General features: G+C 36.4%; 7 protein-coding genes across 10 annotated transcripts; 3 read left to right on the forward strand and 4 right to left on the reverse strand.

Moving 5' to 3' along the window:
• LOC18770097 (nuclear transcription factor Y subunit A-10) lies at positions 18,303-24,381 on the forward strand. The gene is made up of 6 exons (XM_007202941.2): positions 18,303-18,590; positions 19,263-19,594; positions 21,897-21,988; positions 22,106-22,174; positions 22,835-22,975; positions 23,454-24,381. The coding sequence occupies exons 2-6, from the start codon at positions 19,336-19,338 to the stop codon at positions 23,856-23,858; spliced, it is 966 nt and encodes a 321-aa protein (XP_007203003.2). The 5' UTR covers positions 18,303-18,590; positions 19,263-19,335; the 3' UTR covers positions 23,859-24,381.
• LOC18770036 (33 kDa ribonucleoprotein, chloroplastic) lies at positions 24,695-27,078 on the forward strand. The gene is made up of 4 exons (XM_007202041.2): positions 24,695-25,505; positions 25,605-25,706; positions 25,811-26,122; positions 26,400-27,078. Exons 1-4 carry the CDS (start codon positions 25,062-25,064, stop codon positions 26,649-26,651), a joined length of 1,110 nt encoding a protein of 369 aa, XP_007202103.2. The 5' UTR covers positions 24,695-25,061; the 3' UTR covers positions 26,652-27,078.
• Positions 27,278-31,162, reverse strand: LOC18769187 (putative deoxyribonuclease TATDN1). 2 transcript variants are annotated; one of them, XM_020568444.1, is made up of 13 exons: positions 30,982-31,162; positions 30,820-30,840; positions 30,637-30,737; positions 30,466-30,523; positions 30,300-30,343; positions 30,094-30,174; positions 29,871-29,941; positions 29,641-29,751; positions 29,336-29,418; positions 28,485-28,701; positions 27,822-27,905; positions 27,665-27,707; positions 27,278-27,559 (listed from the first exon to the last, which is right to left on the reverse strand). In XM_020568444.1, exons 1-13 carry the CDS (start codon positions 31,001-31,003, stop codon positions 27,503-27,505), a joined length of 993 nt encoding a protein of 330 aa, XP_020424033.1. In that variant the 5' UTR covers positions 31,004-31,162; the 3' UTR covers positions 27,278-27,502. The 2 variants fall into 2 exon arrangements, with proteins under 2 accessions (XP_020424033.1, XP_007202247.1); XM_007202185.2 differs by lacking the exon at positions 27,665-27,707 and having other exon boundaries at positions 30,982-31,152.
• On the reverse strand, positions 31,524-33,778 carry LOC18769326 (syntaxin-121). Its single transcript, XM_007202976.2, has 2 exons — positions 32,873-33,778; positions 31,524-32,119 (listed from the first exon to the last, which is right to left on the reverse strand). Exons 1-2 carry the CDS (start codon positions 33,399-33,401, stop codon positions 31,767-31,769), a joined length of 882 nt encoding a protein of 293 aa, XP_007203038.1. The 5' UTR covers positions 33,402-33,778; the 3' UTR covers positions 31,524-31,766.
• LOC18770071 (syntaxin-121) lies at positions 34,810-36,615 on the reverse strand. The gene is made up of 2 exons (XM_007202170.2): positions 35,627-36,615; positions 34,810-35,439 (listed from the first exon to the last, which is right to left on the reverse strand). Exons 1-2 carry the CDS (start codon positions 36,180-36,182, stop codon positions 35,024-35,026), a joined length of 972 nt encoding a protein of 323 aa, XP_007202232.1. The 5' UTR covers positions 36,183-36,615; the 3' UTR covers positions 34,810-35,023.
• Positions 37,412-49,203, reverse strand: LOC18769311 (trafficking protein particle complex subunit 8). 2 transcript variants are annotated; one of them, XM_020567940.1, is made up of 28 exons: positions 48,549-49,203; positions 48,336-48,430; positions 47,611-47,710; positions 47,289-47,393; positions 46,942-47,104; positions 46,524-46,641; positions 46,373-46,435; positions 46,170-46,250; positions 45,936-46,030; positions 45,682-45,832; positions 45,404-45,490; positions 44,509-44,628; positions 44,310-44,438; positions 44,126-44,223; positions 43,893-44,016; positions 43,190-43,297; positions 42,082-42,223; positions 41,707-41,817; positions 41,520-41,580; positions 40,884-40,959; positions 40,585-40,764; positions 40,374-40,484; positions 39,867-40,028; positions 39,605-39,763; positions 39,174-39,407; positions 38,772-38,945; positions 38,410-38,522; positions 37,412-38,275 (listed from the first exon to the last, which is right to left on the reverse strand). In XM_020567940.1, the coding sequence occupies exons 1-28, from the start codon at positions 48,709-48,711 to the stop codon at positions 37,732-37,734; spliced, it is 3,867 nt and encodes a 1,288-aa protein (XP_020423529.1). In that variant the 5' UTR covers positions 48,712-49,203; the 3' UTR covers positions 37,412-37,731. The 2 variants fall into 2 exon arrangements, with proteins under 2 accessions (XP_020423529.1, XP_020423530.1); XM_020567941.1 differs by lacking the exons at positions 47,289-47,393; positions 47,611-47,710; positions 48,336-48,430; positions 48,549-49,203 and having other exon boundaries at positions 46,170-46,290; positions 46,942-47,042.
• Positions 51,227-57,632, forward strand: LOC18771314 (DExH-box ATP-dependent RNA helicase DExH1). Of its 2 annotated transcripts, XM_007204603.2 has the most exons (16): positions 51,227-51,495; positions 51,576-51,721; positions 51,848-51,947; positions 52,033-52,257; positions 52,412-52,507; positions 52,925-53,200; positions 53,777-53,980; positions 54,071-54,229; positions 54,410-54,502; positions 54,721-54,935; positions 55,218-55,377; positions 55,519-55,792; positions 55,864-56,056; positions 56,145-56,331; positions 56,781-57,149; positions 57,274-57,632. In XM_007204603.2, exons 1-16 carry the CDS (start codon positions 51,328-51,330, stop codon positions 57,403-57,405), a joined length of 2,997 nt encoding a protein of 998 aa, XP_007204665.1. In that variant the 5' UTR covers positions 51,227-51,327; the 3' UTR covers positions 57,406-57,632. The 2 variants fall into 2 exon arrangements, with proteins under 2 accessions (XP_007204665.1, XP_020424242.1); XM_020568653.1 differs by lacking the exon at positions 51,227-51,495 and having other exon boundaries at positions 51,605-51,721; positions 51,844-51,947.

The following is a 70,392-nucleotide window of genomic DNA, read 5'->3' on the forward strand; positions in this document are numbered from 1 at the left end:
TCTAGTAAATGGCTCACACTCAATTATCACATCACCTAAGACTTCATCACCAATAACATCATTATATTCTCTATTAGGCATTGATAACACTACCGACCAACCACGATGCATCGGGTCGTCAACAAAAAATATTTGTTTGACTTGAGAAGCCAAAACAAATTGGTCATTCCTATGTCCAATTTTACTCAAATCTACAAGGGTAAATCCAAGTTCGTCGACTACAAGACCAGAACTATCTATCCAATCACACCTAAAGACTGGGATTGTAAACTTTTGGTAGTCAAGGTCCCAAATTTCTTGAATGACACCATAGAAACCCATATTTGAGAGAATTGGGTTTTTATCCTTGGCACTAGCAACTTGCATGGTATGTGCAAGTAAATAAACTCCACTATTTTGAGTTGTCCGCACATCATCTTGTGCCTTGATATTGAATTTAATACCTTTAATAAGATAGCTCCTATATAATGGCACTGCCATGTTTGGACCAGCTGCTAGCCACCTTAAATTTTCTGATACGCCATTATTGTCTTCCTCAAGTTCACTTTGAACCTGCAAATTAATCAAATCTTAATTCAATCTAACATAGAAATAAGAAGAAAATTAAAAGAGAAATATGTTATTCAACAACATATACCTTGAAGCGTAGCCATTGAATGAAAGTGCTATTGTGCTTATCCTGCAGCCACTTTGTTCTCTTTCTAAATTTTGGATAAGCAGTCTTGATGTGGATCATATGTTGCCTACATGACACGAAAAATTCAAGCATTACGGTCCCAAATATATAAGATAAACATAAGAAATAATTTAAAATGGAAACTTAAAGAATAAAACTCATACGTACTCGATATAAGGTAGGACTTCCTCCGTATTCTCCAAGACATATAGATGTGCTTGATTCAACAGGTCCTGATCAACTACGCTCACTGTGCAACCTGATAATGGCTTTGAAACTCCCATCTTTTGGCTTGAAGGCACTCAAACTGTACTAACATCAGATAAATGCTGAGTACAAAACTCTATCGATTCTTCAGCTATATACCGCTCAGCAATGCAACCTTCGGGACGAGTACGATTCTGAACATACCCCTTCAGCACTTTCATATATCTTTTAAACGGATACATCCACCTAAAATATACTGGCCCACATAGACGAACTTCTCTGACAAGATGTACTACTAGATGAACCATGATATCAAAGAATGAAGGAGGAAAGTACTTCTCAAGCAAACACAGAGTAACTACTACATCTTCTTCCAACTTATCTAGCTTGGAAACATCAACAGTCTTTGCACATATAGCATTGAAGAAGAAGCACAAACGAGTTATTGCATACCTTGCAGGCTTCTCCAAAACAGAACGAATTGCCACAGGGAGCAATTGTTGCATTAAGGTATGACAATCATGTGATTTAAGGCCAAGAAGTCTTGAATCTTGTAAAGATACAAGATTTTTAATATTTGAAGAATAACCTTCAGGGACCTTCATACCATAGAAAGAATTGCAAACCTCTCTCCTCTCTGCTCTTGACAAATTCCAAGGCCCAGGAGGCAAACGAGTACGTCTTTCTCCATACTCGGGTTGCAAATCAGTTTTGACCCCCATGTTCAATAAATCTAATCGAGCAGCAATCCCATCTTTATTTTTTCCAGGGATCTCCAGCAATGTACCAATGATACTATCGTAAACATTCTTCTCAATGTGCATAACATCTAGAGCATGCCTCACAGGAAGGTATTTCCAATACTCGAGATCAAAGAATATTGATTTCTTCTTCCAACAAACTCTGTCACCATTTTCAACCATATGCAGCACTTCTTCTCCGGTTAATGGCTCGGGAGGTATGCCATATTCAGGTTTCCCATTAAAAGCTGCACGTTGCCTCCTATATGGATGATTGATTGGTAACCATTTTCTATGCCCAATGTAACAAATTTTGTGGCCATTTTTCAACCTGTGACTAGGTGTATCATCGCCGCATATTGGACAAGCTTTATATCCTTTAACAACACAACCAGATAAGTTTCCATAGGCGGGAAAATCATTAATTGTCCACATTAATGCAGCTCTGAGTGTAAAGTATTCTCCATTATGTGCATCATACACTCCTCTAATCCCAACCCACAAGGATTTTAAATCATCAATCAAAGGCTCCAAGTAGACGTCTATATCATTTCCGGGTTGTTTAGGACCGGAAATCAATAAGGTTAACATCATGAACTTTCGTTTCATGCACAGCCATGGAGGGAGATTATATGTAACTAAGATAACCGGCCAACAACTATATCTGCTACTTAGAGAACTGTGGGGATTGAATCCATCAGATGAAAGAGCCAATCTCAAGTTTCTCGGCTCATTACCAAACTCAGGCCATTTATCATCAAGAAGTTTCCAAGACGGGGAATCCGCCGGATGAGACATCTGACCGTCAATTGATTTTCTAGCAGCATACCACCAAGTCAAACTCTTAGCTGTCTCATGTGATTGAAACATCCTTTTAAACCTTGGAATTGAGGGAAAATACCACACCACCTTCGCTGGCACACCCTCTTTCAAGATTGAATCTTTGCCTTCCTTCCACCTTGAGATACCACAAGTAGGACAATTAGTTGAATCCTCATACTCCTTCCTATACAAGATGCAATCATTGGGGCATGCGTGCATTTTCTCATAACTCAGCCCCAATGCACACAAAGTCTTTTTAGCCTCATACATGGAGGTTGGTATTGTATTTCCTTCTGGAAGCAAATCGCCTTGAAGTATCAATAATTCTGTAAAACAGACATCACTCATCCCATGTTTTGCCTTCAAATTATACAACTTCACTAATGCCGATAACTTCGTGTACTTTCTACAACCAGGGTACACTGGTTGATCTCCATCCCCAATCACATTGGCAAACTCATACGGATCCGAACCAAAATCACCAAAATCATTATCATCCATATCAATTTCTTCAGACACAAAACTGTACCTACTATGGCCATCATCTTCTTCAACATTTCTACTAGCATTAGTAGTTGCTTCCCAAGGTTCTCCGTGAAATGTCCAATTCTTATAGCTTTGGTCAATTCCATTAAAGTATAAGTGATCCCTTATAATTCCAACCCCAAACAACTTCAAATTAACACATTTAACACATGGACAACGGATATGTGTTGTAGTTAGAAGATTTTCTACAGCAAAGTTCAAAAATGCTTCCACCCCAAATTCATATGTCTTCGATCTTCTATCCGAGTGCATCCATGACTTATCCATCTCCGACACTATAACCTATTATCTATAATAAAGTGAAAATACAGGCAATGACCATCACTATAGCAGATTATACAATGATCTAATCGCAAGTAATACACAACAGAGACGACGGGTTTTAAACAAAAACAGACGTATTTGGCATATATAGACGACGGATTTTCAACAGACGTCGTCTATTATAAGTAATACAAACGACGGTTTATGAAAAAACCGTTGTGTATAAGTAATACAACGACGGTAGTTTAAAAAAACCGTCGTGTAATCGTCGTCGTATGCCTTAAAATTCGTTGTGTCTCAGTTTATTTTCAAGAACACAAAACCCATTAAGAACACAACATATATATGAAACCAAGCAAGAAACCAACATATACATGAAACCAAGCATGAAAACAATAAATCCATTCCCAATTCAACATAACATAGGGTGATTAAAAGATACGACAAAATTAAATCCATTCCCAATTCAACATAACAGATAATGTAATCCATGAACCCATTAAACAGAAAATCCATGAACCCATACCTATAAGCACATTATTAACAGATCGCAAAGCATACACATAAAACCCTTTAAAAAAACAACCTAATATCATTCAATGAATTTACAAGGGGAAGATAGGGTTTGTACTTACAGGTTGGACGAGCTCACAGATTCGACGGAGCCTGGAGAGTGCAACTTTTAATTAGAGCAGAAGTGAGAGAGCGAAATGTTATGTCGCGCGAAATCTGAAAATTTTAGGTTTCAGGGTTCGAAGTATAAGAATAAGAGCCAAATCTAAAAAAATTTAGGTCGCGCGAAAATTTTTAGAGCTCGCGCGTTTTAAAACGTCGAAAGAAAAACCAAGACGAAAATTCTACAAGTACCGACGTAAATTTAATGTTCCACGACGGAAACTTCATTTTTCGGATTAAGAACGTAAGGCCGTTCATTTTGAAGCTTCATTTTTCGGATTAATTTTAAATTTATTTTGAATTTTTTATATAACGACGACTGAAAAACCACGTCGGTGTTAAGAAATTAAAGACGTTGTAAATTATATAAACCGACTTACATATTAAAATGACGTCGTTTAAAGCGTAAACCATGTCGTATGTTTTACTGTACGACGTAAAATATGTATTCCACGACGCAACCACCGTCGTTAAAAATTAATACCCTAAACCCATAAAACTAAATTATACAATTTAAAAAATTAAGTTTATAAAAGGTTTTATGGTTTTAAAGCCTAACATATACCCTAGACTACCCAAAAATTATACTTTAAAAATAAACCCCAATAAATAACAACCCTAATCTCTAAACCCTAGACTCTAAACCCTAAACCATAAAACTAGAAGTGATTTTATGACTCATCAAAACAATTTTGTTTTGGGTGGTCATTTTAAATTTTTGTTATTCAAAATGAATTTTTTTCAAGGTTTATGTGGAAGAAAATATATCAATGACTTCATAGGAGTTGACTTTTCAATTTTCTGATTTATTTTAAATTTATTTTTAATATTTTGATATAAAAATAATAAAATATTCTTACCACAACAACAAACCACGTCGGTGTTAATAAATTGTAGACGTTGTAAATTGTAATAGACTACTAAGTCGTTAAAATGACGTCGTTAAAATGAGAAACCATGGCGGCTATTTAACTATACGACGTAAAATATATATTCCACGACTTAACCGCTGTCGTTACATAAACGTCGTCGATGATACCCTGAACCCTTAAGAAATTGAAGATGTTGTAAACCATAAACGACTCAATTGTTCAAAGAACGTCGTCTAACTATATTTTTACGTCGTATTTGTTTAAAACACGAAACAACAAAATACGACGGTTTTTGACTTTATTAGGTCGTTGGAAAAGTATTACACGTCGGTTAAGCAATTTGTATGTTTGTTTTTTTTTAATTTAAGAAAACCTCAACAAATTTTTACATTACATATTATAGAGAAAATTTGTACATTATACATAAATATCAAGTGTTCAATAATTGCCCTGTTTAATAATTTGGAAAACAAACTCTGCCCATTCATTCCGGACTTCATCAATGGCTTCTTGGGGGTATGAAGCTTCCTGGTTTCCCTTGGCATACTGCATAAACAATGACTATTAGGGTTTATAAATAAAAAGAAATTCAATCACAGACGACGATATTTTTCATAACCGACGTAGTATATCCATTCAACGACGTTAATTTTACATGACCGTCGTTGATAATACAAAAAACGACGTGAAATGTATGAAGGTAATTTCTTCTTACCTTATACTCAAACCCCAAGGAAGGATCCATGATGATGTCCCTCATGAAGCGCATCACATAATACCCGCATTCGACATTGCTGGGTTGCTTTGGTGTGCCTGAGAGAGTTTTCCAAATTACATTTTTACGTCCTGCTCGGGCTATGTGGGTATTATATATTTTTAAAGCACTGTTCACGATGTTTTTCGCCTCTTCGTCGACCACACGATGACCTGGCAGAGGATCCAGAAAATAGACGGTCTCCTTCTTTGCTCTCACAATCAGCAAGATCCAATGACGGCTGCACAAAATTAATATAAAAACGACGGTTATTTACAAAAACGACGTATTATAGTATTTCACACGACGAAATAAAGTAGATACGACGACATTATATATTTATCACGACGATAAATAAATACCGACGTGGTTAGTAGTTTCAAACGACTAAATAAAATAAAACACCGACGTGGTTAGTTTATAAGCTGTCATTTATTGAAAATCATAAAAACAAAATCCTAAGGAGACTAACCCTGGACAGGAGTGTCGTTTCCACAAAACGACAAAGGGTTTTTAAAGAAGATGGCGCCTCCATATTTGAATAATCACCAACTTCAATAACCTGTTTAAAGAAATAAAAAAAATGACGTGGTAATTCAATAAAGACGACGGTTTAAGGAATAAAACGTCGTCTTAAAAGTATTTAAACGACGGTGAAAACACTGTCGTGGTAATTCAATAAAGACGACGGTTTTATGAATAAAGCGTCGTCTGAAACCATTTAAACGACGGTGCAAAAACCGTCGTTTAAATATTATATTACGTCTTAAAAAAATTCCGCCGTCTAAGTTGTAAACAAACGACGGATTAAATAAAAATATCGACGTCTGAAATTTTGAAAAACAAATAAAAAAGGCAAAGTTATGTGAACATACCTTGTCGTCATGCTTTTCTTCATCTTCTTTCTCCTTTTCTTCTTCCTTCTCTTCATCTCTTTTTTCTTCTTCCTTCTCTTCATCTGGCTGATGTTTCCCCATTTTGGCAGTATCATCCTCCAAATGTAGGGATCTCACATCACCTCCAGAGCAGCTAGCTTTGTCAGACATTGGATTTTTGGGGCTTTGGCTAATTCTTGGTTTAAGCATGCTTGGATCAAAATTGGGAATTAATTGGGAAAGCTGACTCAGGAAATGCTCCCTCTCAGCCTCTACCAATTGTTTTGTCCTAGCCTCCATCCTTAAGGCCTCTTCCCTTGCCTTAGCCTCCATCTTTTTAGTCTCTTCTTGAAGGAGAACTCTTAAACTGTCCTTCAAACGGTCGTCAAAGCTCACCCTCTGTGGTTTGGGCAAATTGAAATATTGCCTTGGGGAAACACCAGCACCAACTCCCCTCACTCTGCCTGGATGCTCGGGGCCCAAAGCCATGGTCAGCACATCATTGCTGCCATCTACTCTGACTTTGCCTTCCGAGACTTGTTTCTGCAATTCATCCTAAAACAAAGATAAACAAAAAAACACACGACGGTTATTTATGTACAAACGACGTATTATATAATTTCACACGACGCAATAACGTATAAACCGACGTTATTATAACTTATCACGACGGTAGTTATACCGACGTGGTTATTTATTTAAAACGACGAAATGAATAAACAACCGACGTCTTATGCTATAATTAAAGAAAACAGAGTAGTGATTCCTATTTAGACCGTTAACGACGTTTTTAAAAAAGTTTCGACGTGGTAATATCATTCACACGACGCGAAAATGAACCACCGACGTCTTATGCTATAATTACAGAAAACATAGTAGTGATTCCTATTTAGACCTTTAACGACGTTTTTAAAAACTTTTCGACGTGGTAATATCATTCACACGACGAAAAATATAACATACGACGTAATAAGAATAATTCACAGTTTAATAAAAATTTAAAACAGAGTGATAGTAGGCTTACAATTAATTTTGCTTTCTCTGCCACCTTTGGATCAGGGATGTTACCATGTTTGTCCTGTCTAGCTCTCTTCCATAAGGTAGATCGATCAATTTCTACCTCAGGCATGGTTTCCTCCAATTGATCCTCCAATCCAGCATATCCTTTTCGAGACAATCGATGATTGTACTCGAGTTTCTCCCTAATCTGTGCATGTTGAGAATGCACAGACTCAAAATCTTTGGATAGCCTTGAAGATACAAAGGCATCCCATTGTGCTTTCTCTATGAATTTATATGTTTCAGGGGGTTGGCTTAATTTCTCCCTGTCATTGGTGTATGGAAGGATATAATGCCTCGTTAGTGTAGACTTGAAATCCTTCCATTTCTTGGAAGCAGAAGCTAAAACAGAGGTCTTGCCCCCTTGGCCTACGACAAAAGCCATGTCAACTGCTTCCCAAATCTGCTCCTTTATATCCTTGGGGATTTGGGACCATTTCTTGTCCACAAGTGGGATCCTGGAGCGTGCCAACACACCAATATACGACTGCATCTCAATATGTGCTTGGCCAACACCTTTCCCCCTTTTATTGTACTCAACAATTGGCCTCAGTTTCTGAAGCTTTCTCTTCACAACACGAGGCATTGTGCTCATACCTCGACCAGTCTTTGAATCATCAGAGATTGTTGTCTGGCTGGTTGGTTCTGTCTCAGCAGATGATGAAGCAAACTTCATCTTCTTCGAAGACTTCATCTCCTTCGAAGACTTGTCTTGAGGAGCTACCATTCCAAGCTTCTTGGAGCCAGAATCCTTAGTTTGTTGTTGAGAAACCATTTTAACAGACAAAACTGCAAGTGAAAATATTTCAGGAAAACATTAAGAACACAAACGACGGTATTAAAAAAATACGACGTATGATATGATTTTAGACGACGCAATGAAATAATCTCAGACGTAATAAATGTTTAAAACCATTATTTATATAACGTCGTGGTATATATGTTCACACGACGTCAATAGTAATACACCGTCGTGGTAAAACTATTATTTATATAACGTCGTGGTATTTATGTTCATACGACGTCAATAGTAATACACCGTCGTGGTATTAACATTCACACGACGTAAAACAATAAGATATTTTGTCGTCTATATTAGATACCAACCCTAGTTTCTTTTTCTTTATATTTTATCAAATAAGGTAAAAACAAAAACCATTGTTCAGAGAAATCAAACCTGCAATTAAACAAGCATATAAAAAAAGACTATTATTTTAAAAACAACTTTGTCAATTTTCAGACGACGCTAGAACAACTGACGAACCGTCGTGGTCTACCGTCGTCTTATTTAGTTGAGGTAGTTGTCTTCAAAGTTGGAAACTTTCCCTCTTTGTCTGTATATTTTATCAAACTTGGAAAGAAGTAAAATGATTTTGGCCAGAAAAAAGGTAAAAAGATTTTTCAAACAAAAAACGTATGAGCATGCAAAACAGTAACCAAAATAGTGAAAATGAAAGCTTACCTTTTGCGTGCAATGAAAGCAAGAGGAAGATGATCGATGTTTAAGTTCAGAGACGACGAAGAAGACGAGAGGAAGATGATGAGAAACTCTGACAATGCTCTGACAAGGAAAAAAGACGAAAAGGTTTCTCTGGGAGATTGAAATTTTTAATCGGGTTTGGAAACAGTGCATGTGTAAGTCGAAAAGTTGCTTACATATAAAACCATTTCAAAAAAATAATACGGCGGTTACATTTAACTACGTCGTTTTTAACTAACACGACGCAATATTTTTCATTCGACGTGGAATCATTTAATTTAACGTCGTTAGGTTTAATATAACCGACGTGGATTTTAATTTTTAAATTATGAATAGAATTTTTTTTCCCGTGACCTTTCAGTTTATTTTTCAATTACAGTGCGTTATAAATAGAGTTTTTTTTCCGGAGGAAATTTAAAACGAAGGAAATTAATATTCTGCAATATGTAAAGTTTCTTTTTTGGATGACAGATTTAAATAAAATAAGAATATAAAAACAACGAATGTGCAAGTCAAGTAGACAAAAAGTTGCTTACATATAAAACCATTTCAAAAAAATAATACGGCGGTTACATATAACTACGACGTATACAGTACAAAATACGACGGTAAATTTAACTTCGGACGTGGTAAATAAATACGACAGTAGTGTTGTAGGTACCGTCGTAGTAAACTCAAAAATTAAAGTACATAAGTAAAGTAGACGAAAAGTTGCTTACATATAAAACCATTTCAAAAAAATAATACGGCGTGGAGTTCTGTAATATACGTCAGTAATACCGACGTTGATTTTACAATTTAAACGGCGGTTTTTTGGTAAGGACCGCCGTTGGTTTTAAAAATTTATTCTATAAATTTGTCGCTTTCATTCATTTTCGCGGTTTACATTTAGGGTTCCAAGTTCTTCCTCTCTCAGAGACACTGTCTCTCACATCTCAAAGACAATAATTTGGATGTCTTTCTCAAAGAGAAATTGAGCTTACATTTAGGCTAGTTGACAAGAAGAAGCTTGTCAACTAGCCTTCTCACTTCCTTGATCAAGCCTGATAGGACACTTAGTGCTTCTGAATACTCCTTGCTTTCCATCAAAAGAGATGCAAGCCTGGCCTCCACTCGCTGTCGAAGGAAAGTTCGCTTCTCAGGGAAATCTGAAGATCAGATGTGCCTGATCCTCTGCTTGATTTTTTTGACTAAGAAGATCCGTCAGATTTGTGATAGCCTCTTCCTTTATCCGTAGAGCTTCAGAAGAAGAAGATGGGTTTCAAGAATGCGATAAATAATAGAAATGGCTTCAGATGGCCTCTAAAGCATGAGCAATCGAATCAGTAGTTGCTGGGAGATATGATGAAGACATTGTCAATGCTTTGAACTATACAAGTCCTGCAGAAAGATGAAGGACCAAACTGTTAAAGAAACTGAAACAACGGTGGTTTTCTGTTCTACCGTCGTCTTTTCTCGTCGTCTATATTAAGGTAAGATGGCGGTAGATTTATAATTACCGACGTAGATTATTTTGTTAAACGTCGTTAAGTGTACTACAACCGACGTGGATTTTATTTTTAAATTATAAATAGAGTTTTTTTTCCCGAATTCTTTCAGTTTTAGTTTTCAATTACAAAGCGTGATAAATAGATTTTTCTTTCCCAAGGAAATTTAAAATGAGGGAAATTAATGTTCTAGAATTTGTAAACTAACACGACGCAATATTACTAACCTGAGGAAATTATAAATAGATTTTGCTTTCCCGAAGAAATTTTAAATTAATTCAGTTTGAAACAACGACGGTTTTTTGTTATGCCGTCGTTTTTAACTAACACGACGCAATATTTATTTTGCGACGTGGAATCTTTTCATTTAACGTCGTTAGGTTTAATATAACCGACGTGGATTTGAATTTTTAAATTATGAATAGAATTTTTTTTCCCGTGACCTTTCAGTTTATTTTTCAATTACAGTGCGTTATAAATAGAGTTTTTTTTTTCCGGAGGAAATTTAAAATGAAGGAAATTAATGTTCTGGAATATGTAAAGTTTCTTTTTTGGATGACAGATTTAAATAAAGAAAGAATATAAAAACAACGACTGTTTTTGTATTACTGTCGTCGTTTTTCGTCGTCTTAAGTAAGACTAAGACGACGTAATATATTTGTTGAGCGACGTTGATTTGTTTTTTAAACGTCGTTAGGTATAATATAACCGTCGTTGAAAATTGTCTCTCTGATTGCAAATTTGCAACGACGTTAGGTATAATATTTGTAGATACACAAACGCACACACATCATCAACTTCCAAAAAATTGTCTCTCTGATTGCAAATCTGTGTCATCTGTTAAGATTATGATGTGGAACAGAGTTCCATCTGGTAAGATTTCGTAACCCTTGGGATCTCAGACAAATCTGATTAAACCGTCGTGGTTATTTCAATTCTTGTCATTAAGTAGATCTACCGACGTAGGATAAGAAAATCAAAGAAAATATTGTTAACAAAAATTCTTATTAAGACGACGGTTTAAATTAAAGGTACGACGTATAAAATGAATAAATACGACGTTAAATTTTATTGTATGATTTAAAGATAACGTCGTAGAACTATACGAGAATGACGTCGATATATTTATATTTTCCGTCGTTGTACATTAATTTAATACGGCGATATTTTGTATTTTAAAGCCGTGGATTTATTTGTAATTATACGGCGTCTTGTATGAAAACCTCGTCGTGTTATTTTATGAGTAAAAACGGCGGTTTTTATTGAAATCGTCGTCTTTACTTTCTACGTCGGTCGATTCATAACTTCTGCCGTTCTTTGTTGGCATTGATTTTATACTGCGGAAATCTGTTTCAAATAGACGTCGGTTGTTTAATTAGGTACGTCGTTGTTTTTGAATAGCCATTTGAATCTCCATTTTTTAGTTGTCTAAGGTTGTATTACACGACGGTGTTTTTAGAACCGTCGTCTTTTTAAAAACCACGACGGTTTTCACTTAGACCGTCGTTGTTTTCTGGTCGTCTTTTTCACTTTTTGTAGTAGTGTGGACTGCTTGCCGGCTGCAGCATGCATATATAAATATATACATTTTGTTTGGATAAAATGTCATGCCCCGGACTTGGGTAGGTGAAAATTCCGTGCCCGCTGTGTGAGAAAATTAAAAAAAAAAACGAAATAGGGGTTTAAAATAAATTTCTCTTATAAAAATAGCTCCAAAATCTTACAACTTTACAAAAAAATAAATAAAGCTCTATCATTCTCATCTAATTCAGCCTCAACTGGTTTAGTCCTTTTCTTGTCCACTAATTCATCTGAAAAATTAAACAGGGTGATGGGTGAGCAACCACAGCTCAGTAGGGACATGAGACCTTACCACAGCAGATTGATATAACTAAATTAAGTGACATGCAATCACACAGTCAAATATCACATTAATAATGTTAATGCATGAATGCTCTTCATCTAATCCCGTTAATTCATATAACTGGACAAGCATACTTGCACGTCTCATACCATGCTTATACCATTTAGTCTCGAATGCCCATTTATATGAACTAACACCTATTTCAACCATCCCATAATTCCCCTTTTGTTAGTCATCTAGTCTAACTCACTTTCGCTAGTCCCATTTCAACCATGTACACTGTGGGATCCCTAAGACCTGATATCTGCCAAGAGTTAGACTCAACTACACAAAAGACTATTTCTATTACCTTCTTTTCCATCATTATTTTTTCAGTCCAACAACTCCAACCAATTACCATGACATGATATAATTATGCCAACATTAATTCAAATAGTTCACAATACGTAAATATCATATATCAAGAACATTATACAATATCACCCATAATATAGAGCTCACGAAATTTAATTAGATCAATCCCCGTAAAGCCCCCCAAAAAACTCATACCTTGATTCCAATGTTTTTACAACGTAAGATAACTCTACAATCCAACACCTTGAGTTCCTACAAAGTCTCTCTTGTTCTACCAACACTAAATATTTTTCCTCTTCTTTCTTCTCTCTAGCACTTTCTTGTTCTATCATGCACTACCATGTATGTCATTCAAACAATCAAACTAAATTATTCTTATTTATAGTAGTTAAAAGGCGGCAACTAGTTGATTTTAATTGGTGAATGGATATGTGGCTTAACAGATAAGACTTTTGCTCCAAGTTTCACCAGCTCATGCTTACGAAAGGATTAGTCATCATAAATAATGACACTTGTAAAGCAAAGTGAAATAGTAAATTGCAAACAATAAAACTTGGCCTAAATGATTTGCACGTCAAAAAACCAAGTAAGGAAAAACTGCCACATGTTATTTAAAAGATATACTAAACATTCAACTCTATCTAAAATCCATTCCCCTAGTCTTTTAGATTTTTACCAATAAACATTCTCATGCAAGAGGTGTTGTAAATGTAATAGGATTACTGCACCTTTAAATGCAGCCATTTAACATGCATGGGGTGAACAACATATGGATAACAAACTAAAGAAACTAAATATTATCATAAACATACAAATATATAAGTATTATTATAATAGTATTTATTGTTGTTACAGTCATAATCTCTTGGACCACAAGAGTCCAAAAGATTGTGATCACTCAATGTTGGATATTAATCCAATGGTTCAAAAAAGTTTTTTAAAAGAAGTGCAAGAGTGAGTGAACCGTTGAATTTACATCCAACGGTGAGTGACCATAAATCTCTTGGACTGTTCAATCCCGATCTCTTGGACCACAAGAGTCCAAAAGATTGTGGTCACCCACCGTTTGATATTAATCCAATAGTTCAAAAAAAAAAAATTTAAAGAGTGCAAGAGTGAGTGAACCGTTGAATTTACATCCAACGATGAGTAACTACAAATCTCTTAGACCCCTGTAGTCCAAGAGATCAGGATTGTAACAACAATATATACATACCAAGATAATTACACATATAAATATAATCAATATATATTTATATGTATTTTAAAATACGGGTCTTCAGATAAAATCACTTTCTGCAAACTAATTTGCTGATATTAGGATCACTTTCTTCAAGTTCTGATGAGTCTTTTGACTAAATAATATTAAGTATATCCTTTGTCAATGTTCACAAGAAGAACTCAAAAGCTACCAAGACAAGGACTGTGCAGAAATCCTCATCAAACATTTCTTGTGGTCCAAACCATAATTCTTTTTATACTTTTGAATTTTTAATATTAATTTCGACCTTTGATTGCTTTGCTAGAGTAAAAAAGAAGGGTTTTGTTAATCATTCACGTTTATGGTTCTGCACATTAATTAAATAAAATTAAATTGAAATTCTGAAAGGGGCACTGGACACTGAAAATGATGATGTCACATGATGAACGAGCTTTGCCTCTAAGCAAAACACGGGGCACCTCCTAATTAACCCTAATTTGTTCTAATCTAACATTCGCCGCATGGCCGGCCTAAAACACAGCCAAAAAAGGGTTTAATTAGATTTAATTAAGTTGTATTAGGACAGCACGCACATGTGTCATGTACTCATCATAGAGTCAATTGGTCATGCACTTGGTGTGCATGCACATTTTCAATGGCTGAGGAAGCCATTTTCCCCCCCCTCCCCCCCCCCTTTTTTTTTTTTTTTTAATATTTGTTTTTTTTGGGGGTAGAGTCTCTGTCTATCCACTTTATTCTAACATTTTAGGGGACATGGCCGGCTTCCTATTGAGCCCAAACTCAAAGCCTGGAGGCATTAACGTTGTTGACGTGTCTAATCATTGTTGCCCTCTAAAAGGGAACAAGGGATTCTATTGCAGTCAACCATCCCAAATATATTACGTTTCAAATTTGCTCTTTTGTTTATACTTAACTAGCTAATAAGCATCTTTTAACAAGAGGGGTTTTTTTTTTTTTTTTTGGGTGTTTACTCAGCAGAAAAATATAAATAAACAAAATCTACAACACATTTTTTTTTTCTTTGGTCATTTTCCATGTGCAATGCATGCATCCATCTCAATTTACAATATGCAAATAGCTGTATACTTTTTAAATGTGTACTTGCTTTTGGTACTTTTCTATCCATTTGGAATTGAGCATGATTGCCCAATGCAATTAACTTCTCTCCCACTCCAAACCACTTTATAGAAGAAAAAAACAAAAGACTAGTATACTCTTTTTTTTTTGGGGTTCCTTCCACTTGTAATGTAATACATGACTCCATCTCAATTTATAATATAATTTTTTTTCTAATATTATGACGAATAAATATCAACACACAACACAAAAATGACATGATACAAATATAAAAATGAGACGAACTTTCAAAATAGAGAGACAAGACACAGTAAAACATGATTGTTCATATTTCATTACAAAATATAAAACTCATTATATTCCCTTAATGTGTGAGTATAAATATTAGTAAATAATATGGGGTGAACGAAGGGAATTTAACTTAGAATCTCAAGTGTAGGGATAAATATTGAATTTAGCTAAGTATGGGTGATATTAGGAAATTAAAAATAAACGAATGAAAAGACAAAAAGGGATATTTGAATGATCACATACGTATACGTATACGTAAGTAGGTTAAAGTAGCACTCATTGGAGATAAAATTTGAGTGAACTCCATAATGATGGTTTGGACATGTTCAAGGACAATCAATAAATGTCCATTAGTTTTTCAAGAGAATGATAATACATGCTGTGACGTGGACTAGTATTTGTATACACGTTTCCAAATACTTTGTTTCTGTTGTTGAAAGTTTAAAACACAAATTATAAGTACCTAGCATCCCCGCATGCGTTGAGTTTCATTATTATTTACTTTTTGTGTATATTTTTTTGTTACAATCCATGAATTTAATAGAATTGCTCATCACTGTAGTTGGAGTACGAGGGTGACACGAGGGAGTGAGTGAATAACTCGCGGTAGTTTGGTGAAATATGTCTCTCTTAACGTATTACTTTTACTATCCTCATATACTTAAACTATAGAGGCCTTTTGTTTTATTTTATAGATATACACATAATAATGTAATTTTGGGTGTAACTAAAACCTCTCATTCCTGTCAACGGGTTTAATCCGGTGAAAAATGACTTTAACTTGCGGATCAGTGGTCTCAGGTTCGAACTCCCATAACACCTTGGTAGTGTGTGTGTGTGTGAGAGAGAGAGAGAGACCCAACTTTCCCTCAAAGTTTAGACTATCGCTTGTATTCCAGAAGAAAAAAAAAAAAAAAGGTCTCATCCCTTAATTATCTAGTACCATCATAATTAGTCACCTTGAATTTTCACGTATGAATTTTAAAATATTAATTATTTAAAAGATTAAATACCTTGTTAATTGATAGTTAAATTATGATTTTGAAGAAAAAAAACGAGAAAAATATTTGCGGAACTTGACTCTAAAACTTATGCCAACCTTGTCTTACCTCTTGCTACATGAGCTAAGCTTAAGATACAATTTTCAAAAAACTATACATTAAATAAATAGAGAGTTTAAAATTTGAAGTTAACTTTGAGATACTAAATAGGGTTAAGCATGATAGTGACACTCACGAGTCACGACCCTCATCGAGTGTTCTTGTTACCCAACATACAAACCTTAATCTTATAGGAAATGAAACAGATGAGCAACATTGATGTGGCATACATCGATTTGGCAACAATGACACTTGTGACTGTAAATAGCAATTTCGAAGTATTATGACCGATCAAGTGTGATATGTTATTTTTGTCTGATATGTTATATTGGTAAATTGTCAATTAAGACTACATATTGATTTTCGAGCAAAAGCAACATAAACTTATGTATGTGGTGATGGTTTCTTACATTGTCCATATTGAACATACGTTCAAGTAACTTCATTAATTATTGATATTGATAGTCTCACAATAATTTAACGTGTCAAATAGTCTCACATGCTATTAATAAGTACCATTGATTAAGTAGTGTCATGTCTAAATGCGTGATGCTGATTCATGATAGTGTCCAAATGTGTTATATGGCTAGTTAAGATTGAACATTGCCATTATATATATGTACATACAGGAACGTTCAAACCCTAACTGATTAGTAAGTTAATAAGGTACTAATTAACCACTCTTTTGGGGCCATTTTATAACTTGATCTTATAAACGCACTCCTGCAAAAACAAAAACAAAAAAGGAAATCAAATTGAGAATTGTTTAGCCATTTAATTGTCACGACGATTAGTGCTTATGAAAAATATTGTTTTCGTTTATTTAACACAATGAGTACTTTATAATTTGGTTGATTATTGCGTGAGTGACCTTAAAAATGAATGATTCTTATCATAAACGCAAATTGCGAGATTAACTCACTAATTGGTTGGTGTTTAGACCCTTTGGCCAAAGGTCAATTTTGAAGTGGACAAAATTAAGGCTTTGAAACTTGAAGTCAACAATAAGTTCTAGGTCGACCATCATAATCTTACTGAGTTCACATTGATGATAGCTCACCAATGGTAATCTCTATAGGCATATTACTGCGTTCACATTTATAATATCCCACTTGTTCTAATAACTTTGTATTCTCATATGGAGAAGAAGAAAAAAAAACACAAAGAAAAGGTTAAAATAAAATGAAACAAGAACAAAATTTAAAAACTTTAAAGAAATATCCATCCAACATCCCAACCCATCCATACTATGACTCGATGGGCCAACCTAGAAATGTAAGAAATGTTTGAGTTAGCAAACCTAGGGCCAAAAAAGAAACCTCCCCAAAAGTAAAGTCCTGTGCTTATATGATTATATATCTTAATTGTTGGCTTATCTTTATCAATCTTGTGCTTAAACTTATCTGTAACGCACTTGTATTAGTAAAAACAAAGGGCAATTGTGAATAGTGTCACCACTTCCCAAACGTATATGACAAAAAAAACACAAACGGGTTTAGTCCAATAGAAAAGGATTTTGACTTGTAAACCAGTAGTTTCATGGCACATTAACAATGCTTGTGAGAAAACTCTCTCCCTCTTTCTAACTTAAGAAGGAAAAAAAAACTAGAAAAAGTTATTAAAAAAAAGAAGACATTTAGATAGGGATAAGGGGTGGTTACACCATCAGCCCTTTTTATCTTTTGGGATCAATTGGTATTGTTTTTTGTGGTCACTACCCTCTCACTAACAGATCTCAACACCCTTGGTTTTGAATTTGGGAAAAATTAAGAAAACAGTGGCCCCAAAAACTTAGTATATTATTATAATTAATATTAATTAATTTAATTTAAAAAAAGCTTAAGTATTATATTATTATTAAAAAAAGAAATAAACAAAGAGGTTAGAGAGAGAGAATGTGTATGTAATTTTATAGTATTAAGTATGGCACAATTGCACATAATACAAAGGGGTGTTGCATGAAAGCCAAAGCTCATTGGCCGCTGGTGTGTAGTTCCATTACACTTGTGCGCATATATCATCGCTCTTTCGGCCGTCTTTCTCCTTCCTTCTCCCCCTCTCTCTCTCTGTCTCCATTGCTCTGATTTGCTTGTAATTGTACCGACATGGCTCCTAGCAAGTGGGGTTTCTCTGCTTCTGCTTAAAACTCAAATTCAGCTGCTGCTTTCACTTCTTTTTCAAGCACTGCAATTGGGTTCTTCTTCAGCAACCTCACTGTTAAAAGGGTCTGTTCAGAATTTTTAGCTTGACTTGGCGTTATGCTGTCTTTCTTTCTTTTCTTGCTGTTATTTAGTTTCTATGGCTGTGATTTCTGGTTTTTGCTGACGTGATTGTTGCTTCTCTTCTGGGTAATTATATTTTTTGCTTATATCTTTCACAATTCTATTTCTTTGGTTGAGCTCTTTCTACTCTTCTGCTATTGCTGATAATTTTCTGTTATCTATTCGCTTGGTTTATGTGTGTCTTGTTTTTCTTCACTCTCTCGCAATTTTCCCTTTTCCCCCCTAAATTCAGCTTGTTTTCTGCTTATACTAGCAGGAAGCTCATATGGGGTAGTTAGACATTCTTTTCTTATTTTCCTCAAAATAATTTTTGGAAAAGTTATGATCTTTCATCTTCTAATAGTTTCATTTCACGTTATCAGGGAACTTTTTAGTTGCATATGCTTATTAATTCTTTCATTTCCCATTAATTTTTTTTTCTCGCCACCCTTCATTGATGCATCTGTAAATCGAGCAGAAACTCAATAAATTGCGCTAATTAATTACATATGAACAAAAAGTATGATCTTTGGTGGATTTTAACCAAATGGATACATTTCTGTCCTTTATTTTCTTTCTTCTTTTGCTAAAGCTAGCGTAGTTGGTTTTTTCTCAACAGTAACTTTGAATTTGCAGGCATTATATGGAATATTCGGGTTCAAACTAATTAAGACTTGTTGCTGGGATCATTAAATTTGGAGGAAAGAATATGGCTATGCAGACTGTCTATTTCAAGGAACATGAAGGGATTACTAATCCCATGGGGCAGCTGTCATCAGCATTGTCAGGACCTTGGTGGAGTGCCTTCGGATCTCAACCGTCTTATGGAGAATCCTGTGGCCAGTCTAAACCTTTTACCATGGAACACCCCAGTAGTGGGGACCAACTCACTGCCACTAAACTTACAGGGCGAGGTACTGAACAAGGACTCGATAAAGGGAACACAAATCAGTTCACTATCTTTCCTGGTAATCTCCTCCTTTACTTTTGATGTATCTCTTTTTCCAAAAGATTTTTCTTTATTTAGTTGTTTGGTTAATAGCATTTACTTAGCGACTTTAAAAGGGAAAAGAAAAGATTTTCTGGCTTCCTTATCTTCATTTCAGTTTATGCCTTTGACATAAGGTTTGCATCCTTCGTCACGAAGGTATCTCTTTGTTTCCTTTTTCACCTTATACTGATCGGAAATAAGCTGGAATGTGGGGTCAGGAAAAGTTTTCGTGTAAAAAAGTTGGAGGATATAGCCCCTTTTCTGATAATTGAAGGCGATGAAGGATTAACCTTCTGTAGCCAAATTGCATGTGGAAGTAAAGGTTTAGTCATATAGTGTGAAGAGAGTTAGTGTACTTAATACGTAATAGATAGTATAGCTGGTACAATAATCTTTCTATGACATCCTCAAGGTGAATTTTGCTTCATGTGAGTTTGTTGATAAGTGGCTTAAACATCATAGATGATAACAGTACTGCTGCAAAAAAGGAACAAACTATAACTAGTTAAAAAGATTTGTGGAAAACCAGAACTGAGATAATAGGAATGGTTCTCCTTTTAGGACCACATTACAGTACTTATGCTATGACGATCAGAGCATTAGCCCTAAAGGTTTTCATCTGCTGGTGAAAATGGTTTTTCCAGTACCCTTTTTATTTGCAAATTCCTATTAGTTCTTGTTCAAGATAAGAAAGAATCTTTACGTGGTATAGTTGCAGTAATTGAAAAAACGTTTCTGTTTAGTTTAACTAGTGGACCTTGGGATGGAAAATAAGCAGTGGCCAACTGGAAATACAGTGTAACTGACTTATTGTGAAGTAAGAACAACAAAATGGGACTTAGTTGTTAAAGTAGATATAGACAAACATCACAAAAGGAACATCTTTTTCATGAAATGAATAACCGTCTTCTGTTTGAAGTTTGACTAAGCATTGACAGATGGCACAGTTGTGTGGTCATAGCACCCACATCTACTTGGTATCCAAAATTCTTCGTAACGTAAATCAAACATATTGCACATGTTATTTAGAAAGTTGGTTCTTGAAAATTTAATTTGTCATATCAAATGGTTTGAATGGTGCCACTGTATACCCTGAGTACCCATCTCTGTCCTGTAAATGTTGAAGTTGTTTTCTTCATCATGCATGGGAAATGTAAAGAAGGGCTTCTCTTCCCCAAAAGATCTGGTCTGGTTTGTTGAACTATCTAGTCCAGTGCTAATTTACAGAGGATGTAACGAATTGGACCTTCCGTTGGAATGTAATTACCAATTCTCAAAAATGCTAGGGAAAGGGTATGAAAATGATGAAATTGGTTGTACAGGGAAACAATGCGTACAAAATAAATGATAGCAAGAACCATGCTCTTTTTAAAATAGAAGTTATTAGATTGTAATCATTATTTAGTAATCAGGGAGTGGAAAATTTGAAGTACATGACACCTTTAAGGGCACCCAGGGGAGGAGAGGACTTTAGCGTTGATGACTGGTGAGGCTTATGAGCAGCCTATTTAAAGTTTGCTTGTGTTACTTTGTTTCACACGCTTCTGTTCCAAAACGCCCCCAAAAGCTGCCTTGTAGGGATTAGGTCCAAGGTAACAGCATTACTTGGGAGTATCCAACATTGGACTTGAATCAATTAGTACAAAGGTTGGGTGTTAGTTTTAGAAGCATTCTGGGGGTCATTTCCAGTACTATTGACCACAAATATAGAAAAATATCTGTAGAAGTGTGGGAAGTTAATTTGCAGTACCTCTACTGGGGTAGAAAATAAACTCTTGAAGATTCACCTGCTGAGTAGACATCCCAGTGTGTAGACATTACTTGATAAATAAATGATAATACTATTCTCTGACAATAGTATTAGAACATACTAGAATGCCTTTACTGAAAACTTTCTATTCTCCCTCACAAGCCCTTGTTAAGTAGAGGGGAAAACAAAACCTTACTGATGGATGAAATATCATCTAGTTCACATATCTTTGTTTTACAGCTTGTTCAAAATGATTTCCTTCTCCAATGAAACCCAGGTTTTCATTCTTTGATTGCACTTTTGGTTGTAGACTTAATTTGATTATCATCTTGACAGAAATATGTTTAACAAAATTTTGATACCCAAAATATGAAAATATGCACATAGAGGTTTTAATTTCTATCAAAGCTCTTTTTTGTTTTTGGAAAGGTTTTGATACCCAAAAGCTCTTTATACCCTGGGAACTTCTGTTCAATCATGGCTAACCAGCAAAGTAGTTTCTCAGTCGGGTTTAATTATTAATTTGCAGGGGATGGTCAAAAATCCCAGGCAGCAATCTCCCTGCAATCATCTCCGCAAAAATATCGTGCTCATTTTGAGCTGGGATTCAGCCAGCCTATGGTAAGCCTTTCTTTTCTTTTTTGTATTTTTTGAATTAATAACTTTTTAGGACTAGTGAATATGGTTTTGGTGACTCTTGCTTATTACTTGGTTCTTTGTTCTGGACTTGAACTGCAGATCTGTGCAAAATATCCATATATGGATCAATGTTATGGACTCTTCTCAACATATGGACCTCAAATTTCGGTGAGTCTTTTATCATTTCGCCTACCTCTTTGTATGTGGATCTACGCTATTGCAATTATGTTATTCTTGCAAAGAGATTTTCTTTTTCTTTTTTTTCTTTAACTTTAGAATATTCTATCTTTTACATAGAACTTGTTTTAGTACGAGTTTCATTCTATTAATTTCGTAGTGAAACAAGCTCATCTTTGTCTCTCCTGATACTATAGTTATGAGAACTAGAAACCATTTCTAGGATTAACTTTGAAAATCTGTCTTTGTTCCCCTGTCTGTAAACGAGCATGAGAATTAGCACGTCTCTGCTTGTCTTTGATATTTTACTCTGATTAAAAATTAAGCAATGTCAAGACAAGCAGAGAATTCATTTCTTAAGGAAAATAATAAGAAACCTTATATAGAAGCGAAAGAGAAATTCCACCTAAATATTAGCAAAGAAAAGAGCCAATTGAAGCCACATTATCAGTCAGTAACTGTTCATACATCTGAAAGTGCGGTTTCAAATGTCATCAGGGAAATATAAGGTTATGCAGGTTTTGTATATATGAGTTTTACTCTTCAAAGGATCTTTGTTGTTGCTTGGCTGTTGCTCTACATTTTTCATGATATGTTCTTAAGTTTGGCAAATTTACTAATGCACATACTCATCCATTTGCAATGGATTAGGGGCGCATTATGCTGCCGCTGAACTTGACTGCCGATGAAGGACCAATCTATGTAAATGCTAAGCAATACCATGGGATCATCCGACGCCGACAATCCCGTGCCAAGGCAGTCATGGAGAACAGAGCAGCTGCACTTCGTAAGGTATGATCTCTCAAAATTTCATTATCTGAAAGGGCGAAACATCAATATAATGTGATTGCTATAAAGGTATTCCAAAAGTTGATTACTGTCACTGGATGGAAAATCTGAATGTGTTACATGAAATATGAAGTGACAAGTTTGGGCCACCTAGATTCTTGGCTTCTCGTTGACAGATAAAACAACATAATTTAGCTACTTATGGAATTCTAGGATTGATAGTCATCCATCCACCCAATTGTTTGGCCTATTGGATATGGGTGGATGTCTTTATTCATTTGGTTTTTCAATTCAAGATCTTTTTGGTTTTCAAGGGAGTTTTAAAATTTGACCAGCTTTAATATTTTATAAAATAGGTATAAGTAAAATGACAACTTTACCAAATTTCCAATAGGATATATGATTCAAAACCAAATTGCACATCTGAGGAAAAGATTTTTCTCTTTTATTTAATGACCTATGATCTTTCTTCTTTATACAGCCATATATGCATGAGTCACGCCATCTTCATGCAATGCGTCGACCAAGGGGATGTGGTGGTCGTTTTCTGAACACAAAAACTATCAACAATGGGAAAAACAGAACTGAAGGGACGCAAGTTGGTGATGGACAGCTGTTTAGGCACTCTGGTTCTCATAGTTCTGAACTCCTGCAATCTGAAAGTGGAACCTTAAACTCCTCAAAGGAAACGAATGGCAGCAGTTCAAACATATCAGGGTCAGAGGTGACCAGCGTGTACTCTAGGAGAGATCTTGATCGTTTTTCCATCAATCATCTCCGTCCCTCTGTGCACTCTCTGTCAGACGTGATGGATAGTGTGCGTGGTATGGTCATTCCGACCAAATGGGTTGCAGCAGGAGATAACTGCTGCAACCTCAAAGTTTGATAGCAAGGGAAAAGGTGGGGTTGGTGCAAACTTGTTGCGCTAGCCCCATCTATTCCACAACCAGATGGAGAAGCTTTGTTGCAGTTTCTGTTATGGTTATTGCAACAGCTTTTGGTTCTAGGATTGCCCGCCCCCATCTGGTTGCTATCAAAGGCAACTCATTCTTGGCTCATGTACGGATAGGTTCTCCTGCCATTCCATGCAATCATCCTGCTCGCTCGGGTGGCTAGCGAAAACCTTGAAGCTACATAAAATTAATCCAGTAGACTATGTATGAATATAAATATATTATATGTATGGCTCTCTTCCCATAAGTCTGAATAAGAACTTGAGAGTCTGGTATGCATTTGTGATCTAAACAAAACAGGCTAAATTGTTGTGTAATTCTCTATTATCTAGTATCTGGATTTTTGACCTCCTGGGTTGGTGTAATGTATAACTTAATGTTGTGTTGTTTGTACGTTTGGAAGAATAATGTATTATATCTTAAGAACAGTGGATGTCCTCTTTATTATTATTATTATTATTTTCTCTTTCTGCCAGTTGACTTTCAAGGGAGGAAACACTTCATCATTTTGTAAGACAGCATTTTTGCCTCATTGATTGAAAAACAGCACCTTTCAATGACCTTTAAAAAATATAATATACTAGATTTGCCATCTTTTAAAATAAAAAGTTTAAAAGTGAAATGGCGAATGCCATGCATCCTCAAACATCCTCAAACGAATTAGTCAAATGGTAAATGTCATGCATGATTTTGCCCAATAATAGCACATAATCTCGATATGAACAACTTTTGAATGATATTTTGTTTCAATGAGGAGTTTTGAAATCTCCATCTATTACTTAAGTCCTTAACCAACAATTTAGCTCAGTGAAAAAAAGTCTTGACTTATAGATTTATGTTTGAATTCTCATGACACTTTTGAAGTGTATGCGAGAAATTTTCCTAATTTGTAGTTTAAACTATCGTTTGTATTCAAAAACGAAAAATTCTAAACCATCTGAGAAAAGGAAAAAAAAAAAAACCAAACAAAACAAAATATAGATTAAATTATCAAATGAAAATCCAAAAAGCGGAGCAAACCTTATCCATGCCAATAGGCTGCTTCTTAGTCAAATGCAAAGCCCCTTCCCTGTCTTCTACTTGAAGACCTTCCCCAACCGAAAGCCAACTTTTCAATCCCACCATTTCCTCTCACAATGCTAGCTTCCTCTCTATCCATGGCTTCTACAAGTACTTCTTGTTCTTCTTCACTCTGCAACAAAATCTCCAACTTCTCAATCCCCCACTCGCCCACCCCAATCCCAAGCCACTTCCCGCCACATATTAAACCCCCTAAACCCCTCAAGCTCAAAGCCCATTTCCCCACCTTCTCTCGCCTCTCTTCTCTCACCCAATTTCGCCGCCCTTTGGCGACCTTCGACGGTTTCGAAGTCGAAGAAGACAGTGAAAGTGAAGAACAACAAAAGCCAGAAGCAGAACCCATTGAAAAGGAAGAAGAACAAGAACAAAGAGAGGAAGAGCCAAAGGTAGCGTCTTACAATGACGCTGGGAGGCTCTATGTGGGGAATTTGCCTTATTCTTTGACTTCAACCCAACTGGCTGAGGTGTTTGGTGAGGCAGGAACTGTGGTTTTCTCAGAGGTTTGAGCTTTTCTTCTTTGTGTTTCCATTGTTTGCTTTAATGGGTTTGTAGAATTTTTGATGATTTTGTTTGTGGGTTTTTGTTGAATTTTGTTGCAGATTATTTATGACAGAGTCACAGATAGGAGCAGGGGATTTGGGTTTGTTACAATGTCAACTCTGGAGGAAGCTCAACATGCCATTCGGATGTTTGATGGCTCTGTAAGAATCAAGGAAATTTGGTTGTGTTAGTTGATTTTTGAATGCAATATCTTTTTTTTGGGGGGGTTTCATGTATTTATTAATTTATTTGTTGGTGATGATAGCAAGTAGGAGGAAGAAATGTGAAGGTGAACTTCCCAGAAGTGCCAAAAGGAGGGGAAAGGGAAATATTGGGACCCAAGAGCATAAGGAGTGGGTTCAAGGTGTACATAGATAGCCCTCATAAGATTTATGCTGGAAACCTTGGCTGGGGCCTGACTTCACAGGGTCTCAAAGATGCCTTTGAAGGGCAGCCAGGGCTGTTGGGTGCCAAGGTCATATATGAGAGGGGCTCTGGAAGATCCAGAGGTTTTGGGTTTGTCACTTTTGAAACTAATGAGGCTGCAGTAGCTGCTGTTGCTGCCATGAATGAAGTGGTAAGAAAATTTTGTTAACCCCTCATTTGGTACGCGGTATAGGAAGGAATTGACTGGCTTATGTTGTCAGACTCTGAATATGAACCATTGATCGAGTTGATTCTTGCCCACATGTGTGGCTCACACTCAAATGGCAGCATAAGCATTTGTCTGACAACATAAGTAGGTCTAATGCGATCTATTACGGGGTACCAAATGAGTAATGGCAATTGATCCCTGTGATTGATATTGTGGTTCCATAATAATCCGTTTGTTTGTGTGCGGAATTGAAAAATAGGAGGTTGATGGGCGGCCTTTGCGATTAAATATGGCTGCAGAAAGAGCTAGGACTGTTTCTGTTTCCTCCTCGCCAGCGTCAGAATCAACTGCACAAGACACAGACAGCAGTGAAGTGGTTTCTCCTCCAGCATCAGAAACAACAACTGCAGAAAACACAGACAGCAGCGAGTTGGTGTCTCCCCCAGCATCAGAAACAAAGACAGAAGATGCTGGCAGCAGTGAATTGATTTCTTCTAGCGTTAGCGTCTGAATTCCGGGGTTATTATTGAAGAGGAGTGGGTGCTTGAATGTGGTTTATTCTTGCTCCAATATCCTGTTCCTTTTCCACAGCTGTGTGCATATTGCCAAGTTGGTATGAGGCAAATTCGAGAGTTAAAATGGTTTTCTTTTTTGTTTGGTAAGAGCAAGAGTTATACGGTTGTAGAGCAAATGTGCATGCAGTTAACGTAGGCACAAGGAGGTTGCCTAGTACGAGTTTTGTGCCACAAAAACTGATGTTTGAGGCAGTGGCTATATGTCCTGGAACAATGGCAGAATCCAGCTCTTAATCGGCCCTGTATTTTTACTTTCATTCAATTAGCATTGATACGCTTGTCGTATACTGATAATGAATTATAATTAATAATGTAATTTCTTTTACATTATATATAAAAGAGAGGAAAATATTTGAAATTGATATTTTTGCTACGTGAAAAATAAGTCACCTTCCATTTTCAGTTCATGTCCACGACCTGCCAGTGTTTGTTTTTTGTTTTTTGGTCCGCTGGGATTTCTTTCTTTTTTTCAGTCTTTTTAAAAGTTCAATTTGTTAACCATGGAAGTGCATCAATGTTTTTAACTAATTTTATTTGCAAGAATGTTAGAACCTGGTAGAGCTTTTTGAAAGCGACGACAATGAGTTTACTAATACAGCCTGAGAATAAATAATTTGATCTCTAAAACATATTTGATAAATCCTCAACTCAATAATAAAATGAATCCTCTATTTTCATAACTGGAGGTCGCTGGCAAATAAAATACAGAATGGTTTTATCACTGAGGGTCATGAAAGAGGAACTGAATAACCTGCGGCGGGAAGGAATTTGGTTTTATCACTGAGGGTCATGACCAGCAAGTAGAGAATCTGCTGCAGAATCCAAGTCCTGAGGAAAGAAAACCCTGCACAACAGTAAGACGTTAGGAAGCAAACCTCATACCTTACAATGACCCGTGAATAAAGCACCACAGTGACAGACTCTACTGGCAAATATGGGATGGAACTACCGGTCTGATCATGCTCAGGTTGCACTGACAAAACTCATAAAATCTGCCATACAATGTGAATTGGTGTTCCAGCAGAGTGAGCAACGAGTTTACTCCATGAGGTCCACTACACATCTAAAGAAGATGCAGACAGTCCAAAAAGTTCAAGAAAAATTACCGGCAAGTGTTGTGGTATAGTGTCCTGCTCAGCTGACCTATTTCACTGATTCCTTTGCAACCAGCTACCACCTCTAGAACTTGCCTGAAAACAACAACCATGTTGAATTAAGAAGCAGATACATAATTTAGAAGCTTAAAACAAAAACCACTTGAAAGGAACATGCCAAGAGACACCTGTTGACATCGAATTTGAAATCACCAAGGTCAAACTACATGTCAAGTTACGAAAGAGAAGACAGAAGATCCAGAATGCAATATTGAGGCAAACAAGAATGTAAAATATTCACATTTCCCAACAGTCAGGTTGTCCCAACAAAGATAAATACATGGGTAGTCCATTATAAAACACTTCCATCTGACAAATATAATTTCCCTACTAGACACATCACACACCTTCAGTTCTTATATAACACCTTGTGACATAAGATTATTAGATATCTTATTGTAAAAACTATGCAGTACTGGGACTTCTTACAGGAGCAGTATATGATTTCTAATTAGGTGAAATTACTTTTCACTGAACAGTATAACAGTTCAACTCATGCTGTAAGAGTTTTCTGCATACACATTACAGGTTCATTATTCTTCTTTTTTTTCACATAAGGAAATAAAAGAAAATAAAAAGTTCATGGTATGGTGGTAGAAAAACATTTCCACTTACCGAACCAAACACGGTTCATTGCGGTCTTTAACAATGCACTCTTGATCGTACTTCTCTTTCTTCTTAGAAGGCCAAGTGGACTTTACAAATTTAATCCCGGCACTTGTGTTCTTGATTCCACAATATGGAGAATCAGTCTCAATCATCATCCTCTCAATAGGAATGCTCCTCACAACATCAAGATTCTCAGCTGTCTTCAGAGAGCAACCATTTACACCTGTTTGGTACAAAAAGGTATTCATGAGCCCCATCTAAATCAACATAAAATGTTCATTATGCAACAGAAGGTGTTGTTTAACTATGGAGGAGAAATCAGTATATAGGACACTGACTTTCCTGATCCTACTAAAAAAGTAAATGTTCAAATCAAAATCCCCTCTATACAAAAACATTAACTTTCTGCTCAACCCCAATATCACTCCTTTTGGTAAATCAATCTAGACTAGCAGCATGTCTTTTTACATTATTAAGGGGATTTAAGACATCCATCATCTGTTCTTGCATCTACCCCCAGTTTGGCCTACATTGGGGTCATCTTGATCTCTCATAAAACCCCAAAGTTGTTTCATCCTTTCGTCTAATTTATTTCTCCCTCTTTTGGAGAATCGGGGTCGACTAACAAATGCAGAAACTGAACAATCAAAAGCCATGCCTAACCATCAACTTTTATGAAATCCTCTAGGCATAGTACATCTTATTTTCTTTTCCTTTTTTCCATATTTAACCTGAATAAATCATATTCAAAGAAATTCAGTTTAAAACAATGTTAGAGAACGAACTAGACATCGTAAACTTAAACAGGGATAGACAGATTAATATTTTAAGATATGCTATTTTAATAACATTTTCACCTATATACATGTTGCTGATGGAAAGAAGTTTATCACGATCTTCTGCACTACCAGTAAATGAATGGGCCACCCCTGCGCTGAATCTGTGAAATAGCAGAGGAAATGTAACAAGTTCATGCACAAAGCACAGGCACTGCTTCCCCCGTCAACTCATTTTTTCAGTTTTATTCTGCTTTCCCCGTCAACCAGAACTAGGGAATTTGAGGGTGGGTGAAAATTTAAAAAGAGAAAAGAAAGAAAATAAATAGGGATAACTTAAAAAGCACATTTTGATTATAGAATTATGGTGCTCACAGCATTCTCACCTGCTCCTATTTCTCTCCACAATTTCACAAAAATCTGGAGCAGCTGCACGCATATGCAGAAACATGGGCAGCTTCATGGCATGTGCTAATTCAAACTGCTTCTCAAAATACCTAGATTTTGCAATACAGAAAAATGATGGGAACGACAGAATGTATCATTTGATCGAAAGAAAAGTAATAGGGAACAAGCAGAAAATGGAGAAAAAGAAAATCTTTCAGAAACCACATACTTCTTTTGAATCTCTGCTGGGCAAAACTGAAGCCTATCATAGTCCAATCCACATTCACCAATTGCAACCACCTTACAAACACAAGGGAGAACAAATTAAGCAGCATAAAATATATTACTTCCTGATATCAATATCTGAACAGACCACTCTTTTTAAGAACCTGATAGTGCATGCCTTATTTTCTTCATGATAAAGAGAATGGGCCGTTGGGTATGGGACATACCTTTCCTTTCTCTATTCCCTCTTTGGCCAATGACAAAAGCGCCTGAAAATGCTTATCTGGATCCCCGCTCTCTTCGAATTCCTAAACAGAATACACAATACACAATAAGCCTAATTCACTCACAAGCATCTATAATCCAAACCCAAAATCAAACAAATGTACATTTCAACTATTTCCACACAATTATGATATAAAAAAGAGCAAACCTTGCATCTAGTTGGGTGCACACCAACTGTACAAAAAAGCCTTGCTGCAAAAAACCAGAGGAAACCCCACATTTGTTGCTCAAAAGATACATTTTTGAAACTTGACAATGATATTTATATACAACAATATAGTAATCGCAACAAAACGGAGCAAGTGAAAAAAAACCATCGGTTTCTGCAATTGTTAGAGCTTCCTTTGATTCCTCAAGTGATCCACCAGTGACCTACATTATCCATAAGCCTAATTCTAATTTCAGAGCGCATTAAACCATAATAATTAGCTAACTATTATATGCTCAAAAAGAGAATAAAAGAAGAAAGAGAGAAAGAGAATTACGATGATGCGGTCGACGCCGGCAGTCCAAGCCCTGCTCAAAACAGTAGCTATATCCGAGACGTGGCACTGCTTCCCATTGTAGATTCCTTTGAACATGCCATCTGATTTCGTTTTAAATTCAGTTCCGATACTCGAATTTAAGAAGCCAAAATGGTATGAGAAGTGTTTGATGAAATGCCTCACCTGTGAAGTTGACGGCTATATCTGTATTTGGTGTCACCAAAACCGCAGAGAGAGAGAGAGAGAGAGAGAGAGAGAGAGAGAGAGTTGTTAACTGCGTGTGCGAATGAATGAATGAATGAAGGTATTGATGTAGAAAGAAAGGATTTTGGAAGAGCTACTTGCCTATCATGCGGACTGTCGCCATAGCCAAGCTGATAGCGAGAGGGAAAGGAAAGACCTGCTGATATTACTAAAATCTCGTTTTGCTATTGGTTTGTGACGGGAAAGCTCCGGTTTGGTCTGGTTTATAGCCCAAATTCTGAACAGAAATCGGTCATAATTATAAACTCATACAATTGGGTCCGTTTAGGCCCATTTCGGGTCAGGGTTTCAACAATCGAGGTTTGAATATGTTCAAGTTCAATATTATCATACGGTTGGATTGACCCTCAACATAGTGCCTCATTATATAAACTTTTTTATTTAGTTTGATGCTTTAGTTCCCAAGTCTGGTGTTTGGAGTTGGGGGATCTAGGGTTAGAGGGTGAAGTAGGCTTATGTTGTTTTCGAGATATGGTAAATAATTCGGTCACTATAATTTTAGCTTCCATATATGTAAAAGTGGCCTCCACTCATGTCGGCGAGACTCATTTTTATTTAAAAAATGGTTAACAATGTGATCAATAATATTTTATAAATAAAATGACTCTTTTGAGAAGTGGTCGTAAGGAGAATATTTGTTACAAAATTCTATTAAACTAGTTGGAAATTTAAAAAAATTGATCAGACAAATTCTTTAACAGAGAAAAATGCTACATATCATACAAATATCCCATCAAAAAATCAAATATACTTACAATATACATAGAGAGCACCTCCAGCATTAAATATATATATATATATATATATGGGAAAATAAAAACAAGAGTATAGATGGACGACCGCACGCAGACGATGATCTATGTACTTTAATTAGGCAGCGTTGAGGCCAAAATAATGCCGACGATGATGAGCAAGATTATGATGCCATAGCAGGTCCATTTTCGGGTGTTTTTCTGCAAGAACCTGGCCTTCTGCAACTGCTGATTGCCGGCATGCACATACGAATTAGCTCGCTCCACGTGGCTCTGAATGTCGTCCAGCTGCTCACCTTGAGCTTGCACCAGAACTGCCATGTCCATGAACACCTGGTGCAGCTCATTCAGATTCCTCTCCATAGCTTTCACACCATCATGCCTCTCTTGGATCTCGGATATGGTGTCCAGAACCCTCCCTCTTCCTTGCTCTTGGATTGCCTTCTGCAAAAATGTCTCGCTTTCACCTGCATATCGTTGCTACATCTAATTAATTCTAAAGCATCTAATTTTGCTCGTGGCGTTGTATCAATTGTTTAAATTTCAATCATGACTTCTAACAAGATGTTGTACCATGTACCATGTGACATGTTGATATGAGATATCGAATTCACCCAAATTATATACTATGTGTATTTACAAATATATAAACTCTAACGATATATGTATATATGTACTAACTAACTATTCGTTAGTTATATCTTTCTTCCCAATGTTGAGAGAGATTTCAAATTCGAATTTCGTGACAAATTTGTTAGTTTTATGCTCACACAATTACGTATTATTAATTACTAATTCACGTGTTATAATATGAGTAAATGACATAATTAACTTCATGAATTTATATTCAAGTATTTATAAATAAATACATATGTTATAATATGGATGGACTTGTAATACTAAGTGACGTGTGACAGTTTCCTCATGTACTAATTTTATTTTATTTTTAAACAAAAAAACTCTGACCATTCTACATGAGTATGCATGTGATAATTTAGGGTGAATTTGACGTACTTTATCAACATGTCACGTGATGTGATATACGCCCGGCTAATAACTTTTTTCATTTGATTTAATGAACCAATTTGATGACTAAATTTGATCAGCCAACCTTTGTTGAAAGGTAAACTTTATTTTCTAACGGGCAAGACAAAGCTATGTAAGGAAATATTGTAAATTCAAATATTTGACAAAATATGGTATTGGAACTGTTATCTTACCGGTGGAGATAAGAAGGTCAACGGTTTTCTCATCAGGGTTGTCTCCGGTAACGGTAAAGTACCTACGCTGAACAGTCTCTCTATGCTCAGACGATATCTTCTGCCTCAAGTCATTAAAGCTATCCATAGAATCCTTGAGCTTCTTCCTCAGCCCGTTGACCACAGACGTCCTTGTCCGGTCCGACGATGATCCGGGGCCGCAGCCAGGCAGGCTCCGGTTGGCGGCGTTGGACCGATCCAAGGCGTCCAACCTCACCTTAAGGATCTTCGCTTTCTTTAAGGCGAGGTGGACGTCAGCGTCCATGCGGGTTCTGAGCTCCTTGACAGCCTTGGCGTTGTGGAGGGTCTTGCTCTGCTCGTGGGAGCTCCGAAGACTTTTGTTGAGCTTCTGCAGCTCGTCGAGCTCGCTCTGGACAGCGTCGACGTCCTGGAAGAACTTGCCGAGGTCGTCACCTTTCGAAGGGGTCATTTCGATGACATGGTGTTCCGGCGAGGCCCCTGAGAAGGAGCTTGAGAGCAAGTCGTTCATTTCTTCCGGGAGGCTATGGAAATGATTGGAAACTCAGAAATTGGTGGTGGCTCTCTCTCTGAGTTTCTGCGTGTTCAAATTAATTTTTTGGTTTGTGTTGGGGATGTTATGCACAGAGAATGGTTTATGGCAGTCGTTTTTGACTTGGTGGTCAAGTCTTGGCAGCGTTTGATCAACTTCTTCTAACTTTGAAGGGTTCAAAGATATCCCAGGTACCAGGTACCAAGTACGTTCCTTTAGCAGCCAAAGGAAAGAACCCATGTTTTTTCCACCCTTCTAGTGTCCATTTGGAGCAATTCAGGACTATTGTTGTGCGGACTAGTTAATCCTAAAAAGTAATCTACCTCGTTCCATGATAATTATTTTCTGAAGGTTTCATTTGGCTATTTTGTTCCCGCGATGCGAAGTAAGTAAACACGTTTTTTTAATATTGAGAAGAAAAGTACCATTACATTGAGAATTATTTGACACTTATTTTCCTATATTTATATTTGTGTTTATGGATGCAAGTTGGATTAATTTAGGAAGATCCAAGTTGTGTACAAAATTAGACCGACCTCCTCCAATAATTTAAAAGTTTATTCGTAACAACTTCGGTTGACAAAGAACATAATGTTAAAAGTTGGTTTTAATATTACAAGGTGTGAAAAAACAATCGGGTTTTTGTACTTGATAAAATATGTGCAAAAATTGCTTTGGACGTAATCTCAGTTCAAAATCCTTTTTGGGATTCAGTTATCCCCATATGGTTTTGCTCATAGTTTTGTGACTTCTGTCTAAATTTCATTTTGATGGTTATGAACTTGTAAATTGTAATTTTTTTTTTATTGATGTGGAATTAGCGTTCACAATTTCGTTTCGAGTTCATAAACTAAATACTTTTAACTACTTTTTAAAAGTCACAATTGAATATCACTAGACTTTTATAAACTCTTTAAAAATCTAAATTGAATATCTCAGGTAAAATATTTCCCAACTTTTAAATTCTATAAAAATCATTAAAAGTTTGAATTGGATATAACCCTTGAACTTTTTTTTTTAATGAATAGACCATCGCTTGCATTCATTAAACTAGTAACTATAAGCTTAAGTCGTTTTCTTATGCCCAGTAATCCAACAGATGAATTCTTTTGAACCATTTATAACGTTGATATTTATTAATTTAGGTACCAATTTATCACTCATCTAAATTCTCAGAATCTAAACCAACAAATATGTTGAAAGCTGTCTAGTTTTTTTTTTTTTTAAATTTCTATTTTGCTACATTTATTAGTATTCACAAATGTATTGATTGATCACCCAATTGCCCCATCCTTGAAGTTAAGAAATTAGAGTCAATATTGCTCTGCCCATTTGACCACAACTCCATAAAGCTTCTACACTCACATCACAGTCACTGAAAACACTGTTTCACCTAATCGAAACTCATTCTTATATTGTGCATAATGAAAAGAAAATAGAAGATGTAAAATAAAAAATAAAAAAACACCCCAAGAAAATAGGCAAGCTATACCCAGAAGACATGTAATTTAATTACAGAGGAAATGAACACCACCAATTCAAAAAAATAGAAATAAAAAATAAATATGAAATCAATGTGACAAAACTAGTCTCTCCTATACTCATGCTGGTGGTGGTGGAGAAGGCGTGGGATTATTATTATTATTATTATTTCCATTGTTCCAGTTCCAGGGCTTCAAGCTCAGAATAACAATCAACGCAATAACCAGCAGCAAAATGATCAAGAAGCAAGTCCACTTGCGGGTGTTTTTCTGGTAAAACCTGGCCTTGTTCAGCTGCTGGGTCCCGCCCCTCACGAACGAGTTGGCCCTCGCCACGTGGCTCTCGATGTCGTCCAGCTGCTCCCCCTGCGCCTGCACCAGCACCGCCATGTCCAGGAACACCTGGTGCAGCTCCTGCAGATTCTTCTCCATGTCCTTTACGGCGTCGTGCCGCTCCTGGATCTCATGGATCGTGTCCAGAACCTGGCCCCTCCCCTGCTCCTGTATAGCCTTCTGCAGAAACGTTTCGCTCTCTCCTGCAAAATTAATTAAAATCCAATCATAAATCAAGCAACAAAATTTTAAGAAGGGGCAGACGTGGATTAGGCCGGTTGGCAACCGCCGTGAATCCGCCCACTTGCATCAAGTTCGAGTCTTAAATTCTTTAGAGGAAAGAAATTGTGGAAAGAGCAAAAAAAAAAAACAGTGACGGATTGCCCTTACCGGTGGAGATGAGGCGGTCGAGGGTTTTCTCATCGGGATTTTCGCCAGAGACGGTGAAGTACCTGCGCTGCACCGTCTCTCTGTACTCGGACGAGATCTTCTGCCTGAGGGAGTTGAAGCTGTCCATGGAGTCCTTGAGCTTCTTGCGGAGGCCGTTGACGACGGAGATCCGGGTCCGATCGGAGGACGAACCGGGTCCGCAGCCGGGGAGGCTCCGGTTGGCGGCGTTGGAGCGGTCGAGAGCCTCGAGGCGGACCTTGAGGACCTTGGCCTTCTTGAGGGCGAGGGTGACGTCGGCGTCCATGCGAGATCGGAGGTCCTTGACAGCCTTGGCGTTGTGGAGCGTCTTGCTGTGCTCGTGAGAGGACTGGAGGTTCTGGTGGAGGCGCTCCAGCTCCTTGAGCTCGTCCTTCACGGACTCCGCGTCGCCGAAGAACTTGTCGAGGTTGACGCCACCGGTGCTCGACCCCGCCGATGACATCTCGATCACGTGATCGTCGTTCGTGTTCGTCTCGCTCCGGAACCGCGAAAACGAGCCAGAGAACAAGTCGTTCATGGCTGCTGCTTCTCAAATCCAAAAATCAAAATCGAAATGGAAATCGAAATCCGATTGAATCGATAGTAGAATGGGAGTAAATGGAGAGACGAAATCTGGTGAGGTTTTGAAGAGGAAGGGGCAGAGGGGTGTTTGGTTTTAGGTGTAATTAGTCAACGAGGTGTCTGAGTCTTCTTCCGCAGGACGAGAGAAGAAAAGAGACGTAGAGACGTGGACGCGGTGTTGTGGATTTTGTTTTGAAAATGAAGGAGGTTGTTTCTTAGAAGGTGAACTAACTTTATGTCTCTTTGATAGAGGAGACCCAGTCCTATCTATGAATGAATCTAATGATGACTCTGCAGCAATTGGGCTTGTTACTTGTTTGGGACAAAAAAACGCGTGAGGGAAAAAGGAAATTGGCAAAATTGGCTTCGATTAATTTGAATGTTAATTGTGATTTGTTTGTGTGGGAAAGAAGGAAATTAGGGAACTCCTATCCTAATCATTGGTTAATTAACTGGCTCATGGATTCTATGATTTGAATGAAATTATAAGGTTAAATTGTAAGATTAGATTACAATTCAAGGATGATATATTTGAAATAATAAGATAGTACATTTAAAATGGAGTTGGAAATTAGTATATGCAAGGATTAATTTGAAATGTATTTGTTTTTCTTTCTTTTCATTTTTCCTCTTATTCAAATCTTGGGATACATAATTATAGTAATCTAAACAGACAATTTGATCTCATAATGTCATCCAAATCCCCGATTTGGAATCACTCCATCCAAATGAAGAACACAAAAAAGAAATTACGCGCCCATATAGAGGGATGGCTTGCAAATATTTTCCTAAAACAAGAGACTTGGTGCCGTCTTCATTCGGCGTTCGTCTTCTATGATGTTTCGTTGTCTGCATTAAAAAAAAAAAAAAAAAAAAAAAAAAAAACACTCCCATTTGGCTGTTTGCCATATGGAATGTGATTGTAGATGGAACCTACAAGCACGGATGGACTTAAAAGGATGCCTTCCACTTTTGTGGGGAAGGTTGCAATCTTATTTGGTTCTATTTGGTTGCCAACTACCAAGATAGTTTTCAAACATAAAAGAACGTTTTCTAGGAATCACAATGAACCCCGTGCATTACTCCCAAGGAAGTCTTTGCACAAGTGCAGCATAAAAAGATTCATTTGGCCAAAAACATAAACAATCCACCGACTTAAAGAAACCGAGCGTAAATTTCTCCGAGTAACAAAATACGCATGAAAATGCGTAGATATCATATTTTTCTATTCAAAATGGCACATTCGTGTACAATAATTTGGCAATACACCAATTAAACATTCATTGCTATTATTATTCAGAGAACATAAAACAATTTCATTTCGTCTCCTACCTTTCCTAAGCCTTTCATAATATTCCTATTCTGGTGAAAAAGAAAAAGAAGAAATAGAGGAAAAACAAAAGATACACAAACATAACAATTTACAGGCCAAAGATACATAACATAGTACACCCGTGATTCCTATAATTGAGAACAGAGAAGGAAGCAAAAATGAAAGAAAATTTTTAATCTGACTGGAGCACTGTAAGGTAATAGGGATATCCCTGGCATTTCCCAGACGATCTTCTATCACGGTTTCCTTGATCATTAGAAAGTAAAAGATTCCAATGCAAAACATAGTTTGACAGATCATAAGTCCCCGGAGAGAATACACAAACTTGAAGCGGAATTTCAGTTCTTGACATAGGCTCAAGTTGGACTCTGGTAGAGCTTGACCCAGACCAAATAAACGGGGAGACACTCTCCACCGGTGTTGATTTACTTGTCCGGACTTTAAGGACATCAGACGTTACCTTGATGTCAGTCACTAAGGAGAGGTCATGCCACCCTTCTTGGTTGTCAGAAGACGTGGCCGGTTGAACTGGAGTTGCATCATTTAAATTATCACTAGTACTGGAGTCCAAGGTGTTTATGTGTACAGACGCAACGACATCTGATGAGTTGAATAAAGTCATGCTAAGATTTATTTCACAGAAAGGAGCAGAGAAGTCATGATATATGGTTCGAGGTCCGTCAACTAGCCATGATATAGAACTGGTGCTTGCAGTACTGTACAATTAACGGCCAAACATATGTCAGCATAACATAACCTTAAAATTGGAAATAAGAGTTGAGCAAAGAAAGATAGACAAGATAGTTTTCAGATTCATAATCAAAACCTTTCATATTGAAACAATACTTGCCTGCAGTGACATGCATGATGAGAAAAAAGATGTGATGGATCAGAACCCACAGGATTATTGTCATTCTTCAGAGGCCGAGAAATCAATATGAAGTCAACTGTACTGGTGTCTCCCTGATCCACACAGAAAGAAAAAGCTCAATATGGTTAAATGCCGAAAAGCATCAATAATGTACAAAAGCATATTAATGGGTCATATATGTCTGATGCCCAAATCACAATCAACAAGGACTAATTATTATCCAGCACTTTAGTTCCCCTTCAAGACATGATGATTCAGGAAACAACCAAATCCAAGTGATATGATCAGTAATATTGAACAGAGAAAGATGTTAGAACTGTTATAGCAAGAAATCTACCAACCTTATGTAAAATTTCTTGGTGCAGTCTTTCACAATGGTGGAAATCTGCCAGGGGAGAGCTAGCTATATCAAAATGTGGTCCACTACTGCCCTGAGTACCCAATCTCACATCAGTTCCTTGAAGTCGGAAATGAGTAGATATCTCATCTTCAGAAGTTGATGGCTTGCCATGATTCTGAATCCGAAAACGTAATTCATCAGCATAAAGGGGGGAAAAGGAAAATAAGAGCTTAAGTTGCTGATGTCAAAACAAATACAATTCTATTTATTAACCAGACCCTCAGGTCTTCTTAACCACATTGCAATTATTGTGAGGTGTTATGCAAAAATGTAAATCAAATGGCAAGTCATATAGAACAATTATATAAAAAGACGAAACCACAGTATCAGCATCCGCACAAACCTTGAGCATGAAGAAACATGACAACGCTTGATGAGCCATTAAAGATTGTGAAGGAAAGATGGCATCAACAGGTTGAAGTAATGAGATTTCCCATTGGTGCCCAACGGATGACAACTGATGAACCTGGAAACTCTCTGAGCTTGTCTTGTTGACAACATCCATGCGCACAAGGAACTCTTGCAATCTTGATGGACAAGGACTGATTTGGAATGACACATCTAATGAGGGCAATACCTATGAAAATGAATTTTAAAATTAACATATTTGAAGGTAGGCATTCATTTGAAAATATTACATTGATTTACAAAGGAATGTGTAAATCACCAACTCAATATAACTCAGACCTTCACAATAATAGGAAAACAGTCAAATTATACTTAGAAGAGTGAACCAAATCAAGAAACTTTCACAATCGATATTGATGCACACACCTGCAAGTTGTAATGCATGCGTAAAGTGCGATATCTCATGGTGCTTGAAATATCTCCCATCTCATAATATATAGTTATGCACAAGGAAATGTTCCCAGGAACAGCTGCCCGAAACCAAAGAGGCCACAATAATGGTGTTTCCCCTTGAATTATCGTGTCCTGAAGTATAGAAAGAGATAAAGATCATAAGACCAGATAATGCCTAGTTAAAGACTCATAAGAGATCATGAAAAGATAAACATCAGGACAAAATGGTACTGACCTCTGGAAATAGAAACATGGAATGAGAAACGTCAGTAGGGTTAGCAGGAACACCAGAATGATCAGAATTTGTCTTTTCTAAGCAAGCAGGAAACTCTATGTTCAAACTTTCTCGCTTCCCGATATTCAGGAATCTAGGATGATTAATCTTCATTTTCAGATTCTGCAAGCATATTAAGCCATATAAGCACAATAAACACATTGGATGCATCAATACACAAAGTTAGCCCCTGCATGACATAAAGGCGAGCAGGGTGTATCTGTTGTTCAAGAGCATGAATGTAATAATGTGTAATCATTACCTCATGCAACGGTATCTACATAACAATACAACTCAAAGTGATCAAACATAGTTCAAGCCGACTACCTAGACTACCTCCTAAACGATCAGAAAAGAAACTATCCATAAAAGTTAACACACTGCAAGATACATTCTACAGAAACATACATGGACAAACCACCTACCAAGGATCATCATTGAGAACATGAGTGAAAAAAAAACCCATACCTTAATCGCAAATTCAGATTTGTTCCTCAACTCTAACACAAGATTCCGTAAATCTCCCACATATGCCCTTTTGGGTAGTGGATGAATGACACCCTCAAGCTTTGGTACACTCTGACATTGGAAAGAATACAGTTAGATGGAAAAGATGCCCAAACTTAGTTTACATTGCAAATCTGAAGGTGGAACAAAAAGGAGGGGCAAGGGCAAGCACCTTAACGACTACAAACTTTAAATTATCACTATGATGCTTAGCCTTCTGTATTCGCTTTCTTATCATCTTCACAGGGTTAGTCTCAAATTTATGGAAACCAACAACAAAACCTGACAATTTCCACTTTACACCAACAATTTGTAAAATGCCTTCTACTCTAGGCGTAACTGTTAGTTGCACCTGAAAGTAACAGGAACTGACAATAAGCAGAATTCCAGAAGTATTTAAAATTTACCGCAAAGATGATCTTATTAACACTTTGTTCGGCATTACTTTGACAACTCAAATGAAGTACTCACCACAGTTGTTTCACCTCCCCTTAATGAAAAGCCAACATCCGACACAGAAAATAAAGAACTCTCAAAGTTTACATCCCTGTAAAACTCCAGCAAAAAAAATCCAACTTAGCGGGTGCAAATATGATGAGAACTGGAATAGGGATAATGATAAAGACAAGTAAGAAATTTCTTCAAAGACAAAGGCGTGATTGAGGTGTTTTACTACCTGCAAGGCAAAGCCCAATTATCAAAGCATTCAGGAGTATACCTTTGGGCCTCAAAGTTTTAAAATAAGAAATATACACTGGTTATGGTTTAAGAGCAAACAGGCCCACCTTTAGAAGTCCATGAGGCAGCCTAGAACCCATTAAAAACATGCAATATAGCATGTTAATATCATCCCAATATAAGGCCCGAATTCGGCAAAGCCAAAACTCATTTTACAAACACAACAAACCGGTCCATACTAAAAACCAACCAGTTGTGCAAATGGGGACCAAATATAGAGGCATGCAGTCAGCCATATTACTGACCGAATTAGAATTTTTCTACAGGTAGATACTTGTATAGCCAACGGAGAAAAGGAGAGGAAACATCAGATGCCTCACCAATGCCTTTGAAAAGACTGGAAGTAATTATAAACAATTGTGTACGCACCTATGGTTTAATGTAGTAGATTCACCATCATTCTGAACCCCTGTCATCGAGCTATTTGCATCTACATCATAAAGAAATGATCAGTCTATGATTGTGACAAGGACTTACTACTTACAAATAATCAATTTAAACAGATAAATTGGTGTAGTGGTGGTGTTTGAGGGGAAAAAGAGTGAGAGAGAATTACCAGATTGCATTTCATCAGAGTTTTCTGAAAGCTCGCATATTAGGGATACACTAGACAGGAGGAGGGGAATTTGCAACGGATTTTTGAATTCAATATCAACCTTGACAGCTTCTGCATATGGTGATGAAGAACAAAATATTAGGGTATGTATCTCAATGGAGTGTAAAAGAACCCTACTTACTACAGCTTTTCCTTCTTCCGTATGAATGAAAGAAGAATGTGAATCATTACTTAATCACTAGGCACCAAAGTACATTGTTGACATCAGCAGATCATACAGTTGCAATGAGCCACAAAGACATACCATTAAGAAGGACGCAGTTTGTTATATAAATCAATCATGCAACTTCATTTAATATTCAGTCACCTCCATACCTCCTGCAACACAAACATTCGACTCTTTGTACTTCTTTGGTATAAGCTTTGATTGTAGCTCCAACCAATTAGTTCTGGCAGTTGACAAATTTGGAATCATTTCCTCCTCTAAGGAGACCCATATTTTTTCCTTGACACTTGCCTGGAATGTTTTGGAACAAAATAATGCTAATTACAATCCGCAGTCTAAACCAACTTAAAGAGTCATTCAAGAAAGTCCATGAGAAAGAAATGCTTCTCATCAGCATCAAATAGAAATTGAACAAATACCAAAGGTATGATCACATAATCAGTGACTATAACCATAGCACAATTTACATGACTTCTCAATAAGTAATCCATGCTCATTAGTGCATCTTATGACGTTTACCACATTTAGAACTTCATATACAGTGCTCTCAAAATTCTTTAATTGAAGTTTCGGGAAAACCAGTTCACAATTTAGAAAAGCTACAAAGTATTATGTATCAGTAAAAATATAAGAAATTGATTTGCAAACCATCCATAGACATTTACCCAACCATGTCGTGTGTGTGTGTGTGTGAGTTACACAATGGTTCTACAATGAACTGCAGCAGTAGAAGAACGCTAAAACAGTCATGCATGTCAAACAACACATTCAGGCAGTTCTATTTGTTGTGTCGTACAGTGTGGCAATCTCTACACCATCACAAAAGGAACACACATAAAGTGACAACAACATATGTCACAACAAAAATACATGACGACTTAATAAGGTACAACAGCATCATTGAATGAATGAATGCATGCACCTTGAGAAAGCCTCAAAACACATATGCATTAACATTACGAAGCACTCGAGGCTTACAAGAGCTGTCATATTTCCAACTATTGTTGTTTCACTGAAATGTTGTACCAAACATATTCCTACAGCATCATCCTTATGTATATATTCAAAAGAGGGTGTAACCCTTATTTACAATAAGAACATCATCCACATATTCTACAAATAAACTTACAAGCCTACTAATAGCACCATCAAATGAGAGAAAGAAGTAATACAATTATGAAGAAATGAGACAGAGAAAAAGAGGGGGCATTGAATAGAACATTTATAAACTAGAAAAGAATTTATGATACAACTTACAGCTGCAGATGATGCATAGGTCCGATGATCTTCAAAAATGACCCTAAGAGATGAGATATTGATCTCAGGCAATTGAAGCTTTAATACCTCAAATGCTTTCCCTGTTTTCTACATGATCCAAAAGAAAGCTCAGTCAGTTTTCAGTAAAAGCTAGCTGAAGGATTACGTTGTAGTCATTTAGATTGCTTAAATTTTTTTTGAGAAATTTAGATTGCTCAGTCTCAGAAAAGAACGAAAGCAGAAAGTGCCAACGTAAAAGAGTAAAACATAAAATAGGGCAGTCTACTAATTTTTGCTAAAGAAGTTACCCATACTTTTTGTTTCTAACTTGAACAGTTCAATGGATGTCTAGACTGAGAGGCTCTTTCCTGTTACCTGTCAGGATCATATTTAACTTTACAAATGCTTTGGGTGTCTGCAGCCTTCTGAAACAGTTAGGAACTACCTAACATCTATGCCCACCATAGTTTGGGATGAGAAGAAAATACTGTACATTTTTTTTAAGTACTAAATATATGTTAGACATTAACTCATTCTGAATGTAGGTCAAGGAAATAAAAATTCAAGCTAAACTAAACTAGACCTAGAGAGCTAGCAAATGAAAGGTAAGTTTGTTTATCAGAGCAAATACAAGTTACTTTAAGGACTTTGCACTTTTACCTTCTCTATTACGGCATAGAATACAAAGATTACCAGTACTGACCTGAACAATTTGAAGGAAGTCCCTCAGGAATAACTCCTGCGTTGTCTTGGACTGATGACTACAGGCCAGGACCTCCAACACATGATTTGCAGCCAAATCATATAACCCAAGAAGAGCATACCATCTGAATCACAGAAATTGTATGAAAAAAAAACTCTATAGATTGTAAAACAAGAAGTTGGCATACAAAATTATACACAAACTAAAGCTGCATCTAAGTCCATATAACTTACTGTCCAATATGGAAATGAACATGGTCTTTGATATGGCTCCACGTAGTTCCTTTATAAACAGACATGGCACTTCTATAAGTGCGAATTGCATGCTTGATCTGAAGAGCAAAAGGCAAAAACCTATTCTTCAAAAGAAGCAACACTTAAACAAGTTACGTTTTGCATAACTTAGAGATATAGCTACCTGATCACATTTCTTGTAACGGTCACCAGAAAGAACAAGATGAAATCCATATTTGTGTAACATAGGTGGTTTGGACAACAAGTAGCAATAAGATGCTTGCTCAAGCATTACAGCGGAATGTAGCGGCTCCTGAGAAAGAATTAGTCAGTAGTAAGAAAACGAGTCTTAATAACTTACTATATTGAAAAATTAACATTACCTCAGTGCAAACACGGAAGTAAACAGTGGCAGCCTCTTTATACTGATATCTTGCCTTCAACATCTCTACCCACCAAAGACCACACCTTGTTGCATTTTGCTGACTAGATGGTGCAACTTTCTGCTTGAACACCAATGACAAGTGTAATAAGTTACGCAGAGTCCAACCAGAAAGAAGAAAATAAGGCAGGAAATATGGGGGAAGAAGCTGCAAGTGGATATTATAATATAAATCAACAGTACTTCAAAATTTCCTTCCAGAAAACCTGCAGAACAATTCATGCACATGCAAACCTGAGATGCTCATTGAGAGCAAAGATGGAATTGTAAATGAAGTACGCAGCTTCTTTGTTGGGAGGTTACACACACTATGGACGAGACAGTTGGATTTTAGGTGGATGGGTAGGGTTGGTATCCAAGTGATGAGGAGAGAGTTGCAAGGCCTTTGAAGGAAGACAAAACTTGGAGGGTTATGTTTGATTGTGGAAGGGATAAGTCCCCGGGGTTGGATGGGTCTTTCCATGACAGCTTCTCAAGATTGCTGGGTAGTGACTAGAGATAATCTAACTAAAGACTTTGAGTATTTTAAGAGTGGGGTTGTGATGTGAGCACTAATGCCACTAAAATATGCTTGATTCTTAAAACTTCATCGATTCAATTCATGGATCATAGACCTATAAGTTTGGTCACTAGCATCTATATGATTTTAGCTAAAGTTTTATCCTTGAGATTGGGAAAGGCATTCAGTTATGTGATACCTATTTCTCAAGGGCTTTTATTATGGGGTGACACATCTTGGACTTGGTCTCAGTTGCAAATGAACGGTGGCGGAGCAAAGATGATTAATCTCAAAAACAATTGGCAATTGATTAGAAAGTGGGGAGAAAAATACATACTAAATAGGTATTAAATGCATTTTCCATGCAATACTCTGCCTCCTTTCTTGACTGGTCTGACATGAAATACGCAAGCCCCATCATTTCCTGCAAGAAAAAATGAGATAAGTCAGATTTGTTACGCTGTGAGACCATTCACGAAACGAAATATAGACTTTTCAGCCACGAGAGAAAGAGAGAGATATCAAATGTAAGGATATGTCAGCAGATGGGTAAAATTGAAATCCAAAAAGGAAATTTAAACTTAGGGGAAAAAACCCAGAAGAAATTAAACACACCTGTACGCCAGCATAGCGTTTCCAGGCTTTATCAAGCTTGTAATCTGTGGAGATTAGACGATAATTCGATAATGCAAGTTCATAATCACGTAGCATGAAGGCATAATCACCCAAAACTCTAATCTGAGATTCATTGGAGTTAAAGGTATACCTAGAACAAGGAATGTAAAACCCATATTAGAAGAATAAAGGGGCATAATTAGGAACACACACTAACACATCAACAACGAAATAAAATCTCTTGTACAACATACGTAGGGCCACTGGGAGAGTCCACCACGTCTTCTTTCCCTTTTCTCCACCATAGATTTTTTATTTGGTTCCGAAAACCTTTCCTTGTTGCAGAAACCTGAAAACCATAGAATTGGATAAAAAAATAATAATTAATACGTGTGTAAGTGCATATATAAAAGAAAGGATTAGACAGACTGTAAACCGGAAAGTAAAATACTCCCAAAAACTAAAGGTGATATTATTGAGATACATACCTGCTGATTGAGCACACGAATTTTTTGCTCCATGTAAGGAATAATGTGTTTAGTTGATAAATCTTGCATAAGATCTTTTATCTGTCCCAGTTTGTACAAATTGGATATCATGATCAAAATTCTGACGTAAGCAAAAAATTTGAATTATCAACCTTACATAGTATTGTAAGAACATTAGATAATATGAATGAAAAGCAGTTTACCTCATTAAAATCGTCAACATTAAGGAAGCAACGAAGAGGTTGACTAGGTAAATCATCAGATTTCTGTCAATAATGATACCGTTAGGTAATATATGTATATAGCAAACCAGTGAAGAACAAGGTAAGATCTGAGTACTAGAGAATAGATTACATAAAGCACCCAGGGATAATCTTGATGTTCAACCACGCCATCTTGAGAAGAATTAATGCATAGTAATTGACAGTCAGAGCCGAAGGTGCTCCTCATTTCAGTTAAAATTTTAGTTGCCCTGCAAAAATAAATAAGACTCTAACAATATCAATTTTCCATGGATGTCACCTTTGATTTTCTAAAGTTCAAATTTCTCTTAGAACTCTTATCCATTTTTATCAACACGTTTAACTTGTCAAGCAGAAAAGTTACAACATTGTTGTTCAAAAAAGAGTAGAAAGAAGTACAAGGACAGAGAAACAAAATGTCCATCTTAGGAAAGAGAACAAAACCAACAACAAATTATTCCTTATTTCATGGCTATGCAGATTATTAATTCAATTTCTAGCATGATTAGAAAGCCAGGAAAGATACATACTTCTCCAAAGGGCCATCTTGATTATCATGCACTAGCAAATAATGCTTCAAAATCTTTGGGTCCATTGCCCCACTGGTAAGAAGGGAGGGTAACGTGTTGGTGTTAAAGAGGTCAACAAATCTGTTGATAGGCTGATCATCCTTTGAAGAAACTACTACAAGACCTGCAAGTAAAATCAAACAAGAAACTTACAACTCTATGGCAATTAATATCTCAAAAAAAGAAAATATCATATTAAGAACTATGAGTCTATGACTGATAGCGTGGACCATGCTTGCTCAGCCTTTACATTAAATTGTAACTAAATAAGCAAGATAATAGGTACTTCTTAAGTTTCAACACCTTACATGCCACAGGATGATCAAAAGCTTCATGGTCTGAAAAAGACACAGTATGTACAAGCTCTTTGTTGAAAAACTGAAACCACGATGGTAGAACTTCATTTTCAGATCCTGCAAAGGAAAACCTTAATCACTGCTAAAACTGCAGATCCGGTAAACTACAAAAATTCGTCTCAATTCCAATTATACAAGTAAAGGTAGATGCATAGGATAGTCTTAGAAAGATAAATGCTGAATCATTTCTTTAAAATAAAATAGCAACTTTTTCAAATTCAACACAACTCCCTTGAGAGCTCAACCACGAATCTAAATAACGAATATCACTTACTGGACACTGCATTATTAATTTGAGGCAGGTCGGAACACAATTCAGAAAGATCTTTCTCTGCAGCCTGGGTTATGACTTGTTTCAACCTCTCTTTGGCTACCTAGGTAAGATTAAACAATATATCTCAGGCTCTGACAATTGAGAACTCCAGAGAAAATTAATCTGAGCCATAAAACGACATATGAACAATGCATCTAATATTCAAATACCAAAATCCACCTACACCTCAACAGGGCGCTTCTTTTTCCCCCCCTTGTTTCATGGAAGAAACATATCATGGTGGAAAGTAACACAGTACACATGATAGATTGAACTGGCCAATAAGGGACATATAACATTTAACAAGTTCAACTTGTAATCGTTTCAAGTTGAGCTTAAATATCTTTACAATTACAATCATTCTTTCTCCCTTTTCCTTATTCCATCTCTCCTAGATGTTCGCACTTTCAAACTTCGAATTAAATGTTTATAAATAGAAGCCTACTAATATCCATTAGTCAAATTAGTTGCCCAGAAAACTTGAGTGAAACTAACTTAAAAAAATTTAGGCTTCGGGCATACCCATTAGTCAAAATGGTATTTTCAACTACCCGCACAATCATAGTGCAGCTGAAGTGAAGGTTTATCGTTTCCCAAATTCCAACGAAAATCCTAAATTCAAACGGTTTATTTTCTTTCAGTTCCCGCATTTTCACAGCAGCTCAACAAGACAATCAGAAAGTTACCTCCAAATTCGGTTGCCGAATATCCGACTCATAAAACAACCGCAACCCGAACTTCTGAAGCCGGTAAGGTTGATCACTCGCCGTCCGTACGGGCACTGCACCAAAACCAAACAAAAGAGCCTAAATTTCCACCCGAAAAAACCCTAACATACAATTACATATACGTAAATGCATAAATTAGCAGAAAAGTGAAAAAGAGTGTGGTGTGTTCACCGTCGATGTTGTTGAAGACGCAGAAGGGCTTGAGCATTTGAATGAAGGTGAGGCCGTTCTTGAGGCAAGCTTCTTCGACGAGAGGTGTGCGGAGCACCATGACAACGGGACTGATCTCGTCCAACAGCATTCTGCCAAGTGGCGTATTCGCCGGATCCACCATTTTTGTTCCCCTCTGAAATTGGGTGAGGACGACGACGACGACGACCCTCTCAACTCGGGCTCAATGACGTCACTGAGCCACTCACCGGGTCGAGGCGGCTCGGGGTTTGGCTCGCTCAGATCCCGGGCGTCGATGGAAGATTAATGAGAGCTGATGAGAAGGAGCGGTTCGTTGCAAAAATGAATCTGCATATGAGAAAAGCTACGACTTCGTTTTGTGGGTACTAGTATGGACTGTCGTAAAGAGCTAGCTGGCTGTTTTTTTATTTTATTTTAATTTTTCGTATTTGGGTCCTGTAGTTGGGCTTATTGGATTTGACGGTGGATAAGCCCATGTTAATTTTTTAGGTCACATAAAATCCTTCTTCTTTTATAGCTTTCATTTGAGCCAATTTTCAATCAGATATCAATTACCAATGATTATTTTTAAGGAAAGACCAAGACCCTAATGTAGGTTATGAATATCAAAACTTGATGGTTGGTATCTTGCATGGGTAAATTTATAGGCAATGTTCTTTTTGCCAAAGTATAGGCAAATGCATTTGGATAGCGCTTTTTTGTTAACGACGAAAACTATTTGGAATGAGAGAATGAGAGAATGAGAGAATATGAAGTAAATCAAATGGCCTATGTGTAATGGAAAGTCAGAAGATTTTCTTGATCATGCTTGTAAAAACCTAGGCCAACTTTTTCCAATAAAAACTTCAACACCTCCCCCTCTCAAAACTTACTCCTTCATGATTATGATTTACGAGTCATAACTACGTGCTTTAATTTACACATGATTAATATCAGCTCCGATCTCTTGGACCACGGGGGTCCAAGAAACTGTGGTCACCCACCGTTGGATGTAACATCCAACGGTTCAAAAAAGTTTCTTAAAAGAAGTGCAAGAGTGAGTGAACCGTTGAATTTACATCCAACGGGAAGTGACCACAAATCTCTTAGACCCCTGTAGTCCAAGAGATCGGGACTGTGATTAATATAACATATTTAACGATAAAAAGTGAATAAGTATACTAGACATTAAATAAACTATTTAGGTTTTTTTTTGGATAAAAATATGATAAAATTTTATTAGATCAATAAGAATAAAAAGTACAAAGGACACATATTGTCAATAGAGCAATCCCAATAATAATATAGTAACTATGGGTAAAACTTCCTCAATGACTGAAAAATTGAAACGAAGAGAATCACACTCGAAAATAACTTTTCTAATTTTTGTACAAATATCACCCGAACTTATATATCAGTTTCAATTTGTCACCTTAAAGAAAAATTTAAGCAAAATGTCACTTTAAGTTTTCAAAATCCATGATTTGTCATCTGACTTTAACATCATCCAATTTTCCCTCCATTTTGAAGGGTATTTTAGTCTTTCTAATATGTAAACCATCTTTTTTATATAATTTAAATATAAAGCTATGTAAACCCTCTTGTTTGGAAAGACTAAAATACCCTTCAAAATGGATGGAAAATTAGATGATGTTAAAGTCATGTGATAAATCATGAATTTTGAAAACTTAAGGTGACATTTGGCTTAATTTTTTCTTTAAGGTGACAAATTGAAACTGATGTATAAGTTCAGGTGACATTTCTACAAATATCCCTTTCTGAAATGTGTTTCAACCACTATAATTTCCTCGAATTTAGTCCAATGATCAAAGACAAAAACTAGTTGCTAACTAGCATGACGCTCTTAAAGAGACTAAGAATGCCCAACAAATTCCACTAAGTTTATGGAATCATGAGACATGAAAACACAGAAAACTTGGAGTTTTTAGACTTTATTGAACAAACTAAACCAAAATAAAAAAAACTAAAATAAAGTCGGCAAAAGAAAAACAAATCACCGCTAATCTTCCTTCAGGGCATGACATAGAGAGCGCGACCTAATTAATCCATTGCCTCAATGCACCAATGAACACTGGATCTACCATGATCAAGTAGCAACACCTCAAAGAGCAGCCTTGCAAGATGAGACACAACCAAAGTCAGCCCATATATGAGACAATAGATCTGCCAAAAGAAGAGTAGATCGACATAGGTTCACTAAAAGCATAAGAACATTGAAGATCTGACGGCCCCCTAGAATCAAAGGACTCTCTCTCTCTCTCTCTCTCTCTCTCTCTCTCTCTCTCTCTCTCTCTCTCTCTCTCTCTTAGAAGTTGGGGTTTTCTTTCAATTCTTTCTTTTATAAGGAACCTCAATGTTTAAATCTATGAAATGCAAGCCTTCTAATACAATTAAATTTTATTAAGACCTTATCAGTAGAAACCTCAATTCACAAATGTACCAAAGAAGAACCAAATTGACAAAACCATATTTTTCCCATACTAATTTATTTAGGGAATTTTTTTATTAAAAAAATAGAGAAAAAAAAAAATGTATTTCTTCGGACGCGTGCCCTTGCGCAACAGCACCGTTAGACTCTCCCACCTGCGCGCACACAAACCTTCCCCCAAACTCTCACAAGTGGGAGAAAGAGGCCACGTGTTTGTTATAAATGTCAGTCCGCTTCCTCTTGGGCACAAGTAACTTCTCGCTTTCCAGACACCTTCTCCTCGCCGCGCCCAAAATCTTCACCTTTCGCTCTGGCATTTCAACCCTCGCCATGTCCAGCCGCCCCAACATCCGAGGCGGTCGCCGAGGCGGCCCCAACTCCGGCGGAGGCCGCCGCGGAGGCAGTGGCCGAGGTCGTGGAGGTGGCCGCGGCGGTGGCGAACAGCGCTGGTGGGACCCGGTATGGCGAGCCGAGCGCCTGAGGCAACAAGCAGCGGAGGTAAAGTTATGTCTTGTTTTGGTTGATTGAGCTTTGGAGAGTCAGAGTCTTAGTGGTAATAAATATGGTGTGCATTGCAGATGGAAGTGCTTGATGAGAATGAATGGTGGGGAAAGATGGAGCAGATGAAGAACGGGCCGGAGCAAGAGATGGTGATCAAGCGCAATTTTAGTCGCAATGATCAGCAAACCCTATCTGACATGGCTTATCAACTGGGGCTTCACTTGTAAGTAGCCTAACGAGGAATTTTATCAAACAGTTACTGTGCATCTTCGTCTTGTTCATGTTTTTGGTTAAGCATATTGATCTTACAGTCTCATGTTTCTTGTTTCTTATGCTTGTGGGAAGAAAGCCATGCGTATAATAAAGGGAAGGCTCTTGTGGTCAGCAAAGTTCCGTTGCCGGATTACAGAGCAGATCTTGATGAGCGTCATGGTTCCACACAAAAAGAGGTATCACTTGACTTATGCTGCATTGCTACAAATTACAATGCTTTAATACCCAAGGTTTTTTCTTTTTTTTTTGTGTTCTCTACAGATTAAAATGTCCACGGAGACTGCCGACAGAGTTGGGAGTCTTTTGCGCAGCTCAGAGTCACAGGGAGAGGTATCTGTTAATGTGGCTTCTGGGTCTGGCCAGGGAAGCAAACAAACTTCTGCTAGTGTAAATTCAAGCAAACCTGTCTCCCAGTTAGAGCCTGATACTGTAAAGGAGAAAGAGAAACTTAGCCGTCAACTTAAGGAGAGGCAGGAACAAATGAAGGTACATATTTGAATACCGTACTTTTGAGTTTGGAATTGTACGTTACCATTGTTATGTAGTAAAAACGAAAATTATTCCTTTTCTTTTTCTTCTTCTTCCTCTTTTGAGTTTTTGTGGGGGAAATGCATCCTTGATATTGGTTACTCATGTGCAGGTGAGCAATAGTTTGAAAGCAATGCAGTTGTTTCGAGAAAAGCTTCCTGCATTCAAAATGAAGTCTGAATTTCTTAGAGCTGTGTCAGAAAATCAGGTGCAATCTTTTATCCGCATTCAATTGAAATTCTCTACTTTTAATCAAGAATCTATGCAAGTTGAACTCTCGTAGGAATTGAAGTTTGTGATGTTTATTCCAGTCTAAACGAAAAAAAGAAAAAGAAAAAAGGTTTTCTCATCATCTGCACAGAGAGAGAGACTACACATATAACGAACAATTTAATGAGCATCATGTACGTTAGTTGCAAAATAGGAGTGCAGTAATTTGGTCTACTGGTCTCTAGTGGCCTGGCGGACCTCTGATAATTTTTCTTTTCTATTTGATGGTTGGGTACTTCTGACAAAATCTCATGAGGAAATCAGAGGTTCCCGTAAATGTTTTACTAAACAACTGATCCTTTTTTGGGGGATGCCACTTATTTGCTTATGCTCCTTAGTTTTGTTTACAATGCAGGTCTTGGTAGTCTCTGGGGAGACAGGTTGTGGAAAAACAACACAGCTTCCTCAATTTATTCTAGAAGATGAGATTTCACGTCTACATGGTGCTGACTGCAACATAATATGCACACAACCTCGTCGTATTTCTGCTGTGTCTGTTGCAGCTCGTATATCCTCCGAAAGGGGAGAGAATCTTGGTGAAACTGTTGGTTATCAGATCCGCCTGGAATCAAAGCGTTCTGCTCAAACACGACTCCTATTTTGCACCACTGGAGTATTACTTCGACAGTTGGTAATACAATTTTTCTGATATGTTTACGACACCTGGTTTAGAATTGTACACTGAATGTTAGAAACACTTGTTAGTAAAAATACCCTCATAAAACCATGTTGTTTTAAGAAATGATTATCCCTCTCCCCTTTTTTTTCCTTCTAGAAAATCTATCATTTTAGGGAATGTCTTCTTTCAAGTCTCAAACCCTGTCATTTATACTCTAATATGTTGAATTTTTTTTTTTTAAACACAATAAATTTATTAATTGGCACGAATTTTTATTTAAAGTATATTTTACTTGATCACAAATTCAAACAACACCTGGAGTGTTGAAAATTTTACTTTTATAGTTTTCTAAGTAACACTAATAATATTGTTGATGTGCTTATACACTCTGAGTTGCCTTGTTACACTCTAACTATGTGCACATGTTTTTCATGCCATGCTTGTACTCCAAAGGCACCAAATTTTTTGTGTACTAGTTTTACCTAAAAGCTTTATCATTATGGTAATGTACAGGGAATCTTACTGATACTTGTAAGCTACACTGTCTGAACATCTATTATGTTTCTTATGTTTGATGTTGAACTACAGGTTCAAGACCCCATGCTAACTGGCGTGAGCCACTTGCTAGTGGATGAAATCCATGAAAGAGGCATGAACGAGGACTTTTTACTAATAATTTTGCGTGACCTTCTTCCTCGGCGTCCAGATCTACGATTAATTCTAATGAGTGCCACCATCAATGCGGACTTGTTCTCCAAATACTTTGGAAATTGCCCAACAATACATATACCAGTATAATCATCTTCCATTTAATAAACTTGTATCATTGGGATTTTTCAAATTATATGTTGTTTTAAATGAATTCTTGTTGACAAATGGCAGGGATTAACTTTCCCTGTGGCAGAATTATTTCTAGAAGACATTCTAGAGAAAACTCGTTATATTGTCAAGTCAGAGTTTGACAACTTGGAAGGGGGAAATTCCAGGAGAAGAAGGAGACAGCAAGATTCCAAGAAGGATCCTTTAACTGAATTATTTGAGGCAATCTTGCATTCCCTGTCATTGTAAATTTCATTTTCGTTCCCATTGAAATCTACCTGCTTATATTGAATAACATAGACTTATAATCAATGAATGTATAAGGCTTTTAAACTTTAGCTTCATCTGTTCCTACATTAATAGTTTTAAAAGTATTTATGAGGTAGTGCTTTGGCCATGCAGGATGTTGATATTGATGCTCACTACAGAAATTACAGCACATCTACAAGAAAGTCTCTTGAAGCGTGGTCTGGTTCACAGCTTGACTTGGGTCTGGTAAAGAACTTGCTTTATCACTAGCATGGTTTTTTAGTTTTTTTTTGCTTTGAAGAATTATGCCGCACATTGTGTTGCATCTGACTCTCTAATGAGCATGCTGACAGAATTTTGTTCGTATGATTGACTAGTTACTTTCATTTTTTATTTAAATAATGAATTCCTTTCCTGTTTTGAAAATGGATAACATAAATTTGCATAAAAAAACATATTGGTAGGTGGAGGCAACAATTGAACATATATGTCGCCATGAGAGAGATGGAGCAATTCTTGTTTTCCTTACAGGCTGGGATGACATTTCAAAGTTACTTGACAAAATTAAGGGAAATAGATTCCTCGGAGATCCTACAAAGTATATGGTTCTTCCCCTGCATGGGTCCATGCCTACCGTCAATCAACGCGAAATATTTGATCGTCCTCCCCTCAACAAAAGGTAAGCATAGAGTGTTGTAAAATTCTACTTATATTCAGGAATTGGAATTTTTCATTTGATCTTACCTTCTATATATGATTATTTATCCTTATCCTAGTATGTGCTTCGGTTCTGGTACCGAATGAAAATGTAATTTGTGCTTTTGTTGTTTGCTAACATGTTGATGATCGCTAGTCACTACCCTGCATAATCCACGGTGTTATAATTTATTAACCTCTCCTTCCCCCTATTTTATTTCACCTGTTTTTCCAAATACTAAATTTCCTCAAATCTATTTCTTAGAAAAATTGTGCTGGCTACAAACATAGCAGAGAGTAGTATCACCATAGATGATGTTGTGTATGTCATAGACTGTGGAAAGGCAAAGGAAACCAGTTATGATGCTTTAAACAAGTTGGCTTGTCTGTTACCATCATGGATTTCAAAGGCTTCAGCACATCAGGTATAATTTACTACCAGAAGTAACCGAATTCAAGGTTTTACCTGTATGTCAAACTTGTTGAGACTCTACCAAGCTGGATCCATTTATGTTTTGTCAAAATAAACATTTTATTAAATTTTATTGCTTTGGTGATGATTCCAGAGGCGAGGGCGTGCTGGCCGTGTGCAGCCTGGAGTTTGTTACAGACTATATCCAAAAATGATCCATGATGCAATGCTCCAATATCAGTTACCTGAAATTCTCCGAACACCTTTGCAAGAGCTATGCCTCCACATCAAAAGTTTGCAGCTTGGAGCTGTTGGGTCTTTTTTGGCTAAGGCACTTCAGCCACCAGATCCTCTTGCTGTTCAAAATGCAATCGAACTTCTCAAAACCATTGGAGCTTTAGATGACATAGAGGGGCTTACTCCGCTTGGTTTGTATCAGTTATGCAAGTCTCTACTGAATAACAGCTCTGGTAGTTGACTGACAAATCTTACATGACAGGTCACCATCTTTGCACACTACCATTGGATCCAAACATTGGGAAAATGCTTCTAATGGGTTCTATCTTTCAATGCCTGAATCCTGCCTTAACAATTGCAGCTGCCCTTGCTCATCGTGACCCTTTTGTCCTACCATTAAATAGGAAAGAGGATGCTGATGCTGCAAAACAATCCTTTGCTGGTGATTCATTCAGGTAAAGCTCATTAAGCTGAGCCGCATTGCTGAATTTTACAAGGTTTATCTTGTTCCTCTTGCTTATTTTATTTATCTATTTTATGTAGTGATCACATAGCTGTTGTCAAGGCTTTTGAAGGATGGAAGGAAGCCAAACATAACGGAACGGGAAAAACATTCTGTTGGGATAACTTTTTATCCCCGGTAACGTTGCAGATGATGGAGGATATGAGGATCCAGTTTCTAGATCTATTATCAAATATTGGCTTTCTTGACAAATCCAGGGGTGCTAACGTAAGCTCTTTAGATTTTAAGGGCCCATTTGGTAACATTTTTGTGTTCTGTTTTTTTTAATTTTTTTTTTAATTTTTGGATTGAAAATAGGGAGTGGGGAGGGAGAGAGAAGAAAGAGTTAGGTGTGAGAAACAATAAATATATGTAGAACGACATTTAAGTAAAAACTGAAACAATTAACAAAATGTTTTTAGTTTTCAGTTTTAATTCGTCTATTCGCCCTCCATCTCTTTATCATTTCTCTTATTTCTCTCATCTAAAACAAAAAACAAAAAATAAAAATGTAACCAAATGAACTCCAAGTTTTTTTCTTGTAAAAGTGCTATTTTCCTTTTAATTATGATCTTGTTGATGCTGCACTTAATCAACTGTTATTCTCTCTCAATCCACCTTCCAAGTAATGTGCTAAAGTGGCCTCTGCCTTAACTAAATATAACATGTGCATGCAGGCTTACAATCAATACAGCCATGACCTGGAGATGGTATGTGCAATCCTCTGTGCTGGGCTCTATCCGAATGTTGTGCAGTGTAAAAGAAGAGGAAAGCGGACAGCATTCTATACTAAAGAAGTTGGTAAAATTGATATCCATCCTGCATCGGTCAATGCTGGGGTTCATTTATTCCCTCTCCCTTACATGGTTTATAGTGAAAAAGTGAAGACAACCAACATTTTCATTCGAGACTCTACAAATATATCAGATTATGCTTTACTTCTGTTTGGTGGTAGTCTTATCCCTAGCAAGACTGGTGAGGGTATTGAGATGCTTGGAGGTTACCTTCATTTCTCTGCATCAAAGAGTGTTTTAGAATTAATTCGGGTAATGCCTCTCAAGATCTCATGTTAAATTTGTCATCTCTAGTATGGCAGCTGCTCCTACCCATTTTATTTAGATAGTCAAAACAATGTCTTGAATAGTTGTCTTTGGTTATCGATTCTTGCAGAAATTGCGTGGTGAACTTGACAAGCTTCTAAACAGGAAGATTGACAACCCAGGATTGGACGTCTCAAGCGAGGGAAAGGGAGTGGTTTCGGCTGTGGTTGAGCTATTGCATAGTCAAAATGTACGATATTAAATCATTTGTTCCTTATGGATCGTCACAGTTTTGAAGTCAACTCATTTTTCTTTACAGTAGAAGATAGTGTGTTGCGGTAAAATTTTGTCCCTTATTATGTAATGCAGTTCGCGGTGTGAATGTACCCTTTTGATAAGTTATCTTTGTTGACAGGGTTTAAAATGATGTTTAGTTTAATAAATTTCTAGTAAAAATAGGAGGTTAACAATAAACAATTGTTAATTTCATTTTAAATCTAAACAACTCTTAATATTGGATTAAGTCAATCATTACCTTAATATGTTGTTCTTATATTGTTTTTAATACACTTAAATAATTATTAACTTTTAATGTTGTGAAATTTTTTATGGGTTCAGATTCTTTGCTTTGTTAGGATCTACTTGACTTTTAATATTTACATGTTCGAGCCTAATTGAGTCCTTAGTATTTCAAAAATAGAATATTAAGTAATAATAATAATTAAAATATAATTACTGATTTAACAAATTAAATGAGGCAAAGATATTATTTAATTACCAAAAATAAAATTTTAAAAAATTAATTAAACTAAAAATACTAAATTTATGATTATTTTTTTTAAAATAATTGTATAGCCGACCGGCTATGTTAGTTTTTTTTAATTTTATTTAAAAATTAGTATAGCCACGTGGCTTTACTAGTTTTTACTCATGGAGACCTAGCCGCTAGGCGAGTCTTCTTTTATTATATATATATATAGGGTAATGCTAGGCTTACCACATTTTTATACCACATTGTGTACCACCTCTCTAATAGAGGTGGAGTCCACCAATACAATGGGGCTTACCTCTATTAGAGAGGTGGTACACAATGTAGTATGAAAAATGTGGTAAGCCTAGCATTTTCCATATACATATATGTATATGAATAGTACAACCGAGCGGTTATACCTGGCTATACTATTCAAAAAAAATTATAAAAAGGACCCTCCTATTTGCATTAGTTTGTACTTTATAGATCTTAATTTGGTAGTTTCAACATATCCAAAGTAGATATTAATCTTCCACTATATAATATTTCAATTTTTTTTTTATAACATATATTATTCTTATTCAATAATATGTGAGAATTATTTGTATAATACGTGCATTTTCTCTGTCTTAATGAAAATTTTGTAAAAACAAAAGTGTATTAAATGTTAGAAATACCTACGTACATGTACAATATGACTATTGTATGTTTGCTTATTAAAAAAAGTGAGACGTGTATAGAATACTAATATATTTTTGAAAAATATGTGTGTGTGTGTGTGTATCTATATATATGTGTGTGTGTGTGTGTAAAATCTTATAGCCGCTCTCTATATTATTTAATAAAGACAAATTTTAAATTTAAAAAAAAAAAACAGTAAAGCCGCTCTCTATACTATGTTTTTAACCAAAAATGTCGTATAGCCACTCGGATTTAAATTTTTTTTTAATTTTCAAAAGGACCCTCCTATTTGCCCTAGTTTGTACTTTATAGACCTTCATTCAGCCCATGTATTTTTTAAAAAAATTTCAAAACAGAGTCTAGCCGTGGGGCTATACTTCTTAATTAAAAAATTAATGATAAAAAAGGACCCTCCTACTTGCATTGGTTTGTACCTTATGGATATTAATTTGCAACCTATCCAAAATAGATATTAATCTTCCACTGTTTGATATTTTAATATAATTTTTATACCACATGTTATTATTATTCAATAATGCGTGAGAATTATTTGTATAATACGTGAATTTTGTGTGTCTTATTGAAAATTTCCTCAAAAATACGTGTACAAAACATTAGAAATACGTACGTATATGTACAATACGACTATTGTATGTTTGCTTTTTAAAGAAAACGTGAGACGTGTATGGAACACGAGTGTATTGTTGAAAAATACGTACCTACATATGTGTGTGTGTGTGTGTGTACTGAGTATAGCCGTGCGGCTATACTGTTTTCAAATATAAAAAAGCCCCCTCCCAAGCATCAAGAGCCACGTGTCAAGTTAAAAAAATTTCAAAACAGAGTATAGCCGTGCGGCTATACTATTTTTAATATAAAAAAGGTCCCCAATCAATAGGCGCCACGTGTCAGCCCATGTATTTTTTTATAAAAATTTCAAAACAGAGTATAGCCGTGCGGCTATACTATGTTTAATATAAAAAAGGTCCCCAATCATTAGGCGCCACGTGTCAGCCCATGTATTTTTTTATAAAAATTTCAAAACAAAGTATAGCCGTGCGGCTATACTATTTCTAAATATAAAAAGGGTCCCCAATCATTAGGCGCCATGTGTCAGGCCAGGTATTTTTAAAAAAAATTTCAAAACAGAGTATAGCCGCGCGGCTATACTATTTCTAAATATAAAAAAGGGTCCCCAATCATTAGGCGCCATGTGTCAGCCAAGGTATTTTTCAAAAAAATTTCAAAACGGAGTATAGCCGTGCGGCTATACTATTTTTAATATAAAAAGGTCCCCAATCATTAGGCGCCACGTGTCAGCCCAGGTATTTTTAAAAAAATTTCAAAACAGAGTATAGCCGTGCGGCTATACTATTTCGAAATATAAAAACGTTCCCCAATCATTCTGCGCCACGTGTCAGCCCATGTGTTTTTAAAAAAATTTCAAAACAGAGTATAGCCGTGCGGCTATACTATTTTTATTATAAAAAAGTCCCCAATCGTTAGGCGCCACGTGTCAGCCCATGTATTTTAAAAAAAAATTCAAAACAGAGTATAGCCGTGCGGCTATACTATTTCTAGATATTAAAAAGGTCCCCAGCGTCACGTGGCTGCCCATGTTTTTAAAATTTTTTTGAAAACTGAGTATAGCCGTGCGGCTATACTATTTTTAAATATAAAAAACACCCCACCCATTAAGCGCCACGTGTCAACACATGCCTTTTTAAAAAAAATATTAAAAACACGGAGTATAGCCGGTCGGCTCTACTCCCCCTTTTTTTTAAAAAAAAAAAGAAAAAAAAGAGCCTCCATTGTTTTAAGCCACGTGTCAAAAAAGGTATACCCGAACGGCTATACTGTTTTTATTGTAAAAGTCTTTTGTATAGCCGTGGGGCTATACTGCTTAATTAAAAAATTAATGATAAAAAAGGACCCTCCTACTTGCATTGGTTTGTACCTTATGGATATTAATTTGCAACCTATCCAAAATAGATATTAATCTTCCACTGTTTGATATTTTAATATAATTTTTATACCACATGTTATTATTATTCAATAATGCGTGAGAATTATTTGTATAATACGTGAATTTTGTGTGTCTTATTGAAAATTTCCTCAAAAATACGTGTACAAAACATTAGAAATACGTACGTATATGTACAATACGACTATTGTATGTTTGCTTTTTAAAGAAAACGTGAGACGTGTATGGAACACGAGTGTATTGTTGAAAAATACGTACCTACATATGTGTGTGTGTGTGTGTACCTGAGTATAGCCGCGCGGCTATACTGTTTTCAAATATAAAAAAGCCCCCCTCCCAGGCATCAAGAGCCACGTGTCAAGTTAAAAAAATTTCAACACAGAGTATAGCCGTGCGGCTATACTATTTTTAATATAAAAAAGGTCCCCAATCAATAGGCGCCACGTGTCAGCCCATGTATTTTTTTATAAAAATTTCAAAACAGAGTATAGCCGTGCGGCTATACTATGTTTAATATAAAAAAGGTCCCCAATCATTAGGCGCCACGTGTCAGCCCATGTATTTTTTTATAAAAATTTCAAAACAAAGTATAGCCGTGCGGCTATACTATTTCTAAATATAAAAAGGGTCCCCAATCATTAGGCGCCATGTGTCAGGCCAGGTATTTTTAAAAAAAATTTCAAAACAGAGTATAGCCGCGCGGCTATACTATTTCTAAATATAAAAAAGGGTCCCCAATCATTAGGCGCCATGTGTCAGCCAAGGTATTTTTCAAAAAAATTTCAAAACGGAGTATAGCCGTGCGGCTATACTATTTTTAATATAAAAAGGTCCCCAATCATTAGGCGCCACGTGTCAGCCCAGGTATTTTTAAAAAAATTTCAAAACAGAGTATAGCCGTGCGGCTATACTATTTCGAAATATAAAAACGTTCCCCAATCATTCTGCGCCACGTGTCAGCCCATGTGTTTTTAAAAAAATTTCAAAACAGAGTATAGCCGTGCGGCTATACTATTTTTATTATAAAAAAGTCCCCAATCGTTAGGCGCCACGTGTCAGCCCATGTATTTTAAAAAAAAATTCAAAACAGAGTATAGCCGTCCGGCTATACTATTTCTAGATATTAAAAAGGTCCCCAGCGTCACGTGGCTGCCCATGTTTTTAAAATTTTTTTGAAGACTGAGTATAGCCGTGCGGCTATACTATTTTTAAATATAAAAAACACCCCACCCATTAAGCGCCACGTGTCAACACATGCCTTTTTAAAAAAAATATTAAAAACACGGAGTATAGCCGGTCGGCTCTACGCTCCCTTTTTTTAAAAAAAAAAAAGAAAAAAAAGAGCCTCCATTGTTTTAAGCCACGTGTCAAAAAAGGTATAGCCGGCCGGCTATACTGTTTTTATTGTAAAAGTCTTTTGTATAGCCGTGGGGCTATACTGCTTAATTAAAAAATTAATGATAAAAAAGGACCCTCCTACTTGCATTGGTTTGTACCTTATGGATATTAATTTGCAACCTATCCAAAATAGATATTAATCTTCCACTGTTTGATATTTTAATATAATTTTTATACCACATGTTATTATTATTCAATAATGCGTGAGAATTATTTGTATAATACGTGAATTTTGTGTGTCTTATTGAAAATTTCCTCAAAAATACGTGTACAAAACATTAGAAATACGTACGTATATGTACAATACGACTATTGTATGTTTGCTTTTTAAAGAAAACGTGAGACGTGTATGGAACACGAGTGTATTGTTGAAAAATACGTACCTACATATGTGTGTGTGTGTGTGTGTGTACTGAGTATAGCCGTGCGGCTATACTGTTTTCAAATATAAAAAAGCCCCCCTCCCAAGCATCAAGAGCCACGTGTCAAGTTAAAAAAATTTCAAAACAGAGTATAGCCGTGCGGCTATACGATTTTTAATATAAAAAAGGTCCCCAATCATTAGGCGCCACGTGTCAGCCCATGTATTTTTTATAAATATTTCAAAACAGAGTATAGCCGTGCGGCTATACTATTTTAAATATAAAAAGGGTCCCCAATCATTAGGCGCCACGTGTCAGCCCAGGTATTTTAAAAAAAAATTTCAAAACAGAGTATAGCCGTGCGGCTACACTATTTCGAAATATAAAAACGTTCCCCAATCATTCTGCGCCACGTGTCAGCCCATGTGTTTTTAAAAAATTTTCAAAACAGAGTATAGCCGTGCGGCTATACTATTTTTAATATAAAAAAGGACCCCAATCATTAGGCGCCACGTGTCAGCCCAGGTATTTTAAAAAAAAATTTCAATACAGAGTATAGCCGTGCGGCTAGACTATTTCGAAATATAAAAACGTTCCCCAATCATTCTGCGCCACGTGTCAGCCCATGTGTTTTTAAAAAAATTTCAAAACAGAGTATAGCCGTGCGGCTATACTATTTTTATTATAAAAAAGTCCCCAATCGTTAGGCGCCACGTGTCAGCCCATGTATTTTTAAAAAAATTTCAAAACAGAGTATAGCCGTGCGGCTATACTATTTCTAGATATTAAAAAGGTCCCCAGCGTCACGTGGCTGCCCATGTTTTTAAAATTTTTTTGAAAACTGAGTATAGCCGTGCGGCTATACTATTTTTAAATATAAAAAACACCCCACCCATTAAGCGCCACGTGTCAACACATGCCTTTTTAAAAAAAATATTAAAAACACGGAGTATAGCCGGTCGGCTCTACTCCCCCTTTTTTTTAAAAAAAAAAAGAAAAAAAAGAGCCTCCATTGTTTTAAGCCACGTGTCAAAAAAGGTATACCCGAACGGCTATGCTGTTTTTATTGTAAAAGTCTTTTGTATAGCCGTGGGGCTATACTGCTTAATTAAAAAATTAATGATAAAAAAAGGACCCTCCTACTTGCATTGGTTTGTACCTTATGGATATTAATTTGCAACCTATCCAAAATAGATATTAATCTTCCACTGTTTGATATTTTAATATAATTTTTATACCACATGTTATTATTATTCAATAATGCGTGAGAATTATTTGTATAATACGTGAATTTTGTGTGTCTTATTGAAAATTTCCTCAAAAATACGTGTACAAAACATTAGAAATACGTACGTATATGTACAATACGACTATTGTATGTTTGCTTTTTAAAGAAAACGTGAGACGTGTATGGAACACGAGTGTATTGTTGAAAAATACGTACCTACATATGTGTGTGTGTGTGTGTACCTGAGTATAGCCGCGCGGCTATACTGTTTTCAAATATAAAAAAGCCCCCCTCCCAGGCATCAAGAGCCACGTGTCAAGTTAAAAAAATTTCAAAACAGAGTATAGCCGTGCGGCTATACTATTTTTAATATAAAAAAGGTCCCCAATCAATAGGCGCCACGTGTCAGCCCATGTATTTTTTTATAAAAATTTCAAAACAGAGTATAGCCGTGCGGCTATACTATGTTTAATATAAAAAAGGTCCCCAATCATTAGGCGCCACGTGTCAGCCCATGTATTTTTTTATAAAAATTTCAAAACAAAGTATAGCCGTGCGGCTATACTATTTCTAAATATAAAAAGGGTCCCCAATCATTAGGCGCCATGTGTCAGGCCAGGTATTTTTAAAAAAAATTTCAAAACAGAGTATAGCCGCGCGGCTATACTATTTCTAAATATAAAAAAGGGTCCCCAATCATTAGGCGCCATGTGTCAGCCAAGGTATTTTTCAAAAAAATTTCAAAACGGAGTATAGCCGTGCGGCTATACTATTTTTAATATAAAAAGGTCCCCAATCATTAGGCGCCACGTGTCAGCCCAGGTATTTTTAAAAAAATTTCAAAACAGAGTATAGCCGTGCGGCTATACTATTTCGAAATATAAAAACGTTCCCCAATCATTCTGCGCCACGTGTCAGCCCATGTGTTTTTAAAAAAATTTCAAAACAGAGTATAGCCGTGCGGCTATACTATTTTTATTATAAAAAAGTCCCCAATCGTTAGGCGCCACGTGTCAGCCCATGTATTTTAAAAAAAAATTCAAAACAGAGTATAGCCGTCCGGCTATACTATTTCTAGATATTAAAAAGGTCCCCAGCGTCACGTGGCTGCCCATGTTTTTAAAATTTTTTTGAAAACTGAGTATAGCCGTGCGGCTATACTATTTTTAAATATAAAAAACACCCCACCCATTAAGCGCCACGTGTCAACACATGCCTTTTTAAAAAAAATATTAAAAACACGGAGTATAGCCGGTCGGCTCTACTCCCCCTTTTTTTTAAAAAAAAAAAGAAAAAAAAGAGCCTCCATTGTTTTAAGCCACGTGTCAAAAAAGGTATACCCGAACGGCTATGCTGTTTTTATTGTAAAAGTCTTTTGTATAGCCGTGGGGCTATACTGCTTAATTAAAAAATTAATGATAAAAAAGGACCCTCCTACTTGCATTGGTTTGTACCTTATGGATATTACTTTGCAACCTATCCAAAATAGATATTAATCTTCCACTGTTTGATATTTTAATATAATTTTTATACCACATGTTATTATTATTCAATAATGCGTGAGAATTATTTGTATAATACGTGAATTTTGTGTGTCTTATTGAAAATTTCCTCAAAAATACGTGTACAAAACATTAGAAATACGTACGTATATGTACAATACGACTATTGTATGTTTGCTTTTTAAAGAAAACGTGAGACGTGTATGGAACACGAGTGTATTGTTGAAAAATACGTACCTACATATGTGTGTGTGTGTGTGTACCTGAGTATAGCCGCGCGGCTATACTGTTTTCAAATATAAAAAAGCCCCCCTCCCAGGCATCAAGAGCCACGTGTCAAGTTAAAAAAATTTCAAAACAGAGTATAGCCGTGCGGCTATACTATTTTTAATATAAAAAAGGTCCCCAATCAATAGGCGCCACGTGTCAGCCCATGTATTTTTTTATAAAAATTTCAAAACAGAGTATAGCCGTGCGGCTATACTATGTTTAATATAAAAAAGGTCCCCAATCATTAGGCGCCACGTGTCAGCCCATGTATTTTTTTATAAAAATTTCAAAACAAAGTATAGCCGTGCGGCTATACTATTTCTAAATATAAAAAGGGTCCCCAATCATTAGGCGCCATGTGTCAGGCCAGGTATTTTTAAAAAAAATTTCAAAACAGAGTATAGCCGCGCGGCTATACTATTTCTAAATATAAAAAAGGGTCCCCAATCATTAGGCGCCATGTGTCAGCCAAGGTATTTTTCAAAAAAATTTCAAAACGGAGTATAGCCGTGCGGCTATACGATTTTTAATATAAAAAGGTCCCCAATCATTAGGCGCCACGTGTCAGCCCAGGTATTTTTAAAAAAATTTCAAAACAGAGTATAGCCGTGCGGCTATACTATTTCGAAATATAAAAACGTTCCCCAATCATTCTGCGCCACGTGTCAGCCCATGTGTTTTTAAAAAAATTTCAAAACAGAGTATAGCCGTGCGGCTATACTATTTTTATTATAAAAAAGTCCCCAATCGTTAGGCGCCACGTGTCAGCCCATGTATTTTAAAAAAAAATTCAAAACAGAGTATAGCCGTCCGGCTATACTATTTCTAGATATTAAAAAGGTCCCCAGCGTCACGTGGCTGCCCATGTTTTTAAAATTTTTTTGAAGACTGAGTATAGCCGTGCGGCTATACTATTTTTAAATATAAAAAACACCCCACCCATTAAGCGCCACGTGTCAACACATGCCTTTTTAAAAAAAATATTAAAAACACGGAGTATAGCCGGTCGGCTCTACGCTCCCTTTTTTTAAAAAAAAAAAAGAAAAAAAAGAGCCTCCATTGTTTTAAGCCACGTGTCAAAAAAGGTATAGCCGGCCGGCTATACTGTTTTTATTGTAAAAGTCTTTTGTATAGCCGTGGGGCTATACTGCTTAATTAAAAAATTAATGATAAAAAAGGACCCTCCTACTTGCATTGGTTTGTACCTTATGGATATTAATTTGCAACCTATCCAAAATAGATATTAATCTTCCACTGTTTGATATTTTAATATAATTTTTATACCACATGTTATTATTATTCAATAATGCGTGAGAATTATTTGTATAATACGTGAATTTTGTGTGTCTTATTGAAAATTTCCTCAAAAATACGTGTACAAAACATTAGAAATACGTACGTATATGTACAATACGACTATTGTATGTTTGCTTTTTAAAGAAAACGTGAGACGTGTATGGAACACGAGTGTATTGTTGAAAAATACGTACCTACATATGTGTGTGTGTGTGTGTGTGTGTGTACCTGAGTATAGCCGTGCGGCTATACTGTTTTCAAATATAAAAAAGCCCCCTCCCAAGCATCAAGAGCCACGTGTCAAGTTAAAAAAATTTCAAAACAGAGTATAGCCGTGCGGCTATACTATTTTTAATATAAAAAAGGTCCCCAATCAATAGGCGCCACGTGTCAGCCCATGTATTTTTTTATAAAAATTTCAAAACAGAGTATAGCCGTGCGGCTATACTATGTTTAATATAAAAAAGGTCCCCAATCATTAGGCGCCACGTGTCAGCCCATGTATTTTTTTATAAAAATTTCAAAACAAAGTATAGCCGTGCGGCTATACTATTTCTAAATATAAAAAGGGTCCCCAATCATTAGGCGCCATGTGTCAGGCCAGGTATTTTTAAAAAAAATTTCAAAACAGAGTATAGCCGTGCGGCTACACTATTTCGAAATATAAAAACGTTCCCCAATCATTCTGCGCCACGTGTCAGCCCATGTGTTTTTAAAAAATTTTCAAAACAGAGTATAGCCGTGCGGCTATACTATTTTTAATATAAAAAAGGACCCCAATCATTAGGCGCCACGTGTCAGCCCAGGTATTTTAAAAAAAAATTTCAATACAGAGTATAGCCGTGCGGCTAGACTATTTCGAAATATAAAAACGTTCCCCAATCATTCTGCGCCACGTGTCAGCCCATGTGTTTTTAAAAAAATTTCAAAACAGAGTATAGCCGTGCGGCTATACTATTTTTATTATAAAAAAGTCCCCAATCGTTAGGCGCCACGTGTCAGCCCATGTATTTTTAAAAAAATTTCAAAACAGAGTATAGCCGTGCGGCTATACTATTTCTAGATATTAAAAAGGTCCCCAGCGTCACGTGGCTGCCCATGTTTTTAAAATTTTTTTGAAAACTGAGTATAGCCGTGCGGCTATACTATTTTTAAATATAAAAAACACCCCACCCATTAAGCGCCACGTGTCAACACATGCCTTTTTAAAAAAAATATTAAAAACACGGAGTATAGCCGGTCGGCTCTACTCCCCCTTTTTTTTAAAAAAAAAAAGAAAAAAAAGAGCCTCCATTGTTTTAAGCCACGTGTCAAAAAAGGTATACCCGAACGGCTATACTGTTTTTATTGTAAAAGTCTTTTGTATAGCCGTGGGGCTATACTGCTTAATTAAAAAATTAATGATAAAAAAAGGACCCTCCTACTTGCATTGGTTTGTACCTTATGGATATTAATTTGCAACCTATCCAAAATAGATATTAATCTTCCACTGTTTGATATTTTAATATAATTTTTATACCACATGTTATTATTATTCAATAATGCGTGAGAATTATTTGTATAATACGTGAATTTTGTGTGTCTTATTGAAAATTTCCTCAAAAATACGTGTACAAAACATTAGAAATACGTACGTATATGTACAATACGACTATTGTATGTTTGCTTTTTAAAGAAAACGTGAGACGTGTATGGAACACGAGTGTATTGTTGAAAAATACGTACCTACATATGTGTGTGTGTGTGTGTGTGTGTGTACCTGAGTATAGCCGTGCGGCTATACTGTTTTCAAATATAAAAAAGCCCCCTCCCAAGCATCAAGAGCCACGTGTCAAGTTAAAAAAATTTCAAAACAGAGTATAGCCGTGCGGCTATACTATTTTTAATATAAAAAAGGTCCCCAATCAATAGGCGCCACGTGTCAGCCCATGTATTTTTTTATAAAAATTTCAAAACAGAGTATAGCCGTGCGGCTATACTATGTTTAATATAAAAAAGGTCCCCAATCATTAGGCGCCACGTGTCAGCCCATGTATTTTTTTATAAAAATTTCAAAACAAAGTATAGCCGTGCGGCTATACTATTTCTAAATATAAAAAGGGTCCCCAATCATTAGGCGCCATGTGTCAGGCCAGGTATTTTTAAAAAAAATTTCAAAACAGAGTATAGCCGCGCGGCTATACTATTTCTAAATATAAAAAAGGGTCCCCAATCATTAGGCGCCATGTGTCAGCCAAGGTATTTTTCAAAAAAATTTCAAAACGGAGTATAGCCGTGCGGCTATACTATTTTTAATATAAAAAGTTCCCCAATCATTCTGCGCCACGTGTCAGCCCATGTGTTTTTAAAAAAATTTCAAAACAGAGTATAGCCGTGCGGCTATACTATTTTTATTATAAAAAAGTCCCCAATCGTTAGGCGCCACGTGTCAGCCCATGTATTTTTAAAAAAATTTCAAAACAGAGTATAGCCGTGCGGCTATACTATTTCTAGATATTAAAAAGGTCCCCAGCGTCACGTGGCTGCCCATGTTTTTAAAATTTTTTTGAAAACTGAGTATAGCCGTGCGGCTATACTATTTTTAAATATAAAAAACACCCCACCCATTAAGCGCCACGTGTCAACACATGCCTTTTTAAAAAAAATATTAAAAACACGGAGTATAGCCGGTCGGCTCTACTCCCCCTTTTTTTTTAAAAAAAAAAGAAAAAAAAGAGCCTCCATTGTTTTAAGCCACGTGTCAAAAAAGGTATACCCGAACGGCTATACTGTTTTTATTGTAAAAGTCTTTTGTATAGCCGTGGGGCTATACTGCTTAATTAAAAAATTAATGATAAAAAAAGGACCCTCCTACTTGCATTGGTTTGTACCTTATGGATATTAATTTGCAACCTATCCAAAATAGATATTAATCTTCCACTGTTTGATATTTTAATATAATTTTTATACCACATGTTATTATTATTCAATAATGCGTGAGAATTATTTGTATAATACGTGAATTTTGTGTGTCTTATTGAAAATTTCCTCAAAAATACGTGTACAAAACATTAGAAATACGTACGTATATGTACAATACGACTATTGTATGTTTGCTTTTTAAAGAAAACGTGAGACGTGTATGGAACACGAGTGTATTGTTGAAAAATACGTACCTACATATGTGTGTGTGTGTGTGTACCTGAGTATAGCCGCGCGGCTATACTGTTTTCAAATATAAAAAAGCCCCCCTCCCAGGCATCAAGAGCCACGTGTCAAGTTAAAAAAATTTCAAAACAGAGTATAGCCGTGCGGCTATACTATTTTTAATATAAAAAAGGTCCCCAATCAATAGGCGCCACGTGTCAGCCCATGTATTTTTTTATAAAAATTTCAAAACAGAGTATAGCCGTGCGGCTATACTATGTTTAATATAAAAAAGGTCCCCAATCATTAGGCGCCACGTGTCAGCCCATGTATTTTTTTATAAAAATTTCAAAACAAAGTATAGCCGTGCGGCTATACTATTTCTAAATATAAAAAGGGTCCCCAATCATTAGGCGCCATGTGTCAGGCCAGGTATTTTTAAAAAAAATTTCAAAACAGAGTATAGCCGCGCGGCTATACTATTTCTAAATATAAAAAAGGGTCCCCAATCATTAGGCGCCATGTGTCAGCCAAGGTATTTTTCAAAAAAATTTCAAAACGGAGTATAGCCGTGCGGCTATACTATTTTTAATATAAAAAGGTCCCCAATCATTAGGCGCCACGTGTCAGCCCAGGTATTTTTAAAAAAAT

Source organism: Prunus persica, chromosome G7, assembly GCF_000346465.2.
Source record: "Prunus persica cultivar Lovell chromosome G7, Prunus_persica_NCBIv2, whole genome shotgun sequence".
NCBI lineage: Eukaryota > Viridiplantae > Streptophyta > Magnoliopsida > Rosales > Rosaceae > Prunus > Prunus persica.

Coding starts and splice junctions, on each gene's coding strand:
- LOC18771314 (XM_007204603.2), top strand. CDS start 51,328: ATGTCCAGCCGCCCCAACATCCGAGGCGGTCGCCGAGGCGGCCCCAAC. Junction 52,508..52,924: donor GAGCTGTGTCAGAAAATCAG/GTGCAATCTTTT, acceptor TTTACAATGCAG/GTCTTGGTAGTCTCTGGGGA. Junction 53,981..54,070: donor GCCCAACAATACATATACCA/GTATAATCATCT, acceptor GACAAATGGCAG/GGATTAACTTTCCCTGTGGC.
- LOC18770097 (XM_007202941.2), top strand. CDS start 19,336: ATGGCTATGCAGACTGTCTATTTCAAGGAACATGAAGGGATTACTAAT. Junction 22,175..22,834: donor CATATGGACCTCAAATTTCG/GTGAGTCTTTTA, acceptor GCAATGGATTAG/GGGCGCATTATGCTGCCGCT. Junction 22,976..23,453: donor GAGCAGCTGCACTTCGTAAG/GTATGATCTCTC, acceptor TTCTTTATACAG/CCATATATGCATGAGTCACG.
- LOC18770071 (XM_007202170.2), bottom strand. CDS start 36,182: ATGAACGACTTGTTCTCTGGCTCGTTTTCGCGGTTCCGGAGCGAGACG. Junction 35,440..35,626: donor CGACCGCCTCATCTCCACCG/GTAAGGGCAATC, acceptor TTAATTTTGCAG/GAGAGAGCGAAACGTTTCTG.
- LOC18769326 (XM_007202976.2), bottom strand. CDS start 33,401: ATGAACGACTTGCTCTCAAGCTCCTTCTCAGGGGCCTCGCCGGAACAC. Junction 32,120..32,872: donor TGACCTTCTTATCTCCACCG/GTAAGATAACAG, acceptor AACGATATGCAG/GTGAAAGCGAGACATTTTTG.
- LOC18769311 (XM_020567940.1), bottom strand. CDS start 48,711: ATGGTGGATCCGGCGAATACGCCACTTGGCAGAATGCTGTTGGACGAG. Junction 47,394..47,610: donor AATTAATAATGCAGTGTCCA/GTAAGTGATATT, acceptor TTTCCTTTGCAG/GATCTGAAAATGAAGTTCTA. Junction 38,276..38,409: donor CATCATGCATGTCACTGCAG/GCAAGTATTGTT, acceptor TTAATTGTACAG/TACTGCAAGCACCAGTTCTA.
- LOC18770036 (XM_007202041.2), top strand. CDS start 25,062: ATGCTAGCTTCCTCTCTATCCATGGCTTCTACAAGTACTTCTTGTTCT. Junction 25,506..25,604: donor GAACTGTGGTTTTCTCAGAG/GTTTGAGCTTTT, acceptor ATTTTGTTGCAG/ATTATTTATGACAGAGTCAC. Junction 26,123..26,399: donor TTGCTGCCATGAATGAAGTG/GTAAGAAAATTT, acceptor ATTGAAAAATAG/GAGGTTGATGGGCGGCCTTT.
- LOC18769187 (XM_020568444.1), bottom strand. CDS start 31,003: ATGGCGACAGTCCGCATGATAG. Junction 27,906..28,484: donor AATGAACCGTGTTTGGTTCG/GTAAGTGGAAAT, acceptor TGTTGTTTTCAG/GCAAGTTCTAGAGGTGGTAG. Junction 27,560..27,664: donor ACCTGAGCATGATCAGACCG/GTAGTTCCATCC, acceptor ACTGTTGTGCAG/GGTTTTCTTTCCTCAGGACT.